General features: G+C 33.7%; 7 protein-coding genes across 9 annotated transcripts in view; 4 read left to right on the top strand and 3 right to left on the bottom strand.

The window, feature by feature from the left end:
• The window catches only part of LOC145572782 (uncharacterized), a 9,679-nt gene extending 9,590 nt beyond the window's left edge, over positions 1-89 (top strand). The window contains exon 6 of the mRNA XM_081631749.1: positions 1-89. This exon is cut by the window's left edge and continues 475 nt beyond it. Within this exon, the coding sequence (XP_081487875.1) occupies positions 1-89 (89 nt within the window).
• Positions 90-30,129: 30,040 nt separating this feature from the next.
• Positions 30,130-33,727, top strand: LOC145570012 (putative protein phosphatase 2C 23). The gene is made up of 4 exons (XM_081628994.1): positions 30,130-32,111; positions 32,252-32,365; positions 32,968-33,232; positions 33,331-33,727. The coding sequence occupies exons 1-4, from the start codon at positions 30,447-30,449 to the stop codon at positions 33,444-33,446; spliced, it is 2,160 nt and encodes a 719-aa protein (XP_081485120.1). The 5' UTR covers positions 30,130-30,446; the 3' UTR covers positions 33,447-33,727.
• Positions 33,728-38,197: 4,470 nt separating this feature from the next.
• LOC145571588 (uncharacterized) lies at positions 38,198-40,048 on the top strand. The gene is made up of 4 exons (XM_081630623.1): positions 38,198-38,621; positions 38,718-38,840; positions 39,156-39,317; positions 39,402-40,048. The coding sequence occupies exons 1-4, from the start codon at positions 38,464-38,466 to the stop codon at positions 39,907-39,909; spliced, it is 951 nt and encodes a 316-aa protein (XP_081486749.1). The 5' UTR covers positions 38,198-38,463; the 3' UTR covers positions 39,910-40,048.
• A 404-nt stretch (positions 40,049-40,452) lies between these two features.
• On the bottom strand, positions 40,453-46,450 carry LOC145571587 (U-box domain-containing protein 33-like). The gene is made up of 7 exons (XM_081630621.1): positions 45,997-46,450; positions 44,954-45,072; positions 44,282-44,376; positions 43,484-44,033; positions 42,231-42,788; positions 41,396-42,118; positions 40,453-41,005 (listed from the first exon to the last, which is right to left on the bottom strand). Exons 1-7 carry the CDS (start codon positions 46,304-46,306, stop codon positions 40,823-40,825), a joined length of 2,538 nt encoding a protein of 845 aa, XP_081486747.1. The 5' UTR covers positions 46,307-46,450; the 3' UTR covers positions 40,453-40,822.
• A 1,048-nt stretch (positions 46,451-47,498) lies between these two features.
• On the bottom strand, positions 47,499-51,240 carry LOC145571586 (actin-97-like). Of its 3 annotated transcripts, none has more exons than XM_081630620.1 (5): positions 51,064-51,240; positions 49,653-49,725; positions 49,117-49,510; positions 48,140-48,753; positions 47,499-47,919 (listed from the first exon to the last, which is right to left on the bottom strand). In XM_081630620.1, the coding sequence occupies exons 2-5, from the start codon at positions 49,710-49,712 to the stop codon at positions 47,854-47,856; spliced, it is 1,134 nt and encodes a 377-aa protein (XP_081486746.1). In that variant the 5' UTR covers positions 49,713-49,725; positions 51,064-51,240; the 3' UTR covers positions 47,499-47,853. The 3 variants fall into 3 exon arrangements, with proteins under 3 accessions (XP_081486746.1, XP_081486744.1, XP_081486745.1); XM_081630618.1 differs by having other exon boundaries at positions 47,500-47,919; positions 51,068-51,239; XM_081630619.1 differs by lacking the exon at positions 51,064-51,240 and having other exon boundaries at positions 47,500-47,919; positions 49,653-49,848.
• A 3,702-nt stretch (positions 51,241-54,942) lies between these two features.
• On the bottom strand, positions 54,943-55,575 carry LOC145572781 (uncharacterized). The gene has a single exon (XM_081631747.1). The coding sequence runs from the start codon at positions 55,573-55,575 to the stop codon at positions 54,943-54,945; it is 633 nt and encodes a 210-aa protein (XP_081487873.1).
• Positions 55,576-67,064: 11,489 nt separating this feature from the next.
• Positions 67,065-67,727, top strand: LOC145572780 (uncharacterized). The gene has a single exon (XM_081631746.1). It carries the CDS (start codon positions 67,065-67,067, stop codon positions 67,725-67,727), a length of 663 nt encoding a protein of 220 aa, XP_081487872.1.
• Positions 67,728-72,089: the final 4,362 nt, after the last annotated feature.

Genomic DNA, 72,089 nt, shown 5'->3' with positions numbered 1-72,089 from the left:
CGGGCTTTTCTCCAATTCATGTCGTTTATGATGATATTAGTTTAGATAGAGCTTGGTTTAATGTCTGTTTGTTTTCTCATGCGAAGTGAAGTTGTAATATCGTTGCCCACTTGGTAGCAAGGGGTGATACGGGTGACAGTATGGAGTTTGTTCGTCTTAGTTCCTTTCCTCAAAGCATCATTACTTTGGCGGAATTGGACCTCTCTTCGTAATTAATATATGCTCTATCTTTCTTTCAAAAAAAAAAAAGTTTGCCCACCTTCCCTAATTAATTCAAACTTCTTAGGAATTGTAATTTCCTTAATCAACAAAAAAATAAAAAAAAATAAAAAAATAAAAAATAAAAAAATAAATTGTAATTTGTAAATTATTAAGAGAGCTAAACTTCCAATACAACCAAATGAGGCATATATAAAGAACTTTTTTAAAAACAAAGTGCCAAATAAATATAAAGACGGATATATAATGTATACCAATTGTCCAGCACCCCTTGTCACTCAAAAATCACTGTAATTTACAAAGCAAAAAACGGTATTTTGGTAGACAAAAATTAAGCAACAACTCCACTTGAAAAAAAACAGTTGATGAAGCAAGAACAACACTGGTAGCTTTTGTACCTTCCACTAAACGAAAGATGATATCGGCAGGCCTTATTCTAAGTTTGGTAGAGTACCATTTACTTGCTTCCCTTCTTCTAATGTTGTGATGATGTTTTTGCGCTTACAGACATTTTTTGGTGGGATTATACATTCTCACTTAGCTTCTTCCTCATTTTTAGCACGGGTATGTCGTCTTTGCCTTCGAACTAGCTTTTATAACCATATCAATAACTGTACATCTTATATTTATCCTTTTTGATGAAACAAGTCTAGGATATGACCTATTGATATGACTCCATTTCACTTATATTATCCCATTACTAGTGGCATACCAATATACCATTGTATGTTTGTAAGTTTTAAGTTTGCAACAATGTTAAACATGTGATTAATTAAACAATGAACGGAAGTGACATGGAGATAAACACAAACACGGAGGAAATCACTAAGTAATAATCTACCCACATATATACTATCTATATGAAATGAATATTTATTTGTACTCACTACAAATATATAATAGAAATCTATCGTCAAATAGTCAATTATATTGCACTCGTTGATATACTAAAATTTCGCCACGTAAATTCAATTTAATTTTCACGGGTTTGGACTTTCGGCCATGATTGGAGATAAATTTTCTAGATTATCTCTTTGTCGTCCTTCCTTTACTCTCTATGACGTACCAACGATAACATGTATAAAAATATAGTTTAAAGCAATGATGATATTTCCTTACACAGTTACACACATGCACAATCTCTTATTTTAAGCCAATTCACATTCAATGAAGAAAATAAAATAATCAATATTCAATAGGTTTGACCCATAAAACAGGCTTAGAAACTTGAGCGTAAATATTATGTTTCGTCAAACTCTAAATTATCTAGAAGCAATGCTTCCTCCAATCAGAAACTTAGTAGTACAAATCAAGAATTCATCCTCAAAATTGACTTATGTAAGCTACATTCCTACGTATTACGAAGTATTATATACTAGTAGTACATACTATAATATGGACGGAGGACGAGTAATATATAGCTAACCCTAATATTAAGCTATTTATCCACCTATCTATATCCTCTATTCACCCAAAAAAGACCCTAGTATGTTCAATTTATAAGTTCAGATCAAAAACATTAATAAAAAGAGTCCAAACCTTCAATTATGTTAATTTAAGTAGAAAATTGACTTATAAACTCGTGATGTTTATTACACCTAGCTACGTCATACCAATTATCTTTCAACTATAATATTCCGACCACCCCACCTTATTAATACCTTAATAAGCGTACTCAAATCTAACAATAATTTTTTGGTGCAAGAAGATGAAAGTATATATACGAAGCACTAATTAAAAAGTGACAAAATGAGCCAAATAGGGGAGGTGGGTGAGGCAAAGTGCAGCAGAAGGCGAAAGAAAATGACAAATAGTGGCTAAGTTAAGGTTTGAATTTACCAAAAATAAGAGCGTTAAAGTTTAGTTAGGTTGCCTTTATTTAGGATCAAAACTACAAAAAAAAAAACGATTGAGAGTGAGTGTTTGCTGAATGGGTGGCATTCTTAGACCACAAATACGAAATACCCAATTTTTATAACTTTGATTTATTACCTTAAATTAGCTTTTTCATGACAAATGTATGCATCATATTATTTGCCTGTATTTTCGCCAAAAAAAAATATTATTTGCCTATATTTTCTTCTTCTTCTTCGTCACCTCCTTTTTTTCCGTTTAATAGGGTAAATAATAATAATCTTAGGCTTAGCTATAACCTTTAAGGAAAAACGCCAAAATTAAATAACATCATACTATGCATGCCTACGTTACTATATGCATTATTAAACTTCATAAAGTGGCATTTTAATTATTGTTTAGTTTGTTAAAGTCAACCTAGCATAATCAGATATATATTATTATTTAAGATCGAGTTGGGAGAAAATTTCTTCACGTTATTATAGTTTTTTCAATAAAAAATAAAAATTGGATTAGACTTAATTAAGACTTATAATGTAATACTGCCAATAGTTTTTAAGACAAGAATTCAATATAATTTAAAACGTATATAGTCCAAACTCACATGCTTACTAATAAATATTACTAAAATTCAATTAACTAGCTGTTTAATTTTGATGCAACCTGAAGTAACAGACTATTTATATACAAAGTATTTAATATTGTTACTAATACAGATTTGTATGAGCATTTTTTCATTATTATTATCCTTGATTGGACTTTATTTTCCACTTTTCCTTTCCCCGGCCTTGAATCTCTACTTATCCTTTCAGCAAACAATGCTCTATTTTTTTTTTATCAAAAGAAATTAATTGTTACTCTCAAGTAGGGATGTCAGTGGGGCGGGTCAAGTAGGAGACCCGCCCCATCCCCGCCCCAGTGGGGCGGGGATGGGTCTCGGTTTGGCAGGTGGTGGGGCGGGGATGGGGATGAAAACGATACCCGCCATGGGTGATGGGGCGAGGGTGGATTTTAAGTTGTACCCGCCCCATCCCCGCCCCGCCCCACCCGCCCCACTTCGTACCCGCCCCATTTCCACATCTATATACTTTTATATTATTTTATAAAATAATTACTTGAAATAAATATTAATTATAATATTTTATACTACACTTATATTATAAACACAAATGTGAGTAATATTAAGATTTTTTTTTAATGTTATAATCCGTATTAATTATGTACGATTGTGTATTTGAGACACGGAAATTTGGTTGGGTGGGGATTAGGCGGGTATTTGGTGGGAAACTGGGGAATAGGCGGGTTTTTGGTAGGGATTAGGCGGGGATGGATATCCAAGTGGGGGGTGGGGCGGGGATGGTTTTGGAGCTGTACCCGCCGGGGCGGGGATGGGGATGAATATTAGACCCGCCGCGGGGATAGGGATGGGGATGGGGATGGGAAGGGCAACATCCGCCCCGCCCCGCCCCATTGACATCCCTACTCTCAAGTTTATGTTTTCACCATTTAAAAAGCATACTTAGATCATCTCCAATAGTGAGACTCAACTTTGAGTATTGAAATACAAAATAAGTTATTTTTAACCTCTAGTGGTGATACCCAACCCACTTCTCAATTTAGCAACTCATGTGAAATCTAATTTCCTAATGGTGATACTTTCTAAAGTATACTAATGTCACTTTCAATTTATAGCCCACCAAATCATATTATAAGTTTTTTTTTAGAAAATAAAATTAAATTAAAACTTAAACAAATTACAAAACATATTATAATATTGATAAGGGCCCACACTTTTTGTCAAATGAGACTCAAAGTTGAGTATCTAAACTTAGCAACTAAAGAAAGTTGCTAAGTTTAGATACCAACTTATTAGTATCACCAAAAAATACTCTTTTTTCCTAAAAAAACTCACTCAAGTCTCACCATTGGAGAGCGTCTTAATACGAAGTATATATCTTTAAGCACTAGCGGATCCACGTAGTGACCCGGGGGGCATGTGCTACCCCCAAAAAAATAAATAAATAAATAAAATAAAATAAAAAATTGTTTACAAAAAGGCCTCCTCTAAAATAAGATATAAAAACAATGCTAACTTTACAAGGTGATTGAAGGTGTTTCAGTGCTAACTAAGCAGCCAAAGCAGGTGAATAAAACTTTCTAGTGTAGATGGGGTCTTAGGTTCGAATCTCCCCCCCTCTTATCTTTTTTTTTTTAAAACTTTTTTCGGTTCATTTATATATCTTTGTTTATTTTTATTTTTGAAAACTATCAATGCTTTATTATTTTTAAATATCCAAATTACTTTCCTATTTCTTGACATTCATATTCAAATTTTCAAATACTTCGTAGATTAGATCAAATAAATATGACTTCCATCATTAATTGATTCTTCCCCAAATCACTTTTCACTTTTTTGACATTTATAATTTTATATGTTCAAATCAAATAATTTAGCTAAAATAACTCCCATAAAAAAGACAAACTTTTAATAATTTAGCTAAAATAACTCCCATAAAAGGTAATTAATTCTAAAACAACAGGCATTTATTCTCTTAGGTTTATGAATTTTAATTTGAATACTAAATAAAATATATAGATATTCAATCAACATTCATGTTCCCAAACTTTAATTTCAAATAAAATTGGCTGCCACTTGCATTGCCATGCATTTTTTCAATGCTTTTAAGGTTCGTTCATTTTGAGTGGAGTTTAATTTCCAGGTAGGTTTATTATTGTTTTGAGAATTTGTTATTTGGTATGATGTATATTTGGCGGATAACCTTTCCCACTCTAAAGGTGCGTGCATTCTATCTGTCTAATTATATGTATTTATATGAACTTATTAAAATTTATTAGGCGATATTACAATTTATTGTACTAATCAGAGCTTATATATTAGAACTTGCTTTAATTAAGCTACTTTCCTTAAATTATCTTATCTTAACTTATAAGAAATTCATATTTCCCAAAAAAAGATGAATATAACAAGTCTTGACTATAACTTTTAGACTCCCACGAATAAGGGACTCGTTTTTTAGTTCGAATTGGTTTATATGACGACTTCTGAATGTGGATCATTGGATCATTCAATCGATGTCTTATTTCACACCCTCCGTTACTTTTTGGTTGGGGTTCAAAACTTGACACACTCAATTTTAAGGTTCAAGATCTGTTACTATTATGCAATTACAAAGTAATATTTTCCATGAAAAACGACAGAGAGAGAAACACAGTACATACACCAAAATCCTTAGGTCGTTGACTTTACTAGGCATGGAGTTAAAATTATAAAAGGATATTATGATTTATGCTTTAGATGCATTGACCATATAAAGTTCGCATCTTCTGTGAATAAGCTGTAAGATAGATAGAGTAATATTTTAAGGCAACATATGCATTCATGTGACTTGAAGGAATCAATTCTACCTAAAATTTTTGGGAGGACATTATTGTGAATGTTGTACGATCAACTATTACTCCGTAAGTCCGTATTGACCGTATATGAATTAGAAAGTTATACACTTAAATTTACATACATGAATTGTCATGTGTGAATATCGATCTTGCTTTAGGAAGAGATGCTCTATTTTTTTTTTTTTTTTTTTTTTTTTTTTTTTTGTAAATGATATATCATATATGCACATGTCAACTCATAAAGTTGAATATTTCGTATAAGATATTTGATATCATGGGGTTGTTGAAATTTCGATTATTTGGGCTAACATGATAAAAATTAAATTAATTAATAGAGTAGTTCTTTGTAAAATTACTTTTTTATGTACATAAAATATACTACTTGTAGTGTTTAATGTTCTTCGGAAAAAAAAAAAAAAAAAAAAAAAGCCTTGTAGTATTTAATGATTTATAATTCACTTTAATTAAAAGAGTCTTTCTTTAAAGTAAGAGAAAACTTAATAACTCGCCGATACTAATAAAAAGGGAAGAGGAATAAGAATTTATGATTTACTTGATACTTCAATTTTTAATAAGTATTTTTGGCTTTAAATAAACAAGCAAGAAAATATTCATGAAAAAAAGTGGAGGTGGGTCAACCCCAATGGATTGTGGAGATGGTGGCTGAGGAAGGTTCTCCACTTACAAGGGGTTATATATGCACTCATGCATGATGATAGCTATGAATTTGTCGAATTCGACACTACTATTACTAACTTTTCTACTTATAAGTATTATCTCTTTAATTACTAATTTGAGGAATATTTAAACCTTTTTCATGTCTTTCATTCTTCCTGTCTAATTTAATCAAATTGTCTTAACAACAATATAATTGTAGTATAAACATATCTTCACAATAATATAATTGTAGTATAAACATATCTTCACATTACGTTTTGTGTAATGTAAAACAAATGGAAATGACTTATTCAGCTTTGTTTTGCTTAGAAGCTCAAAAGAATAAGCTTTTACATTTACAATAAAACATACTTGGTAGGTAACTACATGAGTCTTGTTAAAACAGTCTCAAAATATATTTTCATAATATTAACATTTTTTACGGAGTCTGATTTTAACATGACAATAATTAGATATACGAGTATAAATCATTGAAATAAGTGCGTTGACATATGTGGGAAAAAAAAAGTGTCTACAAAAAAAAGTAGAAAATATAATGTAATAATGGTCAAAAATCAAAATGTGTACTATAAAAACAAAATTCTATTAAGTCAATTTCAACCTATCTAAGGATGTATAAACAAAATTCTAATAAGGCCTTGTTCTCATCAGATTATTTTCACTTCAATTCAATTCAGTTCAGTTCTAATAAGTTCAGTTCAATTCAGTTTAGTTTAGCTCCTAATTTCCTTCTTTTGTAAAATATTCATTTCATTTCACTTCAACTTATTTCAATCAACGAGAACAAGTCTTGAAGTCAATTTCAACCTATCTAAGGATGTATAGTTCATGTAAAAAAATCAATGGTTGATAAGTTGAATTACGGAGGAGGAAATCAGTAAATGTGGGCGAAAGTGCGAGACGTTGAGGTCAATGAGAAAAATAAATAAATAAATAAATAAAAATGATGAAGTAAATGGTGTGAAACTATAATGAAGTGCCAGGTGTAAGTCAAACAATCGTTTTAGTAGAAAAATCATCGAAAGACTTGTACTCTCGATCCTACGGTGATTATGGCACGCCTTCCCATGCTATATTTAAGGAGAGTTTGGAGATCTTTGACTTTTGGACACCGTCCCTTTTCTTTATTTTTCATACGCAACCTTAAAATTAATTACGTACATACTTCACTATATTCTTTCCCTTTCATTCTACTACGGTTTGTATATTATAAAATGATACGAGTACTGGTCGGGTCTAAATTTTACCGCAAGTTTACGGATCAATTACGAGTACTGGTCGGGTCTAAAGTTCACTTCCGCTAATAATCCAATACCTTAAACATACAATCAATTTGCCAGATTAAAAGTACGAATTAAAACAAGATTATCAAATTGTAATTATATAAATCAAACCCAAACAATATAATTCAATTCATTGATAGAAATATAAAAGACTTCATCCCTAACCTAGAACAAGGGAATTTAGCTAGACATGGAGATTAAGAGAACACAATCAATAATATATAACATTGTTAATTGCATAATCTTAAAGAGAGAAGAGAAAACTCCAATTATAGAACAAATCAGGACGTTGCTCAAGGCTCGTGTTGCTGCTTCTTCGTCCTTCTCTCGGCCTCCTGGCTTCGCTCCTCCCTGCTGCGTCGCTGCCACTCCCTCTCTATACTGTCGGTTTCGTTTGAGGGTTCTTCCTTTTTGTTCTGCCTCTTCTGCCGCTTCCACTATTTCCTTTTTTTTTTTTTTTTTTTTTGATTCCAGAGAGGCAAAGCCAAGAACAAGAAAACAGCAAAAACAAACAACTAAAAACAAAATATAAACACCTATGGAGGCACTAAGCGTGGCAAGGCCACACCCCGAACATCCTCCCCTAAAATACTAGAAAGACCTACAGGAATAACATTAAGAATATCAAAATCGGTGTCTTGAGTGACTCCGCGGTTGGCCAACCAATCCGCCGCGCGATTACCCTCTCTAAAGACATAAATAACTCTAACTTCCCAACTATCATCCTTGAGCATGTTGATGCATCGAGAGAGCTCGTGAACATTCTCCCCTGGAGGTGCCTTTCCTCAGTAGTGGGTTTTAATTTTTCCTTCGTTTTTTCCCTTGAAACTTAAGAGTTCATGGACTAAAAACCCATTACTTGTGAAATATCCTAGTGGACTTTGTGGGCTTTATTGTATTTCACTTTTGTTGACAACTTAGTGCTCATAATCATATTAATTCCTCCCACTAAAATGCCACCTGCAACAAGTATTATATTAAGGCTCAAATGCTAATTTTTCAAGATGTACAAAAGTAATATAACATAGGTTATAACTACGTACCAATATAAGCACCAATTTCCAATATTATCGCATTATTAAGATTAAAATAATCTACTTTCAATAATTAAGCTTTACAGCCATAGTTTAATTTTTATCAATAAAAATCTTAATAAAAACGTATAAATCGTACCCAAAATAGTAATAAAAAGAGATACTAAGTATATAAAATAGTGACTTATCAAGTACTTATATAGACCTAATTAGTAAAGATGACTTTGAGTCATGTCATATTGTTTTTCCGTTTTTGTATTAGATCATAATTTTTGCCTAGGCCAAGCCTTGATAGGACGATATGTTGTACATTAATTCACAGGTGCAGCTCCGTAAATATAGTGCATGTTAGAGCATGTCATTCACATGCAATGACATCACATCCAAGCTTTTTACATGGTTATATGTTGCTCATACACCAACTTGGAAGCACCATTCCTCATGCCCTCAGGGGCTCGAGATATTCATTTGATTAAGTATATATTTGTTAGCAAGCAAGTGTTTTTCATTAAAAATGATTAGTGGTTTTTTCTTTTTATAATATGTAATTGCTTGATAATTACAAAATACAAAGTTCAATGTAAAATTTTCAATCGAACTAATTCTGGCTTATTGCTCTTTGGTGATTAAACCTTGAGAGTTGAGATAGATAATACTACTCGTACTATACAGCTTCGTAATTACACATCCAACCTTCTCTAGAGCCACGCTTCAATTTTTTTTTTTTTTTTGTTCCTTTAGGTCTTTAGCTATCACAAGCAATGCAATATTTATACATAAACAATGTAGTATGCTATTATTTTGGTCATACATTTGTCTTTTTCACATGCTTGTATTGAATTAAATCACCTTTTTTTCCTATATTTATAATTAATGTCACTATCAAAACTATTTAATATTCTTTACATAATAATCATAAGAAAACAACAAAAAGTGTCTCAATTGAACATATGTATAGGACCAACGAACCCATATCGATTACTTCATTGACTAACGATGATTACATCTCTAACTCAATTTATGCATTCGACTTGTATACACATAAAGCAAAAGACTCTTGTATAACTTTTGGATAAAGCAAACATTTAAATTATAAAAATTCAAACAATAGATGAAGTAAACTTTTAATTTATGAAAATTCAAACAATAGATAAACAACTTTGCTTAGATTAAAAGTTTATAATTAAAAACACACATATATTAGTCAAAAACTAAAGGCAAATGAAAAAGTTGACTAAAAATTAAAATGAAGCAAACCCACAATTAAATGAAGGAAATGGAAAACTCTTTATTGAATGATTAAAAAAAGGGTGCGTAGCTTAGGGGAGATTCCTAAGTCAACGCCAACCTAACTCATTTGGCTATCCCACACTTCACATTCATACCCATTAGTGCAACTATTGTCATTATGTCATACCACCCAAATTATTATTTTTTTCATTTGTTTTTTTTAATTATAAAAATTTAGAAAATTTTGACAAAGAATAACACCAAAACATAAAAAACAAAAGAAGAAAAAAAAAAGATAAAAGAAGAAGCATCCACCCCATTTTCATTTGAAAAACCTCTCTCTTTTTACAGAGCTATTTAGCACTATTTGCAGCCACCCTTTTATACAATTAACTTTTATTTAATTTATTCAATTGAAAACCCAATTGTTTGCTGATTTGAAAAAAAAATATGGGTAATGGAATCGGAAAACTTGGTATATGTTTCACGGGCTCCGGAGAGGCCCGACGGGCTAACAAGCAAGAACACGGTATGTACATGGACCAGTACGACGAGGGATTGGGCCATTCTTTCTGCTACGTTCGGCCCGACCTGACGACCCGGATGTCTAACCCGTTAGCCTCCGCATTGTCGAAGATCCACTCGGAGGAATCAGCGGCGGGTGTTTCGATATTACGGTCGATCTCCGGCGCTTCGGTGTCGGCAAATACCTCAACGCCATTATCCACCGCTTTTGTGGCTGACCCAACTGCCAATTATAACCGAATTTGTACATATGAAATATTGGTATTTTATCAAAAATAAAACTCTAAACTAACGATTTTATCCTAAAAGTTTTCAAAAAAAAAAAAAGTCTAAAATTCTATCCAAATTTGTTTGAAAATAGAATTCTAAACTAACTTTTTTTTATCTTATAAAATCTATATAAATCTATCCAACGTGGCGTGACACTTGGCGAAATGTTGGAATGTCAAGTTTCATTGTCTCGTAGCCTAGCAACAAATTTAGTTTTATATATTATTTATATGATGATTTAATACGTATTACGTAGTGCCCTAGCCGATTAGAACCTCCATCTCTTTCATCGATGGAGGAAGTAGAAATTTTACGTTAAGGGAGCCATGATCATTCTCTTTTTTTTTTTTTTTTTTTATTAAGATACAAATGTATTTTATATTCAAGTATAATTTTAATTTTTTTATTGTACAATATAAAAAAAGCTTAAAGACTTACTTAGCTAAGACTTTGTGGAACATAAATTAATTGTACACATTGGGTGTTGAACTGTTGATGTGATGTCCATAAAAAATTAAAAAGGGATGAACAAAAATAGTGTTGCAGTAGTCGAACTCTGGTTTAGTGGAAAACATCTCTTGGATTCTAAAATGTAAAACCAACTAAGCTATGGAATATTAATAATTTAATATAATATGCAAAAACTATTTTAAAACAGAATCACGGGGGTGGCCCATGGCCTACACCAGCCCCCCTTGATTCCGCCTCTGCCTATTCACAAGGTATAAAATATCTTACCCAATGATTCATCTTATGCCGAATCTAAATTTGAAGCAACGGGATAAATTAACCTCAATTAATATTTTAAAAAAAAAAAAATCATATGTAATTTAATATACATACACATTCATATAATTTGTTAATTTGTAAATAATTTTAATATAATTTGTTTAATATTGTAAGAAAATATGTAGTAGTCTTTTTTTATAAGGAGAAAGATAAATAGTGAAATAAGGAAAATGAGAAACAGAATAAGATAAAGTAAATATATACAAAATTAAATAAATTAAAGAGGTATGAAAGAGAAAGAGAAAACTAAATATATTTGAATTTAGAATTTTAATAGAATACACAAAAGTAGTTTAATTAAAAAATCTTAGAGTAAAAAAGAATTAAATATACCCTATTTTTCCTTTTAAAATAACTTGAATCTGACAAGTGAATGTGTTGCAATCCCTAATCTTTTTATTTTCTATTATGTATAATTATTATAAAATTAATTTAGTTTTTCAACTTAGAGAAAAATAATAATAGTTATTTTATTCAAAATTATTACTCATAAAGTCGTAACTTCATATGGGTATAACTGAAAGTTTGAGACCCTTTTATTCAAAATCTTTTTTTTTTTGTGAGGTTGAAAATCCTCATTTGATCAATATAAGAGTCAAAGTCCAATCCTTAACTATTTATAGGTGGACCACCGTACTTGCTATTTTAAGCATTTAAAAATAGTTTTGTTGAACTTTACCTTCATATGGGGTATAATTGAAATCCTTTCATTTCATGTCTCTGAGTTACTCAATTGTTTTTTCAGTGAAGTTGTAAATTTTTTATAGGTGTGGGTTACCGTAACTGCTATTACGAGCATTTCAACAATGATTTTGTTGAAATTTACACTAAGCAATTTTAATTTTCATACCCACAAAAAGGTAAATTTCTTTCACACTCATTGTTTTTGTCAACGGAGTAAATAAACCTACAAATATATTTGTTAATTTGTAAATATTTTAATATAATTTGTTAAAATGTGTGTACATATATATATAATAATTTGTAAATAATTTTAATATTATTTGTTAAATATAATAAATTTATACATTAGCCATCATCTTGTAAGAGTTAAGATTGACAAAGTTTATCAATCGATTTTTTTTTTTTTTTTTTTACTTAGTAACGACAATTGTGGGAGCAATATTTCATGGGTTGGTGTTGCTATTTATTTCGTTTATCGATAAATTTTAATATAATTTATTAAATATAATGCATTTTTATATATTTTTTTTTACTTTATTTTTAATTTTTTTAATTTGTTTTAATCCTTTTTAATATTAACTTTATCTTTAAATTTATGTACTCATGTAATTTATAATGTACTTGATAGAAAATAATACGAGTATATTTTTTAGATTTATTTTGATTTATTTTTCCTTTTCTTGTAGGAGAATCACAACCTCTATCAGAACATTATATACATAGTAGCGACAGTAATAGTAACTATATTTCACGTGCTAGTGTTTTTAAATGCTCCAACTATTCGAAATTATAAGTGAGTAAAAACATAACCAATTTATGGTATTCTTACCTTTTCCATCATAATTACTGCGTTTCTCCCCACTGTTTTGAATTTAGATGAATCACTAGGGAAAGGGAGGAATTAGTGGATTTTTGGGGTTGTAGTGTGTAGTATGTTAGATTTTTTTTTATTTGGAAATGATTGCTTTGTTTAAATATGAAGTAATCTTAGTACATATTGGTTTTTGAGCCATTGGAACCGTGATAATGAATTTATCACGGGACAGCCATCTCCAATATTTATGGGTTACAATCACTGCTATTATTTGTGGTGTTTTCTTAGTTATCTATCACCTGAAAGAAATGTTGATAATGAAGATGTTGATGAACAACTTGAAGATGGACTTGGATGGTTCAAAAAATTACTAAAAAATAAGGCTGTTGGAGGATTTTTATATATCATTTTATTAATATTTATAATTTAAATTGTTAGATTTACTTATAGAAATTAATTGTAATTGAATTGTTATCATTAAAAAAATGTGGTTGGTTGAATTTTATTAGCTCTTGTAAAGCCACATTTATATAATGTAATTTTTAATTTTTGTTTTTCTGAAAGAATGTAATTTTTAATTATTAAGTATTAATGAAGTTTTTATTTGAATTATCAGTATTTTTTCTATTATGTTTTTTTTTATATATATTGCTTTTAATTATTTTTATGGGTAAATCATACTCGTATCTATTTGGATTATTTCAAGAGGTAATCCTCATTTATGTTGCAGATAAACGAAAATAGTAAATTGGATGGCAAGTCTGTAATTAAAAAAGCATGTGAAAAAGTGTCAGCTAAATTAAATATTGTAAGGAAAACAAAAGTAATGAAAAAGGTAGATAGCGTAGTTTTGACGTCAGAAAACGCTCATTAATCATAAGTATCAGTGGCGGAGCCAGGAATTTCCGAACGGGCTGAATTTGACAAATTAAAAACATTAGAGCAAAAAAAATACTTATAGTTAAAGTTTTGAAACTCAAGTTATAAAACACGGTGTACGTAGTCAAAAAAATCAACATCATATGACAAATTTTCCTCCATAAACAAATTTGACTAGGGGTTCATAATTTTTTGAAAATTTTGAACAATAAATAATATAACTATTTAAATGTAATACTTGTCATAATTACCTATTACACTTGTAGTTTGAGTTAATGTTCATGCAAAACTACTACAATAATTCAAATACGTATATGAACTATGAAGTAATTATTAAGAAATAAATTGAAATAGTACTATCTTATAAATTTAAACTACAATAATTACAATTATTCAAATTGTAATCCCCCATAATTATGTGAATACAAAAATCTATATTTATGTGAATATTTAACTATGATTATTTATTTATATGATTTATTCTACCATTTCAAAAAAAAAAAATTAATAGATGATTATTTATTTTACTATTTTAAAAGTTGATAAAACTATTTCATAAAAATTATTTCATTACTTATATTTTAATTATTATACAAGTCCAACCCGTTATTCATTAAGCCTACTTTTTTTTTAAAACCCACTCACTTTAAGCCCAAGTATCAATCCTAGTTTTATTAGAACTAGGAAACTAGGCCACTATACTAATAAAACCCCTTAAGCTTTCCCCCTCCTTCAATTTCACGACAAAAAAAAAAAAAAAAAAAAAAAAAAAAAAAAAAAAAAATCTGAAACTGCCGCCCAGCCGCAGGCCCGCAGCCCTGCCACCGCTGGCCACCAGCCCCCCTTGCTGCTGCTGCCGTTCGCCCCTCTTCTCCCTCTCTTCCTTTATTTTTTTATTTATTTATTTGCTTTATTATCTTAATTAAAATTGTTTAAAGTTTCAACCTTTAATTAAAATTTTGTTCTAAATTATATTATTATGGTTTGATAATATGTTTGGATTCTAAAAGATTATAAATTTATGAGTTTTGACATGTTTAATTTATTATACAAAATTTCAGATTATATATGTTGTATAATTTAGGGTTTAAACATTGATTTTTCATGTTTTAGGGTTTGAAAACGTGTTAAGCAAGTTAATTATCAATACTATGATTTCATAATGATAAAACCCACAATTTTATACTTAAAATTAATTTTCAGATTATATATTTTGTGAGATTGGGGTTTTATGATGTTTATTGAAGGGTTTCAAAGGGTTAATGTGTAATACACTATTCTAATTATTGAATTATGAATGGAGATCTTCAAAGGTTTGAAATTTATAATTTAAATTATTTTTCAGAATTTATATAATCTGATTTTTATTAGTTTGGAGCCAAAATTAAAGTTTTAGAATGTTTTTATATGTTTTAAACAACTAATTATGCAATATGATAAGTATAGATTATTTGAATTGCAAAACACTATTAATAAAACAAATTTTCAGCATACATTAATAAGTTAAACATGCTGTAATTTTATATTATACGCTATATTTTCATGATTTAACATATAAACTAATAGTTGGGATGTTATATTATTATTATTGACTAAGGGGAACAATTTAAAAGCTTTATTTTAATGATTTAAGAGGTTTTGAAGTAGTCTAGTATTGCTGTAAATTTATTTGTTTGGGTATTGATTTATTCCTCATTGTTTGGTTTAGGAGAGGACTTTGTAGAAGGCGACTTCTAGTTTCTAAAGTGGCCAATCGAATTGTTTACTCAAGGTACGTACAAGTTACAAAACCTTGCTTTTAGGTGCATGTTTAAGGACGGATCGAGAACTTAGTATCATGTATAGGGATGACTGGGTTAAATTGTTTGGTTATACATTGTGAATTTCATTTGACGTGCACTATTCCTTATTGCAATTATTGGTTATGCTCTATTTATGAAAGGTGCGCTTAGAGGCAAAGGTATGTGATTGGTGAAATGATTTATTTATTACTCATTCATGATTAATGAAATAGGATGAGTAAAGGAAAGATTCAAGTCTTATAAGACAAGGTTAAGAATTTGGGGTGCCTTATGCACTCAAGGTGTTTATACACCGAGGTAGTAAAGGAATAAATAATAAATGTTGTTTTGCCACTAATAAATCAAGAATTGAAATCGGAAACTTGCCTTTCTTGATTTAATTGTGTTTGGAATGTTTGTATTGTTATGCATATGAGTCATCACCAAGTTTAAACTTGTAAATCACGTAAAGTGCAAGATGGATGAGCAATAAAACTCTGGGTTGGTGCACATCTGGAGTAATGACAATCACGGGTTGGGGTACATGGGGTATTAGCTGTGTACTTTTCTCGAGGCCGTCTGATCTACGAGTCTCTTATTTCAAATATTTTTCTTAAAACTAGGAGTTAGGTGAGATCTCATACTAACTACGGTCACGGAGTCGCGCCCGTGGTCGTTGGATGTTTACTGATGTTTCCGAAAGGAGGCATGGGGTTTTTCTTTATTGATGTTCCAAATGGGACATGGGTTGGACAACCTTGTCTATTGCTAAATCCAATGAGTAAATTGAATTGAGTTAGCTATTATTAACTAGTGAAGTCTTAATAAATTGGATAGTTGAGTCATATGTTGAGTTTATTATTTAATGATGCATATGTTTGATTATTAGTAGCATGTTAGGTATTTCTTAAATTATTTCGCAGCTTGTATGTACTCAGCTTTGCTGATTGCGTGCTTTTGTGTGTGTTCTTCCTTGGTCATGGCCTTCGCCTTTCAATGACCCTGTGACGATCCAATTTTTACACTTGTAATATTGGGGAGCAGAATAACCACAGGTTCTTACACATGCAACATTCATCAGGGTGGTGGGATTTTGAGTAGAGAGTTGGTTGACTGCAGTTTATGCCTTTCGCAAGTTGAATTCATTTTAACTCGATTTTTTTTTGACACTATTTCTTTGGTTTGAATTTATTCAAACACTGGATTTATTTACTTACTACTTTTGTTGGGTTTTGATAAAGGGCCTTAATGGTTCCAACTTGTAATGATTATTTTGATTTAATCCTTTGATTTTGAGGTTTATTTATAACTGTTTTAAGTTTTCCGCTGCTAATTTCTGAAATAGCCTTAACGTTTGAACACGTGGCGGTAGCGCGCCAGTAATTCTCTTGAAATTGTTCAGGTTATATACAGGTTTTTAAGAGAGAATTATTGGAGTGTTACACAAATAAGTAAAGGGAGTAATTTGTTAAGAAATAAATTTAAGTAATATAAACTATAGGAAGTAATATAAATTAAACAATTACCTCAAAAAAATATAAATTAAACCAAAAAAAAAAAAAAAAGTAAAACGACAATGCGAAGAATCGAACCTGGTCTCTAACTGGATCAAATTGATCTATCAATTACACCTTTGACCGCTGTGCCAACCACTTTAGTCTATGCATCTAACATTGTATATAACTAAATTATTTTTGGGAAGTAAGGGGACAACTGTCCCCCCTTGTCCCACGCTGGATCCACCACTGACAAGTATCATGCTGTTTAAATTTGGCTTTCGTTTTAAAAATAAAACCATGGTAGTAGATTATAAGATTGCTGCTGTAATAATTAGTATTATGTGCACCATGGTGCACCTTGAACGTTTATACTTTTGAACATTTTGTACAGAAAATTGAACATTTTACAAAAAATGAACATTTAGTAAAAAAATATGAGCACGTCACAAAACTAAATATAAACATGCAACTTTTATGTTCATATTTTATAAAGAAAGGTTCAATTTGTATACAGTAAATGTTCAGTTTATATTACAAACCTATTGAATTATTACGAGTCAGACAAACTTCTTTTAAAATTTGTCTGACTCGTAATAATTCAAAATTTGCGATTATTTAGATTTTTTTACTAAATGTTCAAAATTTGTTATTGTTCATATTTTTCTACTAAATGTTCAAAAGTATAGGCGTGGTGCATTGCGATTGTTCAAATTTTTTTTACTAAATGTTCAAAATTTGTTATTGTTCATATTTTTTTTACTAAATGTTCAAAATTCGTGATTGTTCAGATTTTTTTACTAAATGTTCAAAAGTATAAGCGTGATGCATTGCAATTGTTCATTTTTTTTTAACTAAATGTTCAAAATTTGTGATGTTCAGATATTTTTACTACATGTTCAAAATTTGCAATTGTTCAGATTTTTTACTAAATGTTCAAAAGTATAGGCGTAGTGCACCTATTTCTACGTGCACCATGGTGCATCTTAAAATTTACGCTGCTGTAAGAGGTTCACGATCCTTCGGCCCACTTTATAAGTCATATATATATATTTATGGGCTTTGGGCCTTATCTTATTTTCTTTGCTGCTAATATGTTTGAGATGCAAGCCTGCAAATATTTTTTGTGCATACTAAAATTTAGATCACAGGCTAGTTAGTGTTGAAACCCGTAAGTAACTCATACAATATAAATTTATTTATTTTTAAATTTTTTTTAATGGCAATAATTTTCAATTTTGATGTACTGTACTAGATTTGTTTTATTCATGTTGGGCGGGAGTGTATGGAGGTGTGTCCATTATTCGTATTTTGAATTTTAAAATGGGATCGGATTGAATTTTGATTGGATTGATCTTATTTGGAATCAAAAATCCGAAATATTAAGAAGTAATATTATAATTTCAGATTATTTTATATTAATCATGTAAACTTATATTTAGAATTAGATTAATATTAACAAAGTAAATGGTGAAGAGTCATATAAAACAATTATCCAAAGGAAGAACCAACAAATGAGATCCTAAGATTATAATTCAGACCTTGTTTGGTTGCAACTATTTCATGGAGTCACTCAAAATTCCTACCTAATGTGTGTTTTTGGCTAAAAAAAAAAAAATTCTACATAATGTGGGAATTGATCTACCCACCTTCCCTAGGTAATTCAAACTTCTTAGAAATTGTAATTTCCTCAATGTCAATAGAAAAACCCAAAAATAAAATTAAAGCAATTTCGTAGGAATTTGATAAGAAATTGCTTTCTCATACATTGTAAGTTACCATGAGAACTTAATTCCCAATACAACCAAACAAGGCCTAACCGCCTTAGTATACAAGAACTTAGATGATATCATTGTATGTTAAGTTTCAAATAAATATAAAGACGGATAATGTATAATAATTGTCCAACATCCTTAGTCACTCAAAAGTCATTGTAATTTACAAAGCAAAAATCCCCAAAAATGATATTTTGGTACAAAATTTAAGCACCATTTGAAGAAGCAAGAACAATACTGGTAGCTTTTGTACCTTCCACTAAACGAAAGATGATATCGGCAGGCCTTATTCTAAGTTTGGTAGAGTACCATTCACTTGCTTTCCTTCTTCTAATGTTATGATGATGTTTTTGCACTTATAGACATTTTTTGGTGGGATTATATTCTCACTTAGCTTCTTCCTCAGTTTTTGCACGGGTATGTCGTATTTGCCTTCGACCTAGCTTTTATAACCATATCAATAACTATACATCATATATACTTACTCCGTTTCTAGTCACGTTTGCCTAATGTATAAATTCAAACGTTAATATTTTTGATTGCCGACAAGCAAAAATTATTAAAAAAAATTGATATTTAGAAAATATAAATCGTGAAGAATCTAATAAGACCCCACATGACTTTATTTTATATTACGTATAAATCACAAAATACGGTTAAAGAGAATTGTGTGAATAGTGTTAAAGTCAAAACGTGTCAACTAAAATAAAACAAAGGTAGTATATTTATCCTTTTTGATGAAACTAAGTCTAGGATATGACCTATTGATGTGACTCCATTTCATTTATATTATCCCACTATGCTAGTGGTATACCATTGTATGTTGGTAATTTGTAACTTTGCAACAATGTTAAACATGTGATTTATGACATTTATCAAATTATGTACGAAAGTGACAAATATTAACGAGAATTGAACGTGAAGAAACTCACTAAGTAATAATAATCTACCCACGTATATATTATCATATAAAATAAATTTTTATTACAAATATATATATAATAAAAATATATCATTAAATAGTCAATTGTGTTACACTCGTTCTAGATTTAATTCAACTACTTCGTAATAATTAATATATTAATTGTTGTTTAATTGATCTAGTGGATATGCTAAAATTTCGCCACGTAAATTCAATTTAATTTTCACGGTTTTGGACATTCGGCCATGATTGGAGATAATTTTTCTAGATTATCTCTTTGTCGTCCTTCCTTTACTCTCTAACACGTACCAACGACAGCATGTTTCAAAATATAGTTTAAAAGCAATGATGATATATATATAGACTTATTAAGTTATTATGGTTGTTAGACTTGTATTTTTATTTCCTTACACACATGCAAAATATCTTATTTTAAGCTAATTCACATTCAATGAAGAAAATGAAATAATCAATATTCAATAGGTTTGACCCATAAAACAGGCTTAGAAACTTGAGCGTAAATATTATGTTTCGTCAAACTCTAAATTATCTAGAAGCAATGCTTCCTCCAATCAGAAACGTAGTAGTACAAATCAAGAATTCAACCTCAAAATTGACTTATGTAAGCTACATTCCTACGTAATACGTATCATACACTACTAGTAGTCTAGTACTATGGAGTATGAGTAATATATAGCTAGCCCTAATATTAAGCTATTTATCCACCTACCTATCTCCTCTGTTCACCCAAAAAAAACCTAGTATGTTCAATCTTTAAGTTTGATAAAATACGTCAATAAATAGAGTCAAAACCTTTCATCATGTTAATTATTTAAGTAGAATTAATTCAACCTACAAACTCATGTGATGTTTGTTTAACCTACGTCATACTAATTATCTTGCAATTGTAATATTCCGAAGACCCCACCTTATTAATACCTTAATATACGTACTCAAATTTAACAATAAATTATTGGTGCACGAAAAAAGTATATATACGAAGAACTAATTAAAAAGTGACAAAATAAGCCATTTAAGGGTGGTGGGTGAGGCAAAGTGCAGGTGAAGGCGAAAGAAAATGACAAATAGTGGCTAAGTTGAGGTTTGAATTTACCAAAAATACGAGCGCTTAGTTTAGTTAGGTTGCCTTTATTTAGGGTCAAAACTACAAAAAAACGATTGAGAGTGAGTGTTTGCTGAATGGGTGGCATTCTTAGACCACAAATACGAAATACCCAATTTTTATAACTTTGATTTATCACCTTAATTATATTAGCTTTTTTCATGACAAATGTATGCATCATATTATTTGCCTATATTTTCTGCTTCTTCTTCGTCACCCCCTTTTTCTCGTTTAATAGGGTAAATAATAAAAATCTTAGGCTTAGCTATAACCTTTAAGAAAAACGCCAAAATCAAATAACATCATACTGTGCATGCCTACGTTACTATATGCATTATTAAGCTTCATAAAGTGGCATTTTAATTATTGTTTAGTTTTATTGAAAATCACAGTGAAGAACATTAGATCTTGAGAGAAAAATAGAGAGAGAAAAGAGGAAAGAGATTTTATTGATTGATTGACCAGAATGATCTTAGGACAGCTTACAGATATTTATAAAGAAGTTTGTTACAAGCAGCTAACAACTTTACTACAAAACGCATCATTCTGTTATTGCATAACAAAATCGTAACAAACTAATGCTGACTCTTCATCTGACGTGTCATGATGATTATCATCATCATCATCCCCCCTCAAGCTAGAGACTGTATCTAGATACATACCTAGCTTGGACTTCAGCTTATTATGCTGTAATGACCCCAGAGCTTTGGTCATGATGTTTGCAAGCTGTTCTGCTGAAGGAGTGTATGTCAACTGAATCAATCCTTCAAGAACTTTGTCACGAGTGAAGTGACAATCAATTTCTATGTGTTTGGTACGTTCGTGAAACACAGGATTTTTACCAATGTGAATAGCACTCTGATTATCACAATGTAAAGTCACTGGTTTCAGATCTGTCACACCCAATTCTGTAAGAAGCCTGACCAACCAAGTAGTCTCTGAAGATGCTGAAGCCATTGCTCGATACTCAGCCTCACTTGAGCTCTTGGAAAGGGTTGATTGCTTCTTAGATTTCCAAGATACAGGGGATTTGCCCAATAACAAGACATATCCTGTAACTGATCTTCTAGTATTGGGGCATGCTGCCCAATCTGAGTCTGAATAGGCTGTCAGAGTCAAGTGATCTGCAGCATACAAAATAATTCCTTGACCCAAGGTGTGAGAGACATATCTCAACACATGATTCAAAGCCTGCACATGATGCACTCTAGGCTGATGCATGAATTGACTCAGAGTCTGTACTGAAAAAGACAAGTCTGGTCTTGTGTGACTCAAAAAATTTAACTTCCCTACTATCTTCCTGTAATGTTCAGGATCTGCATACAATTCTCCATCATCAATCATAAGCTTCACATTTGCAGGTAAAGGAGTCTTAGCAGCCTTTGATACATCCATATTACAGTCAAGAAGCAACTCCTTTGTGAATTTCTTTTGTGTCATCACAATACCACTCTGCAATCTACAGATTTCTATCCCCAAGAAGTAACTCAGTGTTCCCAAATCCTTGATACTGAATACTGAGTGTAAATGTTCCTTCAACCAAAGTATTTCTGCTTCATTTGAACCTGTCACTATTATATCATCAACATACACCACTGCTACTGTGATATCATCTGCAACCTCCTTAAGGAACAAGGAATAGTCATTTTTAGACTGTTTATAACCCATATTCTGCAACTCAGAATTCAACTTTGCATACCATTGCCTGGAAGCTTGTTTAAGTCCATACAAAGACTTATTAAGCTTGCAAACATAATTTCTTGGATTATCAACACCTTGAGGAACTCTCATATAAACTTCTTCTGTAAGTTCTCCATGCAGAAATGCATTATTAATGTCCAACTGATACAAGTTCCATTTCTTGCTTGCTGCCAGAGCCAATAAACACCTCACAGTTGCCATTTTAACAACTGGTGAAAAAGTCTCAAGATAATCAATTCCATATCTTTGTGTAAACCCTCGAGCAACCAGCCTTGCTTTTAACCTCTCAATGCTTCCATCTGCTTTAAGCTTCACTTTGTAAACCCACTTACAGCTAATTGGTTTTTTATCTTTTGGTAAAGGCACCAACTCCCATGTATCATTAGCAACCAAAGCATCTAACTCTTTCTTCATTGCTGCCATCCACCCTGCATCTTGAGAAGCTTCTAAGTAGCTAAATGGTGCTGAAATTTCTGAGACTTTGTTTATCAACACTTTCATTGGAGAAGGAAGTACATCAAACTGTACAATATTACACCAGTGACTGCTCAAAAAATCTGCTTCACACACATATTTATCCAAATATGCAGGTCTTTTCTTTGGTCTGTCTGATTGTCTCAGTTGAGAAACAGAGTTGGGTATATTTTGTGGAGCTAAGGTTACTGGTTTGGGAATATTTTGTGGAGCTAAAGTGTTTGAGGTACTAGACTGACCAATTTCTGCAGAAATGACAGTATTATCATGTTCTGCAGTCAGAATATCAGAACAGTCTTGAAATGGCTCTGGTATTGGGTAATTAATGTCTAGGTCTAAGGGTGTGTTTATGGGAAGAAAAATGGGATATTTGGTGGTGTTGTCCTGTGTTTCATAGTGAAAAGGTAAATGCTTCTCATAGAAAACTATATCTCTGGAAACAATTATTCTTTTTGTCTCTAGATCAAACACCTTAAAAGCTTTCTGATCTGGTGGATAACCCAATAGAACACAAGGTGAAGACCTCTCATCAAACTTTGTTCTACCAGTTTTCAAAGTTGATACATAACACAAACAACCAAAAACCTTCAAGTGACTCAGATCTGGTTTCTTTCCATTCAACAACTCATATGGAGAAGCAAAATTCACTAAACTCAATGGCATTCTGTTGATTACATGAGTAGCAGTCAACAAACACTCACCCCACAACCTTATAGGTACTCTAGACTGAAAATACAATGCCCTTGCAGTCTCTAACAAATGTCTGTGTTTCCTTTCCACTACTCCATTTTGCTGTGGAGTATCAGGACAAGATTTCTGATGTTTAATCCCATATTTTCTGTAAACCAGCAAAATGTCTCCCTCACATAGCTCTTTTGCATTGTCACTCCTTACACATAACACTGAACTGTTGTATTGTGTCTTAATAAAAACAAACAAATCAGAAAGAATTCTCACAGCATCAGTTTTATTTTTCATAAGAAATGTCCATGTATTTCTTGAGAAATCATCTACAATGGTAAGAAAGTAACTAAAACCATCATGTGTCTTATTCTTATAAGGACCCCATGTATCTACATGAAGTAACTCAAAACATTTCTCAGCTCTAGACAAACTTACAGGAAAAGGTTTCCTAGTCTGCCTAGCCTTATGACAAACTTGACAAATCACTTCACTTCCTACTTTATTGTCAAAACCAGAATTAACAAGATGCAACTTATTGAAAGGCATATGCCCCATTCTAAGGTGCCAAAGTTTTGCATCTTCAGCAACTTTACCAACTTTAGCTGCATCTGCAACTGCAACTTCCTCAGTCTGTATCTTCTCTGACTTTGTCATAGTTCTGTCATCAACAGCATATAATCCAGACACCAATTTACCAAGAACCACTGACTGACTCAAAGTTGGTCCCTGAATTAAGCATTTATCATGAGTAAATACTATCTCACAATTTAAATCTCTACATAATCTATGAGTAGAGATCAAATTGAATTTCAACCCAGGCACATGCAAGACATTCTGCAACTCAATACCATTATCAAAAAAAATTGTGTATAAATGGATGAAACAACAGATTGATTGATTCAATCTATGATATTATCAAAGAAAATTACTCAAACTCTCACGATTTCTTATAGAAATCTGCAGAAATTCGAAGCTACTATAATCTGATTGTTTGATTACAATCAACAAAAAAAAAAACGTATAAATCTGACTTGATGCGGAAGAAAATCAGATCAAAACTGAGAGATTAGAACAAGAATCTTACTGATTTCACTGTAATAATCGAAGAATTTGAAGATCTTTGAGCTCCTGCTCTGATACCATATTGAAAATCACAGTGAAGAACATTAGATCTTGAGAGAAAAATAGAGAGAGAAAAGAGGAAAGAGATTTTATTGATTGATTGACCAGAATGATCTTAGGACAGCTTACAGATATTTATAAAGAAGTTTGTTACAAGCAGCTAACAACTTTACTACAAAACGCATCATTCTGTTATTGCATAACAGAATCGTAACAAACTAATGCTGACTCTTCATCTGACGTGTCATGATGATTATCATCATCATCAAGTTTGTTAAAGTCAACCTAGCATAATCAGGTATATATGTATGTAATTATTTAAGATCGAGTTGGGAGAAAATTTCTTCACGTATATTGTAGGTTTTTCAATATAAAATAAAAATTGGATTAGACTTAATTAAGAGTTATAATGTAATACTGCCAATTGTTTTTAAGACAAGAATTCAATAATTTAAAACATAAATAGTCCAAACTCACATGCTTACTAACGAATATTACTAAAATTCAACTAACTAGCTGTTTAATTTTGATGCAACCTGAAGTAACAGACTATCCCTATTTATATACGAAGTATTTGATATTGTTGCTAGTACAAATTTGTATGACCATTTTTTCATTATTATTATCCTTGATTGGACTTTATTTTCAACTTTTCCGATCCTTTCCCCGGCCTTGGATCACTACTTATCCTTTCAGCAAACAATGCTCTATTTTTTTTTTTTTTTTTTAACAAAAGAATTTAATTGTTACTCTCAAGTTGATGTTTTTACCATTTAAAAAGCATACATAATACGAAGTACCTTTAAGGGGCCTAAGTATGCCACGCGCCCCCAGCCCACCCCCTTCCGATTCCTAATTAATTATTACAGCAAACAATACAATTGTATGTCAAAAGAAATATCTCTTAATCTTTAATTGTATAGTCATTGTCAATATCCAAACTTGAAACTTCGCTCCACCTCTAGTATATAGTTATATTATTGCACTTCAATTCTTGAGTTCTTGTAACGAAAAGGACTAATTAAAAACATTGTCCCTTTACATGCATGGCTGAGCAGTGGCGACTGACTGAGCTGCAAAAAGTGAGAGGAATCTGCATCGGCAGCCACAGGCACTAACAATATGCGAAACCTGATTAGCATAATATACTCTTACTGTCTAATACGGAGTAATAAACTTATTAAGGCAACAACTTTGCAATCAAGTTGCTTTCAATAAACTGCATGTTGTCTAACCTTCACTCAATTATATAATTATCACGATCCACCTGAAATTCTAAAACAACAGGCATTTATTCTCTTAGGTTTATGAATTTTAATTTGAATACTAAATAAAATATATAGATATTCAATCAACATTCATGTTCCCAAACTTTAATTTCAAATAAAATTGGCTGCCACTTGCATTGCCATGCATTTTTTCAATGCTTTTAAGGTTCGTTCATTTTGAGTGGAGTTTAATTTCCAGGTAGGTTTATTATTGTTTTGAGAATTTGTTATTTGGTATGATGTATATTTGGCGGATAACCTTTCCCACTCTAAAGGTGCGTGCATTCTATCTGTCTAATTATATGTATTTATATGAACTTATTAAAATTTATTAGGCGATATTACAATTTATTGTACTAATCAGAGCTTATATATTAGAACTTGCTTTAATTAAGCTACTTTCCTTAAATTATCTTATCTTAACTTATAAGAAATTCATATTTCCCAAAAAAAGATGAATATAACAAGTCTTGACTATAACTTTTAGACTCCCACGAATAAGGGACTCGTTTTTTAGTTCGAATTGGTTTATATGACGACTTCTGAATGTGGATCATTGGATCATTCAATCGATGTCTTATTTCACACCCTCCGTTACTTTTTGGTTGGGGTTCAAAACTTGACACACTCAATTTTAAGGTTCAAGATCTGTTACTATTATGCAATTACAAAGTAATATTTTCCATGAAAAACGACAGAGAGAGAAACACAGTACATACACCAAAATCCTTAGGTCGTTGACTTTACTAGGCATGGAGTTAAAATTATAAAAGGATATTATGATTTATGCTTTAGATGCATTGACCATATAAAGTTCGCATCTTCTGTGAATAAGCTGTAAGATAGATAGAGTAATATTTTAAGGCAACATATGCATTCATGTGACTTGAAGGAATCAATTCTACCTAAAATTTTTGGGAGGACATTATTGTGAATGTTGTACGATCAACTATTACTCCGTAAGTCCGTATTGACCGTATATGAATTAGAAAGTTATACACTTAAATTTACATACATGAATTGTCATGTGTGAATATCGATCTTGCTTTAGGAAGAGATGCTCTATTTTTTTTTTTTTTTTTTTTTTTTTTTTTTGTAAATGATATATCATATATGCACATGTCAACTCATAAAGTTGAATATTTCGTATAAGATATTTGATATCATGGGGTTGTTGAAATTTCGATTATTTGGGCTAACATGATAAAAATTAAATTAATTAATAGAGTAGTTCTTTGTAAAATTACTTTTTTATGTACATAAAATATACTACTTGTAGTGTTTAATGTTCTTCGGAAAAAAAAAAAAAAAAAAAAAAAGCCTTGTAGTATTTAATGATTTATAATTCACTTTAATTAAAAGAGTCTTTCTTTAAAGTAAGAGAAAACTTAATAACTCGCCGATACTAATAAAAAGGGAAGAGGAATAAGAATTTATGATTTACTTGATACTTCAATTTTTAATAAGTATTTTTGGCTTTAAATAAACAAGCAAGAAAATATTCATGAAAAAAAGTGGAGGTGGGTCAACCCCAATGGATTGTGGAGATGGTGGCTGAGGAAGGTTCTCCACTTACAAGGGGTTATATATGCACTCATGCATGATGATAGCTTTGAATTTGTCGAATTCGACACTACTATTACTAACTTTTCTACTTATAAGTATTATCTCTTTAATTACTAATTTGAGGAATATTTAAACCTTTTTCATGTCTTTCATTCTTCCTGTCTAATTTAATCAAATTGTCTTAACAACAATATAATTGTAGTATAAACATATCTTCACAATAATATAATTAGTATAAACATATCTTCACATTACGTTTTGTGTAATGTAAAACAAATGGAAATGACTTATTCAGCTTTGTTTTGCTTAGAAGCTCAAAAGAACAAGCTTTTACATTTACAATAAAACATACTTAGTAGGTAACTACATGAGTCTTGTTAAAACAGTCTCAAAATATATTTTCATAATATCAACATTTTTTACGGAGTATGATTTTAACATGTCAATAATTAGATATACGAGTATAAATCATTGAAATAAGTGCGTTGACATGTGTGGGAAAAAAAAAGTGTCTACAAAAAAAAGTAGAAAATATAATGTAATAATGGTCAAAAATCAAAATGTGTACTATAAAAACAAAATTCTATTAAGTCAATTTCAACCTATCTAAGGATGTATAAACAAAATTCTAATAAGGCCTTGTTCTCATCAGATTATTTTCACTTCAATTCAATTCAGTTCAGCTCTAATAAGTTCAGTTCAATTCAGTTTAGTTTAGCTCCTAATTTCCTTCTTTTGTAAAATATTCATTTCATTTCACTTCAACTTATTTCAATCAATGAGAACAAGCCTTTAAGTCAATTCCAACCTATCTAAGGATGTATAGTTCATGTAAAAAAATCAATGGTTGATAAGTTGAATTACGGAGGAGGAAATCAGTAAATGTGGGCGAAAGTGCGAGACGTTGAGGTCAATGAGAAAAAAAATAAATAAATAAATAAAAATGATGAAGTAAATGGTGTGAAACCATAATGAAGTGCCAGGTGTAAGTCAAACAATCGTTTTAGTAGAAAAATCATCGAAAGACTTGTACTCTCGATCCTACGGTGATTATGGCACGCCTTCCCATGCTATATTTAAGGAGAGTTTGGAGATCTTTGACTTTTGGACACCGTCCCTTTTCTTTATTTTTCATACGTAACCTTAAAATTAAATACGTACATACTTCACTATATTCTTTCCCTTTCATTCTACTACGGTTTGTATATCATAAAATGATACGAGTAATTATATAGACCTAATTAGTAAAGATGACGTTGAGTCATGTCATATTGTTTTACCGAATCTGTATTAGATCATAATTTTTGCGTAGGCCAAGCCTTGATAGGACGATATGTTGTACATTAATTCACAGATACAGCTCTGTAAATGTAGTGCATGTTAGAGTATGTCATTCACATGCAATGACATCACATCCAAGCTTTTTACATGGTTATATGTTGCTCATACACCAACTTGGAAGCACCATTGCTCATGCCCTTAGGGACTGGAGATATTCATTTGATTAAGTATATTAGCAAGCAAGTGTTTTTCATTAAAAATGATTAGTAGTTTTTTCTTTTTACAATATGTAATTGCTTGATAATTACAAAATACAAAGTTCAATGTAAAATTTTTAATCGAACTAATTTTGGATTATCGCTCTTTGGTGATTAAACCTTGAGAGTTGAGATAGATAATACTACTCGTACTATATAGCTTGGTAATTACACATCCAACCTTCTCTAGAGCCACGCTTCAACTGTTTTTTTTTTCATTTAGGTCTTTAACTATCACAAGCAATGCAATATTTATGCATAAACAATGTAGTATGCTATTATTTTGGTCATACATTTGTCTTTTTAACATGCTTGTATTGAATTTAATCACCTTTTTCCCTATATTTATAATTAATGTCACTATCAAAACTATTTAATGTCTTTACATAATAATCATAAGAAAACAACAAAAAGTGTCTCAATTGAACATATGTATAGGACCAACGAACCCATATCGATTGCTTCATGGGCTAACGATGATTACATCTCTAACTCAGTTTATGCATTCGACTTGTATACACATAAAGAAAAACACTCTTGTATAACTTTTGGATAAAGCAAACATTTAAATTACGAAAATTCAAACAATAGAAGAAGTAAACTTTTAATTTATGAAAATTCAAACAATAGATAAACAACTTTGCTTAGATTAAAAGTTTATAATTAAAAAAACACATATATTAGTCAAAAACTAAAGGCAAATGAAAAAGTTGACTACAAATTAAAATGAAGCAAACCCACAATTAAATGAAGAAAATGGAAAACTCTTTAATTGAATGATTAAAAAAAGGGTGCGTAGCTTAGGGGAGATTCCTAAGTCAACGCCAACCTAACCCATTTTGCTATCCCACACTTCACATTCATACCCATTAGTGCAACTATTGTCATTATGTCATACCACCCAAATTATTATTTTTTTTCATTTGTTTTTTTTTTAATTATAAAAATTTAGAAAATTTTGACAAAGAATAACACAAAACATAAAAAACAAAAGAAAAAAAAAAAAAAGATAAAAGAAGAAGCATCCACCCCATTTTCATTTGAAAAACCTCTCTCTTTTTACTCAAAAGTCAACTCTCCCCCTACTTCTTTCCATTTCACTCCCCCCATCTTCCACGCCTCTTTTCTTTCTCTCTCTTCCAACTACCCTTTCTTTCTCTCTCCTCCATTTTTCCCTTCACCTTGATTAGCTTAGCTATGAAATTCCAATTCCGACAATAATCTTCATTTTTATCACTATTTTCAGACACCCTTTTATACAATTAACTTATACCCAATTCATTCTATTGAAAACCCAATTGTTTGCTGATTTGAAAAAAAAAAATGGGTAATGGAATCGGAAAACTTGGTATATGTTTCACGGGCTCCGGAGAGGCCCGACGGGCTAACAAGCAAGAACATGGTATGTACATGGACCAGTACGACGAGGGATTGGGCCATTCTTTCTGCTACGTTCGGCCCGACCCGACGACCCGGATGTCTAACCCGTTAGCCTCCGCATCGTCGAAGATCCACTCGGAGGAATCAGCGGCGGGTGTTTCGATATTCCGGTCGATCTCCGGCGCTTCGGTGTCGGCGAATACCTCAACGCCGTTATCCACCGCTTTTGTGGCTGACCCAACTGCCACGTCAGCCACAGCCGCCTTCTTCGAGAGCTCCACATCATTCGCTTCTGTCCCACTTCAGCCAATCCCACGCGGATCCTCCCTCAATTCGGGTCCACTCTCGGGTCCAATCAGTATTGATCGTGGGTTCATGTCGGGTCCAATTGAACGAGCCGGGTTCTTATCCGGCCCACTGGATCGCGCAGGTCCTGCTCTCTTCTCTGGACCACTTGATCGGAGCTTGTCAGTACAGGGTAACTGGGCCGGGCTCAAGCCCAAGAAACGACCCGGTTCATTGATCCGTGGGCTTCGGCATGCGATCTCGAAAACATTCGGGCAGAGCTCGGTTGCCCCGATCAAAGGTGGCGGCGGTGTTGGGCAGGATAATTGGGTGATTGGGGGGCCCTTACCTGGGCCCGGGCCCGAAATGAGTGGGAGCTTGAACATGAGCTCGGAGATGAGTTTAGGTGAGAGTGATTCATGGGAGAGCCAGAATCTTCAGTGGGCGCAGGGGAAAGCAGGGGAGGATCGTGTACATGTGGTTGTATCAGAAGAACATGGTTGGGTTTTTGTTGGGATTTATGATGGATTCAATGGTCCTGATGCTACTGATTTTTTACTGTCAAATTTGTATTCAAATGTTCAGAAAGAGCTCAAGGGTTTGTTGTGGGATGATAATAGTAAGTTTGATTCATCTTGTTCATCATCAAATCTTCCTAATAATAGCTGTTCATCTTCGGAAAGTAGTAGTAATAGTAGTAGAAGTAGTAGTTGTAGTTCAGATATTGAGTCTTGTGAGTTTTTCGACCGCGAAAATTATGCTGAAAGTAGTGTAAGTGGTGGGGAAACTGTTGATTGTGGGAATGGGAATGGTAAAAGGGGGAGGAATTCATCAAAGAGCAAGTTTAAAGGGGCAACTAAGAAATGGGAGGAGAATCAAAGGAGATGGAAGTGTGAATGGGATAGAGAAAGATTAGAGCTTGATAGGAGGTTAAAAGAGCAATGGAATAGGAATGATTCCGAGGGTAAATCGATTAATCATTCCGATGTTTTGAAGGCTTTGTCTCGGGCTTTGAAGAAGACAGAGGAAGCTTATTTAGACATTGCTGATAAGATGGTGGATGAAAACCCTGAGTTAGCTTTGATGGGTTCTTGTGTTCTTGGTATGTTGATGAAAGGGGAGGATGTTTATTTGATGAATGTTGGTGATAGTCGAGCCGTTTTGGCGCAAAATAAAGAGCCTGATCTTAGACTTGGTAAAATTGATCAGGATTTGGAAAGGATTAATGAGGAATCAATGTATGACTTTGAAGTATCAGATGGTGTCAAACCTAGTCTTAGAACTTTCCAACTAACAATGGATCATAGTACTTGTGTTGAAGAGGTAAAAGAATCAATAATCTTTATACAATTCACATTATTGTTATTGTTTATTGGTGACTTTGTCAATTGTTTGTATTTTCAATTGTAATTGAATTAGTCCCTAGTTAGCTGCTTGCTTATGATGTATGATTATGTTTTTAGGAAGTGCAACGAATTAGAGATGAACACCCAGATGATGCATTTGCCATTGTCAATGATCGCGTCAAAGGTTCTTTGAAGGTTACTCGGGCTTTTGGTGCTGGTTTTCTTAAGCAGGTATTGCATTATGTTGATCATTGATTTCAGTAGTCGAATACGTGTATTCATTGTCATCTATAAGTTTCGTAATTGACAAAGATTAGTAACTGATTGCCATTTATATACCAAAGTTGAATTTTTGAAGATTATGACATAATAGTTGCTTGATTACAGTCGTAGTTGTTGGTTGAAACAAACTAGCTAGCTAGCTAGTTGCAAGTTTATGTAGACAGCAACCAGAAACGATGTACTTGTTCTTCATTAATTTGATTTAGTTGGGGGATGAGTACCTGACTCAAATGCAACCACCTTTGCCAATTTATTGCAGTCAATGAAGTTAGACTATAAGTTTGCTCTGATTACCTAATTTGTCACATTTTTTCCATTTTCACCACTCTTGTGCCCTGCCCTTGCTGAAATTAGAAGTGTGCAATTTCTGGTATACAAAAAACCCTACCAAAAATGGATATTGTTGGATAATCATAACAATTAACAGTGTATAGATATTTGTTTACTGATGTTATTGTGTTTTAGGATTTGTTCTCTTAGCTTAGTGATCTGGTCTGAATTTTTTTTGGTATAGTGCTAGATTTAGTTCTAATGCGTTTGCAATTCTGCAGCCTAAATGGAATGATGCGCTGCTAGAGATGTTCCGAATTGACTATGTTGGGACTTCACCATATATCAGTTGTCATCCATTTTTGTATCACCTTAGATTAGGCCCAAAGGATCAATTCTTGATATTATCCTCTGACGGGCTATATCAGTACTTCACAAACGAGGAAGTTGTCGCTGAAGTGGAGCTCTTCATCTCATTGTACCCCGAAGGTGACCCTGCTCAACATTTGGTTGAGGAAGTTTTGTTTCGTGCAGCAAAGAAAGCTGGTAAACTTTCATATTCTATATCCTTTGAAAGTATATTATGTGAGTCTAAAATACATTCACAGAGTAACAGGCTAATTAAATTTGGTAATGTCCTGCAGGTATGGATTTCCATGAGTTGCTAGAAATACCTCAAGGAGATCGTCGTAGGTACCATGACGATGTCTCAATCATCATCATTTCTTTCGAAGGCAGGATATGGAGATCATGTGTATAAGTTCTACAAACGGTACAAGATGTAGAAAAGGCTAGGAAAAAATTAAAAAAAAAAAATCCAAAAAATCCAAAAAATTAAGCAAAGGTTTTTTTAATTTATTTTATTTTATCCTTGTCACCCACATAACATCATTAAAAAAGCTCTATAAAGAGCTAAAAATGGTTAGTTATGGTATTGATATGGTGATAGGAATTGTATAGACATAAAGAGGTAGTTATGCTGAGGAAAGTCCATTATCTTGTTATTATGAAGAAAAAAAATGGTGTAATTGCTGAATAAAATTGGATAATATATAAAAATTTTGTTGATCATATATCATGTCTTTTTGGTTAGTGGAAGCATTAAAAATATGAACAAAAGAAGGCATAATATTTTGAATATTATGAGTTTACTTTAGGGATGCCATATCTAAAATCTGACCCAGAAGCATCAGGGCATCATTATTAGGTTCTTTCTTAGTGCCCAGATTTTCAGGTTGACCTAATACTCTATCAAAGTTAGATGCAGTGGTCCTGTTTTTAAGTTGAAAAATCCCACTCAAAAAGATCAACTTTCTCTTTTGTTTTTCTTTTATCCTTGCCATACCAATCAAACCTAAATTAGAAGCACATTTTTATTTCTTTGATTCTGTTTTACTTCTTTTACTTTGGTCACCTTTGTAATGTCAACTGTAGATTTCACCTTTACACAGGTTATTTCCTGTTTTTGTCTTACAATTTCTGCAAATTCGGGAAAACCTTCCCCTTTAACTTAGACTATGTAAAAAGGACTTGTACTCGAATATCTGATCTGATTACATGGCCTAAACCGAAAATTATATGAGCTTATCGATCATTGAGTTGAGCTATTGATCAAGACATGGACATGCCGACATGATATGAACCATCTAAAATTAAAACGAATTACTTATCACTCGGCTCAAATTAAATTAACCTAAATTGAGTCCAATTAAATGATCTCTTTTGTTCATCTTTACTTTACCTTCTTTATTTTATTTTTTCTCTTGAAATAGACAAAAGTAGAATTGAAGTTTGAGTAAAGTTTGAAAATTTGTTGGCTTTGCTTATTTCGTGAAAAAATAGAAATGGAGTAGTACAAGTGGAGTAATAGCTAATAAAAGTAGTAAACTACTTAAAGAGGGAACTAATAGTGCAAAACAAGTCATTACCAAAACAATTAAAAGTCGTACTACAAACAATACTTAATTGTATATATAGTCAAAGTCTTCATAATTATTATCTCTCTATTATCAATGTATGTAATTACCCCCATTTCTTTTGTTAATCATACATCCTTAACTGTCCCTACTCCCTAATTGCTTATGCTCTTCTTTTTTGTCTGAATTCTAAAATGGACAGCTTTTACAATTAAAGATTGGGTTTTCCATAACTTATGTCATCCATGAAGTGTTATCATGATTAATCAATAGTGTCCCACTATTTTCTTTGTTGTTATTTTACTGTTTGTTGACTTTTTTTTTTTTTTTTTTTTTTTTTTTTTAATCTTTACAAAATTTAATTATTATTGAGTGGAGAAAGATCTTCAAACAGCAATTAGCATGCATTGTTCACTAGTCAAAAATCAAAATCTCAATCCATACTGACTCTTAACTTATTTTTGTTAAAACTTATTTATATAGAGTGACGATAAAAGAGCCAAATAACAATATTAGACAAGTAGGGTAGATAACTCGTATTATGAAAAGTTGTACGAGCACTATTTTAATGTCATGTAGGTAGGCATTTTAAGAGGAAGAGGCAGAATTAGTAAATTGAATGTAATAAAGAGAAAAGCTTCCGTCCATTAGTTGTCCAACTGCTAACTACCTTTGGATTGAATTGATAGTAAATGTAATGCAGTTAGCAGAGGTCATCCAAATGACAATTTTGTACCATTAATATTTTTGTGTAACGATATATTTTCAGTTGAGCAAGTGACCCACGACCTTACTCAGCTTCTTGCAGATGATTTCCTTATATGGGAGGTTCATGACTTATGCAGATGCAATTAAGGTGGAGGGACCTTTTTATTTAAGAATCGCTTTTTTTCGTATTGGCTGACCAACTATACTTTTGTCGAACTAACAACTATTTTTCCTTTAAAATTTCGTGTTAGATTAAAACTCCTAATTTAATCGAAAACGGTCATCTCTCAATACACTATACACCTGGCTGTATATTGAGAGCCGATTTAAATTCTTACAAGTCTCGTTGCCTCATTGCTGATATAATCATTTTTGCATTGGCTCTTTTAATATCCTTATTATTCTGTAAAATTATGTACCTTTGTACAACCAACCTGAGTTATTAATGGGTGTGATTTGGTCCTTTTCTTTTAATTTTGCTTGCCCCAATTCATTAAGCTAAGGACAGTCTTATTTTGCAATTTAAACCGTCGCATAATTTTAGGGCCCACCAAATCCATCTGGCCAATGGTTCATGTTAAGGGTCAAATTCAAAGGGGCTTGTGGGAGTTTCAATATTGGGCTGTGTGCTTTGGTTGTGCTGAACCCTTTGGGCCCCATTTTTATGGTGTTTTTGGAGCGATTAAGTTGTTAGATAAACTCAAATTAAAGTACGAAGTTTTTTATAACGTCATTCACTTTGATAGTTTTTTTTTTTTTTTTGACACATTCTTTAATAAATTATCTTGTTGATGGAAAGTTGGAAACATACTTTTTATTTAAGTATTTAAATTTGATTATTTGAAAGATAGTGTTTATTTTGTACAGTATATATTTCTGATGATTGATGGAAACTCTTTTTATTTTTTTAAAAATATGGTAGAATCTTTAGCAATTCGTCATACTACGTATAATTATTACTACGGTAGTATCAATATAGAGGTGCAAAAGGGGAAAATATGGTTACAATGTTGGCTGTTTACAAACCACGGAATATAAAGCAAAAATATTAGACAATCCAAAACTTAAAATGATTCATAATATACTCTGTAGATGGTAATAGCCTAATCGGTTCTTTTTTTTTTTAAAAAAAAATAAATTTAAGAAATAGTAATATGTTAGTTTACAATCTTAATTATTGTTATTTTTTTTGGTGCAAACAATCTCAATATTTGATTGATCCACTGAATTCACTTTAAAATATCAACATAAGGTGGGTGTATAATGTTAGTTATGTTACATTTAATATCAATCTTGTTAACTTTGTGACTATGTAAATATGTTAGCATGACACGGAGTGATATTTGACATGGTCGATATTAGGATGTCACGAAGAGATTACTTACAATAATTTTATAATTAGTTCATAACAATATTTCCAGAGTTAAATAATTTTACTATAATTGGATGAACTAAAATTAACCTTTAAATGAAACATATCATCTAAAATATCAGGAGCAATATAAGCGCGACCACAAACATATAACTCATGGTGAGTTTCTATTGCCTAACTTATAGGTAATGACTGAGTTAGCCTATACTTTAGAAATCTTTTCATAAAATACCCAAACTAGTTAAGTTTTTTTTTTTTCCTAAATTTTTAAAAATGGCCACCACAGTTATGGGTAGTATTTCAATAGCAAGGAGAAAGAAATTAATGAAATATTTCCACTCATACTATTATTTATTTATATGGCTCAAATTGGTGTTTCAGAGAACATGCATGTGCACATCAGATTATGTTTCTACTAATAGAAAGTTATATTAATCCCAGCTCCAATGAGGTAATTAAGATTTCTCTAATTAATTAGCTTTATAGAGAAATAGTAAATCCCAACTTTATTCATTCTTAAAGCATACATGGAACTTTGATATCAACTGTTGGCTCGCTCTATATATGTATAATACTCCATATGTGTACTTGAATTATTTCACTGATCAAACAAATTAGATGTTTTGATAAGCTTTTGACGATTATAAAGTAATTATTTCATTTTCTACTTTTCTATACGACTATTTTCTTTTGATTTCACAATAAGATTTCAATTAAGAAGAACAATAAAGTAATGACCGGAGTAGTACTATAATTAATTATATTTTCTTTATGAATATTTGAAGGATATACTAGTATAATTTTACGGTTTTAATTGTATATTTATAAGATTAACAATATAACTATGTCACCTATTTGACCTATATAAGAAATTGTTGTAGATTAATAATCTTGAACAAGACATTTATAATCTTATATACAACATATAAACAAACTTATGAATTGATATTATGCATTGCTATAATATGCACGTATAATTTTATACAATCCATACCAATAAAGTGTTGACTCACTTGGAAAGATTCTTATCTCAGATCCTAGTGGTTTGGGGTTTGAATCCTATCAAGTGAGGGTATTTGGAGATAAGGATTCCCTTACCATTCCCTATACTCTCAACTTCTCAAGTGCCAGACTCGCAAATACTGGACCAGAAAAATAAGAGGATTGAGATCTGATTAGGGTCCTCCTTAAAATCTATAAATACACGTATATTATTTTATAGGATACATATTCATATCAAATTCCAAGGTCCCTAGCAGGTCATACACCTAAATTGTTACACCGTCAATTAGAAGCTCAATTATCAAGCTCCCAACTTTGAAGCTTCAAAAAAGTCAAAACTCAAGAACAACTCCGAATTCAACTCCAACTTTATTAGCAGTGTACCCATCATTTTAGACTATAATATTGCAAACCATTGAATTTTCTTCACTGAAATAAATTCTTCTTTTTGGACTCAAAATTAATTTCCAAATGAAAATTACTAAATAAAAAGGTCTCTTTTGAAATCGTCACTTCTTATGCAAAATAATTCCTTTAATCTATTTTACCAAAAACATAACACAGTACACTATGTAGAGGTTGAATAAGTCCTTAGTGGATTAGTTGCAAACTAAATCCTTATCACTAATCAGCCCTCATTAATTTTGTTAGTTTGTTAATTGTACTCATTTTTATGTCTTATTAGATTCATACTTGTAACAATCATCTTATACAAGTATAATTTTTTTTTTTTTTTTTTATAATTTCTCCCATCTTTTAATTAATCTTGCTAGATAAACATGTCAATCTTAGGCTATGATAGCAATAATACTAGCCATAGCAGCAGCAATATGAGCAGCCATTCATTCTTTGAAATAAAAAAACAAGCATCTTCTTACATCAAAGAGAAGATTAAAACTGCTAGATTGGTTCTCACTGATGTTACACCAGCACAGTTGTAAGATCTTACATATTTTCTTAAACTCTTTGTAGGTTTGTTTTCGGCTTTCTTTGTTAGGGTGTGTGTTTTTGATTGTTGGGGACTTTTAAACAGGATGACAGAGGAAGCAACAACTGCTAATCCATGGTCACCGGATACTCGAATCCTAGGACTAATATCAAGGGCTGCTTTTGAAGTTGATGATTATTGGAGAATTGTGGAAATTCTGCATAACAAGTATGTCAAATTTCTTGTTCATCATATTCCTAATCATTTTCATGTATTCATTATTTTTATATCTATCGTGGCCTGGATTGTGTAGAGGAACTCATAGTTGATCTCGGGGATCAACAAAATAGTCCAATCTTGACTTATATGGTGGTACATCATATAAGCTATATGAATATGTTCTTGTGGTGGTACTGATCAGTGGCTTGTGGTGTTTGAGATCAACAAAATTTTGCTAATTTTCGAGATCAACTTATCAATCCTCACATGGTGTGCTTAATTTTCCATGATCTGAAAGATTTTTTCCATCCCCTTTGTGGTCAGATTATCAAAATTTGATAGAAAGAATTGGAGGGAATCTTACAATGCTTTGACAGTATTAGAGCACTTGTTGACTCATGGACCAGAAAGTGTTGCAGAGGAGTTTCAAACAGAGAAATTCATCATCAATAACATGGAAACTTTTCAGCATGTTGATGAAAAAGGGTAGGCAAAGTGGTAAACTAATGTCAAAAATTCTCTCAGCATTATGTTATCTGAAATTATAACATATAGTTTAGTGATATGCAGATTTAATTGGGGCCTTGCTGTGAGGAAGAAATCAGAGAGAGTATTGAAGTTGCTCGAAAAGAGGCCTCTCCTCAAGGAAGAAAGAGAGCAGGCTAGAAAGCTAACAAGAGAGATTAAAGGGTTTGGTAGCTTTTCTGGAAGATCAGCCTCCCTATTTGAAGACTCGTTGACTATGTATGGTAGGAGCCATTCCCAGTTCAATGAGCATGGATGTGATGGGAAACCTCTGGAAAAGAATGGTTCAAATCAGCCTCGAGTAATCTTTCTAGATCACGATGGTAAGGATGACAAACCCAGAACTGTAAAGAGGTTTCTGAAAGAAAATAAGGCACCAAAAAATGAGACAAGGAAAGAAGATTGGCTTGGTTGGAGCAATAATACGGGGGAGAAAAATCTGCTCTTGAATGAAAATAGCGATGAGGTACTTATAGAAGAGGAAGATCATCCTTTTAATGATACTGAGGAACATAATAAAGTGTCTTTGTTGGCTGCTTCAAAAGAGGATTAAGAACAGATGAGTTTGTTTTCTGTATTTTAGTTACAGGTCCTGCAAGCGCAATTTGCAGGTTGCATATCATAAACAGAGCATGTTAGCTTGTCTAAAATGTTAACCTTTGGTTATCAGAGATCTTAATTTCAATATATGAAAAAGAGAATGCTGTAGAATGCAAGAAAGATACCAAAATTGTTGTTGTACATTTACCTTTGATGCAATTTTCTTGACAGTTTTGTGCTGCAATTACAAGGTTCTTTTGGGTTGACAGTGTTAAGAATATGGTTATACAGGTAGAAGATTATTAAGTCGTTAGCTTCATAACCATGCATTAGAGTTGCACATTTTGGAAAATCTCTCCATTCTAGCAGACTTGCAGTATCAAACAAGTAAAAATGCATGAGCATTTTAAGTGAAATAATAGGAAACAAGAATAAAATATTTACATGGATTGAAACTATGGAATAGAGTAAATTCTACAGGCAGTATATGGGCCGAAAAAAAAAATATATATATATATATATATATCAATGCTTTCAGAGTTTCAGTGACATGATATCAGAGAAAGATAATGCTAGTAGTATATTGTATTGCACAGTACACAAAGTACAACAAATTTACCCTGCAAAAGAAATGGCACTCGGTATAGTTTGCTATTGTCATTAAATAGTGTTTATCCTATAGACAGTAATACAATATATACTCAATCTAACCTTAGATTTCTTGGTTTTACACAACAAAGGAGCACACAATTTCTTACTCCCTATTCTTACATTCTCCTGGTTGCTCATCAGAGGCAAAACTTTCAGATACAATGACATGTATGATTGCGCCATCTACAACTCTGGAAGCAATACCTAGTTAAGTAGTTAGTAATACAGCTGTACAGGGTTATTAACATAGATTAACTGCACGCGCATGTGAAAAATCAATATTTGCACATCCATTCTTGAGCAGCTAGTCTCAAAGAATTATTTGGAGTAAGATGCAGATGATCCAATCTCAAATTGGTCATAGGAGAAGTTTCTCGACCATTTTCTAACCACTCACGAATGGCTTCTCCCTCATAGGTAAACCCATCAGCTGCTACTTGAGGGTCACACATGATTTCCTGAAAGGAAATGGTGAAAGAGTTTAATGGAAGCTTAGGCATGCCAAATATATACATACAGTTACAGATTACTTAAAGATCAGCAGAACCCATATATTAAAAATTATTGATGAAAAATAAGGAGGGAAAGAGAAATGACGCATATGATTGTCGCAAACAAGCTCTTCATGTCACAGCTTGGGTACATGGGCAAACTAACGCAGAATTACGTAAAAATCCCCCTCAATAGATAAACATAAATGAGCTAAAGACTGGTTTCTGTTGTTTCAACATCACCCCTTTTATAAAAAATCTTCCATATTTACTAGTCACATAACTTGAAAAATTCAAGATAAAAACTCCACACTGCAAACTCAGAAGTAACTGATGGTATGCAATTATCTCACTGACCTGAAGGATTGGGCAAAGAAAGAAAGATGGCACTGGCCGCTCTTTTGAGATATGGAGCTGTTGAAGCTCTTTCACCAGAGAGGGTGTCAGCTCTGGCCTAACCCGACTATTCTGTTCACAGAATCTCAAAGCCACATCAGTCAATTTTTCTGCCACAAATGGTCCCCATTCCCCTGCAGATGAATCCAGGATTGAATCTAACTTTCCACTGGAAACTGCTCTACGGACGCGTGTTACCAATCCAACTGGAGGCTGTCCAGTTAGTAGCTGCAATATAATGACGCCAAATGAGTATATATCAGATTTCGTCGACAATTTGCCTGTTCTATGAAATTCTGGATCTCTATATGGGAAGGCGCCTTGGGGATCAGGATAATGGCTATAGCTAGAGGAAGTCAGATTATCCTGCGACAGTAACTTGGTGAAACCAAAATCACCAATTTTGCAGTGTAGATCGGAATCTAGAAGGATGCTTTCGAGTTTCAGGTCACCATGGATTATCTTTTCCGGATGCGAGGTATGAAGAAATAAAAGGGCAGTTGAAATCTGAGAGATGATTCTAGCTCGGAGCTTCCATGAAAGAGGTGTAATGTTGTTTTTCTGAAAGAGACGCCATTGGAGAAACCCATTGGGTACAAAATCATATACAAGCGACCAGGCCTCTGGACATACACCGATCAAAGTCACCAAATGAGGGTGGCGTAGCTTGCCGAGAGCCTGAACCTGCAAAGGTAGTTAGTATATAAGTTTCATCTCTACATTTCAATTGTTAATGAACTTTGATATAAAAAAAAATAAAATAAAAAACCTATTTCAGAATGAGAAGGAAAAAAACCTGTTTCTGAAATTGTGACGGGCCTTGGATGTTGTGTGCATGGAACCTTTGTATGGCAACAGTTTTACTCAGCAGTTCTCCCTTGTAGATGCAACCATATCCCCCTTCAACTAGCTTAAAGCTATCGGAAAAATTGCATGTCGCAGTTTGCAGGTCCAGTAGAGTAAACTCCACTAACTCTGGCACGTCATCCAGAAGCCCCCCATATCCATGGCGGTTCGAACTACCAAGGCCAGTACGCCTGCGACTTCTCCACTTCTCAAGCCAACGTTCAGCTTCTATTTTCTGTCTTTCAATCTTTTGTTTTTCTTGACGCAAACTTGCAATACAAACTTGGACAAGTTTCAGCTCCCCAGCTGCCTCATCACTACGGCGGTTGGCCTCCTGGACACGACTATCAAAAACAGCTACATTCCTCATAGTCTTCTGGAGCTCTCCTGTAACTTCTAGTCTTTCCTCTAACAACCTTTGTTGTTCATCCATCAAGCTTCTTAGAGAATTTTCAGCTTCCTCTCTAAGTTCAGCTTCACGAGTTTGAACAGATTCAAAGTCCTTCACCTAAGGAGACCACACAGAATTTGAGATACTTAGTGAAAAGATAAGATCGTGGTTGATGACAACTAATAGCAGAACTACTCGCAAATAAAAACTCAAAGCTCATAAGAATAAGCATTAAGCATCTCTTTTCATTCTGAATAAATGCCACATTAAGCATAAATTCAGTCCAAATTCACAGTCTGTCCTCAATTCTGCCTCTTACTTTCAAGTTTCTACAATAGTGAAAACTACTTACCATAACATATGCATACAATATAGAAAAAGCATGTATGAATTCAAACTCTACAGGACATAATAAAGTGCCAACTCTGACAGTATCAGGAATACCTGACTGATACAATGTACAGAATAAATATGTTTTAAATGAGGAAACAGTGCAAAGAAAAGAATAGCATCAATAATAGTTGTTAGGACTAGGTTAAAATCTGAAATTATATGTGGAAGTTGTTAGACCATGCCAATTAGTTGAATTTTTATCATTTTCAGAGAAAGCACAACTTATAGAGATAAACTGTTGAAACTGTTATATATATATATATATATATATATATATATATATATATATATATATATATATATATATATATATATATATATGGTAAACTTCTGGCTTTAGGAAAGTTAATACTCTGTATTTAACAAATGCCAAATTCCTAAACTGCAACCAAAATAATGGTCAGAGCTCAGAAAATCACCTTCCTCATAGCCTTCAATGCTTCAGCTTCCAGCTCCTTGCGCTTCAATATTTCCAAACATGCTTCATTTCTTGAAGTTTCAACTTCTGCTTTTGCTTCCAAAAGCTGACCATACAGATGATCTTCCTCCAATTTGAAGCCAGAATCTCTGGAAACCTTTTCCCCCATGGATGTACTTGTTGCAGAACCATTGCTGGTTGAGCTTCGAGCATATTCAGGGTCCAAAGTGTTTTCTAAACTAGGTAATAAAAAATCTTCATCAGAGGGATCCTCCTGATTCAAATCTTTTATCTCAGAGCACTGCATGCTCAGGCGAGAAGAACTACCACCACGATTAACTGGATTGTATAGACAATCACTATTCTTATACGGTAAAGATTTTGACCTTAAACCTTCTGTCAGCTCATCTGCCTGACAAGTTGTAGCTTTCTCAAACGCTTCTTTTGTCCGTACATGCTTCCCTTTATGGATGAACCATATCTCGCAAAATGCTGGAGCACTTTTGGCAGTATAAAATTCTTTATGAGAATGCTTTTTTACCTTCACGCAACTGCACCATATAAGTTGAGCACAATAAGATAAATTTTTGAATGTCAATGACAAACCCCCACCACTAAGGACCTAGGGAGACATTTAAGGAAAAAGGAGAATTGTAGAAAGGATGGACAAAATAAGAAAGATCAAAGCAGCGTTGAGATATAATTAGTCGCTGAAAGCTGCATTAAACATATTTCTCAAACATCCATGGTGTTTAGTCCTAAAGAAAAGATAACATAATATTCAATGACTGAGACTGACCCCATAATGAGCTTCTGCATGCCATGTTTCATGACCAGACCCATGAGTCCTTTGTGAACTTGCCCATCTTCGGTGATAATACTGCTTGCTTTTACCTGCCAAAAACAATCACCACATCCAGTAATTTTTTACAAAGTACTGCTATGGTTCATCAGATTAACAACATTTAATTACATTATGATTTAGAAAAGACAGAGGAATGAGCTGGCAAGGGGGAAAATGAAAATATCTTAAGAATGCGAGTAGATAAAAAGGTGAGCATTGGTTTGCCCCTTTTTTGCACTATAGCAAATTAGAAACAAAGAAGAAGAAATTCTTCATATTTATTGCATTCTAAACAAAAAACAGTAGCTGGAGTTGATTCCATTATTAAGCTGGAGTTGATTCCATTATTAGGATAAATCAATTGTTTACTGAGATAATCAAGCTTTAATTTTGCAGGTTCTAGTAAAGCTATGCAGCCACTTTATGTAATATTGAAGACGAACTAGTCGTATAGCAGAAAATGCAAGTCCAATTTCAATCAACTAAAAGAGAGAGGGCTTTCAATAAATCAATGTACTCAACAACATCTACACTCAAGACAACCATTACCCTTTATCAAGCCTCAAAGCAATAAACTTAAGTTTCAAGCTATGCAAATCAGCCCCTAATCTGAACATGAGAATTCACCTTGGCTCTATAGCAAAAGTCCAAGTAAGCACGGATAAGTTTCTCCATTTTCCCCCTCTCCTCATTCCTGTATGCAGTCACCACTACTGCATTTGCTTGCATTGCTGGTAGTTTTCCCACTGCATCGCAGAAAAACCAACAGAGATAGCAGTACAGTCAAATAACAATCTTGTCGCCATAAGTTGTAGGCTTACATGTATCACGAGACATACTCATGTTGCAGAAAACATGTATTAATTCATGTTTCACAAAAAATGAGCGATCCTATCTACATTCTTTAGGATTAGTTAGGACACTCACTATTTTAGACTCCATATCTCTTACTTCATATAATATTTTGGTGATTATTGTGAACATCAGAATGAAACTTCTTCATCAAAGACGCTAGAATTTGTTATATACACCCAGGTGTATCGAGGATCATTTGCTCATTTAATCAACAAATGAGCAAATAATATTCTTACTTATTTGTTGATTGAATGATCAAATGACCCCGGGTATACATAATAGGCTCTCCAAAGGCGCAAAACAGACAAGAAAACGCCAAGCAAACCTCAGAGTTCACTCAATAGTCATTGCTTTAATAATCTTTTAACCAATTTTATTGCCGATCATTCTTTAAGTCACAAATAATATTACATCGGAAATTAACAGCCACATTGTCCCAATCCCTTGTCATTAAGTACTCACTATGGTCACACTATAGCACCCCTAATAGTTGTCTGCTTCCAATTTTATTCAATTACAGAAATATTTGAAAATCTAGCCATAATTCACTTCTAATTTAGGAAATGTAACAATTTTTTTTTCCCGGACATTCCAAAACAGTATATACGCCAGTATTAACCAAAAGAAATGGACTAAATTGCCAAGCATCTAAAAGATGTAAGCTGCAATTGACATGATTCAATCAAACAATCAAATTTCCTATGATATTACACCCCTTTAACTAATGAACTCAGCAACTTCAACCAAATAAAACAGGATATAATTTTCTAAAATTCCAGAAATTAACAAAACAAAATAGAAGAGAGAGAAATTACAGAGAGTAGGGATGTAAGGAGAAGGTTGATGAACATGAACAAGGCAAATATCAGAGTTTGGGAAAGTACGAAACGTCCATCGAAGCAAAGAAACGGTCTTCTCCTCGGACCTTCCAACAGCAACATACACTTTCTCTCTCCTCGTTGCATCTTCTTCGATGTTCGTCAAACTCGAGCTCAACTCGGTCCGACTCGGTTGCCGTTCCAACTCGGCGCCGTAACTCGTCATTGAGAAAGAAGGTGAGGAGGAAAACCGGGAGTACCGGTCAACGGTTGGGTCAGGCAAGGGGAATGGGGTCAGAAGCTCCATTTGTTAGCGTAGAATCCGGTGATAATTGGCATCAGCGCCGGTAGCAGGTACATAAGAGCGCGCTTGATTGAAAGGACAAGGGAGACTTTTGGGGGTTTAGAAGGATGACTAATGTGAGAATAATATGACTTCTTTCGGGATTAAAGGAAGATTAAGGAAATAGGAAATGATATGTTGCTAGTGTTACAACTTACAAGTATTAAGGCTTGTTCTCATTGACTGAACTGAACTGAACTGAACTTATTAGAGCTGAATTGAACGAAATATTTTATGAGAGAAGGAAATTAAGAACTGAAGTGAAAATAATATGAAGAGAACAAACTCTTAATTTATATGGAGTACTTCCTAATATAAATGTAAATAATTAATCGTACTAATTTATAAACATAAGTTTTTTTTTTTTTTTTTTTAAAAAAAAAAAAAAAAAAAAATTAGTGTTTATAGAGTCACAAGGGCAAGGTGATGAGAATCGATTCCAAGATATTTTGAAATCGGGAAAAAATTCTAGCCACTTGAGTTATCCCTACTCTCAACATAAGATTGATTAGTGACGGAATCAAGAATTAGATATAATAGTTCCTTTTTGTTTTTGGTGGGTGAAGTGTCATTTTCAAGACTTGTATTTTTGGGTGTAAGGAGAGGCAAAATACAAAATTTCCTCTTTCTTTCTCAGCTAGCGTAACATTTGTAAATTGACTATAATTTTGTTCGGCTTTGTTGCTTTGTTATCTAATAATTGTCGATCTGTCATGAAATAATTACTCTACTAAGTATACTGTTTCAGTCTTGTTTACATATGATGATTAAATTTTATGTTTTTGACGGGGTATCTATCGAATTGATGTAAAAACAAAAAATCAAATTGACAACACTAATCGCCTATTTTTGGCACCTTTTCCATCTTTACAAGTTGAGGTTGAGAGTACGGAGACTGAAAAGAAACAAGCTCAAAGCTGGATTACATCATACAATTATTTCTGCTTCTTTTCATAGACTTTGCCAAATTTGACGTCAACGTAAACCGATTTAATTAAGTTTGGTTTTCCCAGAATTAATTTATCTTCCAACATTGATTAGTCTATTACAATACTTCATTACATTATCCTGTCCTAGTTGTGAATATCATAGACAATTAAGGCAACTAGTAGTATATAGAGTAGAAAATCAACTGTAATAAGGCCATCAGCCCATCAAAGCTACTACGTATACAACATTGAAGTTGGCATGAATAAAACATGAAATTAATGTAACAAGAAAAATGGGTAATTGTTAATATATCACAGATTACTCTTGATTATAATCAACAAGAAAATCAACTAAACAAAATAAAATAATGAACAAATTAAATTTGTTAACTTTTTTTTTTTTTGGTTCTTCCTCTGGCCGGACTTTGAAGGCCAAGTCTCAACAACAATGACGATAAACTTGGGAATATGATAACTTCAAAATAACTCGGTCATATAAAAAATATATCTTCAAGCTGTAATTTCTTTGTGCCAATGGGAAGATTATACTTCTTCCAACTCTATAATCCAACAGAAAAGAATTTAGAAGCACTTGCGGTGAACAATAGATGGACCAGATTCGTCATATTCTGCCTTTGCAATCCACATCTGTAAAACGAATCAAACACAACAGTTGATTAAACCATTAATCACATTGATTGATGCTATGTCAACAATTTAGGCCAATAGTTATAACTCCGCTTAAAAAATTAAGTTTCATGGGAACATGTTCATTTTACAACTAGTCAATTCTTGACAAGTTCAAACAAGTATATAATGAAAATAAAAATAAAAATGAAGCAGTCTTAGTTTTGAGCATTTTAATTACCTGTTGGAATGTGCTGAGAGATGCTAAGATGGACCCTCCAATCCAGACACTGTACTTCCTCTCAGGTGGAGCGACAACCTTGATCTTCATGCTGCTAGGAGCCAAAGCAGTGATTTCCTTGCTCATCCTATCAGCAATTCCGGGGAACATTGTGGTTCCTCCACTAAGAACAATGTTTCCATACAGATCTTTTCTGATATCGACATCACACTTCATGATGGAGTTGTAAGTGGTTTCGTGAATACCAGCAGCTTCCATACCAATCATGGATGGCTGGAAGAGGACTTCAGGGCATCTGAAACGCTCACCACCAATGGTGATAACCTGCCCATCAGGCAATTCATAGTTCTTCTCAACTGAAGAGCTAGTCTTGGCAGTTTCGAGCTCCTGCTCATAGTCAAGAGCAATGTAAGACAGCTTCTCCTTTATATCTCTTACAATTTCTCGCTCAGCAGAGGTGGTGAAAGAGTACCCTCTCTCAGTTAGAATCTTCATGAGGTGGTCAGTGAGATCACGTCCAGCCAAATCAAGACGCAAGATAGCGTGTGGGAGGGCATAACCCTCGTAGATGGGAACGGTGTGACTGACACCATCACCAGAATCCAAAACAATACCTGCAAATTGATATAACACCCTTGTTAAACATCAGAGATGCATTTGCATAAATGGTCTCTATGACTCTATACACCACACATCAGGTTGAAGCTAAGGATGCATCACTAGATAAGCATTATAGGACAATTCCCTCAAAACTAGAGAGCACTGTTTATTTAGGCATCTGAACACATCCTGACAGCCATATTTTCAGTCTTCCAACATTGAATTTATCAACTTTAAAAAGCTAAGCATCAGTTATCAGTTTATCACTTATAATAGCATGCAGAAATGACTCATTCTCATACCCCCAATCCCTCTCAAGCGTCAATAAGATGACCAAGTGGTTAACTTAAAGTCAAGATCATCTGTAATTCACTTACCAGTAGTACGACCACTAGCGTATAGGGAGAGAACAGCCTGGATGGCAACATACATGGCAGGAGCATTGAAAGTTTCGAACATAATTTGAGTCATCTTTTCACGATTGGCCTTTGGGTTAAGAGGTGCTTCTGTAAGCAACACTGGGTGTTCCTCAGGAGCAACTCGAAGCTCATTGTAGAAGGTATGATGCCAAATCTTTTCCATGTCATCCCAGTTGGTGACAATACCGTGCTCAATAGGGTATTTCAAAGTCAAGATACCACGCTTTGATTGGGCTTCATCTCCAACATATGCATCTTTTTGGCCCATACCAACCATGACACCAGTGTGTCGTGGTCGTCCCACAATACTAGGAAAGACAGCCCTTGGAGCATCATCTCCGGCAAATCCAGCCTAAATTTTGATATTTGCAAAAACTTAAGTTAGTCAATATGGATTCTGGCAGCACAACAGTCCACATCATTACTTCATTTCATAAAAACCATTAATTTAACTACTAATAGAAATTCTCTATTAAACGAAGCTTGTAATGTACCTTAACCATTCCAGTTCCATTGTCGCACACAAGTGGTTGAACTTCCTCTACATCAGCCATCTTATACAACTAACTGTAACAAAAGACCTCAAACCTTAGAACACACACCAAATGCCAACCAGTAAAGGGAACAAATAGCAAAACAAAAGAACTGAGCAATAGTATAAAACCATATAATACATGGAATCAACTCGAAAACATAATTTAAAGGATCAACAACATGTATAGCTTTTTCACCACTCAATGAAACAAGCAGAGTTAAACATTAAGAAAAGGCATCCATAAGTTGACATCCTAGCTAACCAAAGTGGGCTACCAAAAGATCTATGCAGTTATATCGATGGTGACGCCTTAGCTAACACAAGAAGGTTATCATAAGATCAGTGCACTTGCATATAGTCCCATCCAATCACATTGCATCATTGTAACTATTCACATCCAAATTCAGGATTTCATGTGTTTGGAGACAGTCAATACATGTGAAATTTTGACTAGTTTGATTTAATCATCCCATCAAACTTATTAGATCTTTCTTGACCCACACATTATACACCATTGCAATATGATCATCTGATGTAAAATGCAATGATATCATAAGATGTTAAATCATCGTAAACAACGGAATTATCCAATTACAAATTGATTAAAGGGATAAAATCAATTTGGTCAATGCTCTCATTGCACATCAAACTTTTGCTTCAATCTTACTACTACTACAAGTTTCTTTGACACCAAATCATGTGATTAGTATAACATAATTAGTAAATTCCATTGTTTATTGACTAGTTTTTAATAACAATTGTGCCTAATATAAAAACAATCCCAAATACACGTGTTCAGAGAAGGACATTTTGCTAAAATTGATATAATCACATCATCAAATCCTGGTGCCATTGCAAGAACAAACCAAAAAACACACAAAATGATGACAAAAACAAGTGATTAGAGTCTCAATGTCTCATATATTGGACGAATAGGACAAATCACAAATAGAATTATGGCAAGAAGTCTCCAAAACACGACATTTTGTCACCATGACCAACATTTATTAGCATTTATCAAAGCACAAATCATCACAACATGACGAATCGTAAGAGCACATATATTATAAGAGTACAAATCATCACAACATTCCGAATAAATCAAATTGACAGGAAAAAAAATTCAGATTACGACGATCAAAAAACACGATCATAGGTTATCAACCTCGTTTTACGTATGTACTGGAATTACACCAGATCGAAGCATAAACATAATTTGAGAGCATGCATTATATTTCAAAAATGGATATTACAAAAGCAATGAAACAATCATCATAATTCCTCGATCATCAATCAATAATGATATAAAAAATGAAAACAAAATTGAACTGACAATTCAGATTTGAAAATGAAGAAATGCAGTTACATACCAACCTTAGGTTATGAAGAGGAGAGAGAAAGCGGAGGTTGGAAAAGTGAAAGAAGAGTGAAATGAGAATGGGAGAGGAAGGAGGGAAGAGAAGGGGGGTTTACAAAAATAGGGAGAGATTGTGTGTTTTAAAAAAAAATCGTGGTTGTCCACTTCTTGAATTTAAAAAAAAAAAAAAAAAAACGGAATGTTAGTAATGGTTTAATTTAGAGGATGAACACCAAAAGAAGCGGTCCTTGAAGTTTTAATTTCCAGGATTTGATTTCACCACTCATTAACAGCCCAGCTGTCGGACCTGCACGTTGTCACGCTCACGGATCATGGGTCCCCATTATCAGGGGGGACGAAGGAAGAAGGGAAGATTTTTTTTTTTTATTATTATTTATGGGGGTCCAATCTTATTAATTTGGGTCGTTATTTTTTATTTGTTGGATTTGGGCTTACAACTTGGAATAATTATAATTCAGAATTTATGGATTGTTGATTTGTTTTTTACAATTTGGAGATGAAAGGTTAGAGTATCTTTGAAAAGAACATGTGTCAAAAATCATAGCTTTTTTTTTTTTTTTTTTTTTTTTTTTTTTTTTTTTTTTGCAAATGAGGAATACACCAAACAAAACAGAAAATAAACTAAACAACCAAATAATCTATCAAGGAGGAACAAGGCGAGGGAAAGCCACTCCTTGTACATCCTCACTAAGAATCCTACAAAGCTCCAAAGGAGCACTACCTAGAATAAGAAGATTATTCGATTGAGCCACTCCACGATTAGCTAGCCAATCAGCAGCACGATTTCCCTCGCGGAAAACATGGACCACCGTGACCTCCCAATCGTCCTTATTAATCAAATTGTGGCAGAGATTAATCAAGTGAGCACACTCACCGCTTCCTTGTGTATCCTTTGTTAATGCTTGAACATAGGCTAGATTGTCCAATTGAACTTGAAGTTTGCAAATTTGTAGATTCCTTGCTAGCTCCAGGCCACGTACTAAGGCCATAACTTCAGCTCTAAATGCAACACATCTGCCATAATTTGCAGAAAAACCAGAGATGAACCTGCCTTCGTGATTTCGAATGATAGCACCACCACCAGCTGCTCCAGGGGCTCCTTTGGCAGCCCCGTCTGTATTGAGTGCGTACCAGCCATAGTTAGGTCTAAGCCAAGTGACAAATTGCTCCCTTCTCACACTCGAATTGGTCTGGTTGCTGCTTGAGGGGTCATCATAAAGGCTTCGCCATGTTTCTTCAAATCTGATCTTGAGGAAAGCACCAAAGTCTACAGGAATATCTTTACCATTAGCAAAAATTCGACTATTCCTCCATCTCCATAACCACCAAATAGTTACACCAAAATAGCTTGGCCATTCTTCATGATCATCAGCATCACTCTGCTCAAGGTTAGATGTTAGCCAATCCTTTAAAGCATCTTGAAAAAAAGAAGGAGAATTGCTACGTCCACCAACTTTGCGCCATACACTTCTTGCAGCAGGACAGTCCCTCAATACGTGTAGAGTATCCTCATTAGCTCCACCACAGGTAAAGCATAAAGGGGAGGGACTGAGATTGCGCTTGAATCGATTCACATTGCCCATTAGTCTGTCATGGCAAGCAAGCCACATAAAAGCTCGAATACGTTGCTGTACTGGAGCTCGCCAAATCAGATCCCAAATCTCATCATCGAGGCTAGAATTCTGTTTTCGGATAATATGAAGAGCAGACTTGATGGTAAATCTTCCTTTTGGTGAATTGTTCCAGTACAACAGATCCTCCACCTCAGGATTCTCATTGACCTCGTGTGCTTGAATTAATTTCAGGACACCTTCTTCCAATAGATGACCAAAGACATCCCATTTCCAACCAATCCCTTTCTCCCACATTTCCTCGACTGTTGCCCCCAAAACTTCAGGTGGAACAGGTTGTATAGCCAAGTCAATTAAAGGTGTGGATGATACCCAACGATGGTCCCAAAAAAGAGTCTTAGTACCATTGCCTACTGCAACACGAATACCCTCACAAAGATGCTTTGCGTTTTCAGAGATCCCTTTCCATACATTTGACATTCCTTGGCGTGGTTCAAACATGTCTGAGTCACACCTTCCCTTACAATATTTGGCACGCAAGACACGAGACCATAAGGCATCTGGATTGGTAAGAAGCCTCCAACCCAATTTTGCTAAGAAAGCAGCATTGGCATGGTGAGCAGAATTAATGCCGAGGCCTCCCTGAGCACGAGGATTTTGAAGGGTTTCCCAGGCCACAAGGTGAATCTTTTTGCCTTCATCACTTCCACCCCAAATAAATCTTCGAGCCTTTTTGTCAATTTCTTCACAAACCGACTTCGGAATTTTTGCAGTCTGCATTGAATAATAAGCTAAGGATGAGATGGTGGATTTAGCTAAGGTGATCCTTCCTGCCAAAGACAAATATTTTGTCTTCCACCCCGACAACCTTCTATCAATCTTCTCACACAAGAAATTAAATGTTTCCCTTGTTACTCTGCTTGAAATAGTTGGCATGCCTAAGTACATGCCAAGGTCAGATGTGACTTCCATGCCCAAAGCCGAGGATATTTCATGCTGACTGTCCATGCTTATATTTTGTGAGAAATAAACTCGAGATTTAGCAAGACTTATTTTTTGACCCGAAGCTTTGCAAAATCTTGCAAGACAATCATTGATGACCGAGGCTTGATCAACAGTAGCTTCAGCAAAGAGTATTATATCATCTGCAAAAAACAGATTTGATAGAAGGGGACCATTCCGACTAGCCCGAATTGGTTTCCATCTATTGGCAATGATAGCTTCTTCAATGGTTTGGTACAATCTCTCCATGCACATGACAAAGAGGTAAGGCGATAAAGGGTCACCTTGCCTAATACCACGACTAGGGATGAAGTTAGAAGAGGGTTCTCCATTCCACAAAACTTTCATTGAAGCAGAAGAAACACACTCCATTATAACCTCCACCAATAAATAGGGAAGATTCATTTAAAGAAGGGTGTCACGAATAAAACTCCAACGTAGTCTATCGTAAGCCTTCTCGAAGTCAATTTTAATTGCCATAAGACCTTTCCCACTTTGTTTCTTCCTCATGGTGTGGACCACTTCTTGAACAATGACGATGTTGTCCGTTATCTGCCTTCCCGGGACAAAACTACCTTGAGTGTTCGAAATAAGTTTAGGTAAAATAGGCTTGATACGGTTCACAAGAACTTTGGTCACCATCTTATAAGTCACATTGCAAAGCCCGATTGGTCTAAATTGTGAGGGATTCTCCGGAGTGTCGACTTTTGGGAGGAGAACAATATGGGTGTCATTCAAGTGGTCTGGCAAGCCACGACCCTCAAGGACATCTAGCACTGTCTTATACACTTTGTTCTTTACAGTATCCCAGTTTTTCTGAAAAAACAGGGCTTAAAACCCATCTGGCCCAGGTGCTTTAAGAGACCCCATGTGTTTTATAACCTCATCAATTTCCAAAGGTGAGAACACTCGAGATAGGGAAGCCCAATCTTTGTCAGGGAGAGGAGGGAAGAAATCATTTGGAATATCAAATGGCCCCTGCTCACCATCATCAGTAAAAAGATTAGAGAAGTAATTGAAAATTCTTCCCTTAATAACATTCGAATCATGTGTCCAATTACCCTCATCATCCTTTAGAGCAACAATTTTATTTTTCCATCGACGAATTACAGTGCTCAGGTGGAAGAACGTTGTGTTACGATCTCCATTTTTAATCCACTCCACACGAGCCTTTTGATACCAATAAAGCTCTTCTTCATCCAACACTGCATCAAGCTCACGTCTTAAGGAAGCTTCCAATTTAATCAAGCCACGGTGAGGATTCGAGGACATAGACCTTTGAATTCCAGCAATACGGCCTAGTAGGGATCTCTTCTTCCTAAAGATGTTATGATAACATCTTTGTTCCATTTCTGCAACTCATCCGCCAGTTTAACCAAGGCTGGAACTAAAGGTTCAGGATTTTCCCACTGTTCCTGTAAGAAATCTTGGAATAATTCATGTGACAGCCAAGTAGCTTGGAAACGAAAAGGTTTATTTATATGTTGCAAGGGGGCAAAGCCATTGGGGCTAATAAATAGAGGGCAATGGTCCGAAGCAATTGCGGGAAGATGTTTAACACTAGCAGCATCAAATGTTAAACCCCACTCAGCGTTACAAAGTGCTCTGTCTAATCTGGCAGATTGCCAAGTTTCAGGGGTTAAGCCTCTAGCCCATGTATGTGAGGCACCAACAAACTCAATCTCAATGAGTTCCATCTCATTAATCCAATCATTAAATCTGGCTGAGCGTCTATTAGTTTCAGAACATGAACGATTTCTTTCACTTGGGAACCGAGTGTCATTGAAATCTCCAGCAATCATCCAAGGTTTATTATGAGACGAAGCAAAATTTTTTAATACATTCCACAAATCTTGCCTCTTAACAGGGTCGGGGCTAGCATATACAGCAGAAAAATACCATGGTTGACCTCCTATGCGTTTAATATCCATGGTGATATGTTGCTCATGTTTGTAAATAGGTTCCACCGAAACTAGTTATGGTTTCCAAAAAATCCACATCCCTCCACTAAAGCCTTGAGCATCGACTCAGGTGTGACCACTGTAATTCAAGATTTTCGAAATTTTCAGAGCTTGATCGCCCCCCATGTGCGTTTCTACCAAAGCAATCATATTAGGTTGGTTAACTCTGACTATTTCTTTGAGAGAAGAGATGAATGAACGGCTTCCCGCTCCTTGAACATTCCACACCATACAGCTAATTGGTGAAGAGTTTGTAGCCAAAAAATTGAGATTGTCTTCCATAAAAGAAACAGAATTTGGGTGTTCTGATACGAATGCTTGATGAATAAGACTTAAAAGACGAGTGATCTCATTGGGGAGTAACAATTTTATCACTAATTCCGGTGGCTCCGGAGTCGGCTCGATGTGAGTATCCATTCTGACTTCCAGGATGTGAGTCAGGGGGGTCGCTGTGACCATGTATGGACCGTCCATCGGCCTCCCCATACATAAGGTCTTGTCTGTTGGGACACTCAGAGTTATCACTTCGGTGGTCAAGGTTTGTTGCATCTCTGTCTCGAAGTTGGACAAGTTCATCATTGGTGAAGGGATGCTGCTTAGAGATTGGCGTTTCTGAGACAAAAGTGCTGGCTTGTGAAGCGTCCTCAATGTTTTCTTTTCCTTGCTTAGGGTTAGCTTGGGGAGAAAACACAGTATCCTTGCTAATATTTGTGTTGACTTCTTTTAAAACGTGTGCTGACTTTTGGGACTTGCCAGAAACTGAGGTATTGGTTTTTTTGCCAAAAGACTTGGGGATCGAATTTTTTGGATTCTGTTTGCCAAATTGGAAAGATTTGTGCATATCTTCAGTTACACGAGGTAATTGTGAATTATCTCCAAGATTTACCATCTCAGAATTTGGTAAATTAATATCCTCAAGGATATTCTCCACAAGATTATCTTCCTGATTAATTGCCTCTCCTTCTTGATTGAGATTATCAAGAATAGAAAATCTAGATCCTATCCCCTTAATTGCGCTTGAGGGTTGACCAGATTTCAAATTTTTTCCCGCTTTGAAAGTGGCATTTTGACCATCAGGAATAGCACCACCAGCTATGGTGGTGTTGCTATGGACTGGTGGTGCTTTGTCCTGTCTCACTGGTTTTTTCCTTACTGGCTTTTTCACTAACATCCATGATCCAAAATTTTCTAACTTCTCTGGTTTTTCCTTGATAGCATGATCAGGTACTTGTTGAGCCTGATGTATTTCATCAGATTCCATAACATCCTCACCCCCATTCAATTGTACAGATGTACATGAATCTGCAGAATGTCCCATTCTCCCACATTTATAACACACCATACGAATTCCTTCGTATTGAATCCTCCAGACTCTGCCTTTTAACCAAAATTTTGACAGCAGAGGTTGTGAGAGGTCAATCTCAATACTAAGTCTGGTGAATTGCCCCCTTTCAGCATTAGCAGTAGTTTTGTCAATGCGGAGAACTCTTCCAATTTTTGACCCAATTTTCTGTAAAAACTCAGCATCAAAGTATTCCACCGATAGGTTGGGAATACGCACCCAAGCTGTTAGAACTTTGATAGGAGATTCATCAGGAATGAAGTTTGGAATCCATTTCCTTATCGTGAGATAATTATCATCAATCATCCATGGACCTTGAGTGAGAACAAAATTATAGTCAGAGGCATTTGAAAACCTGGCAATGAAAAATTTGCAGCCAATTTCAGTCAAGACTAAATCCCCTTTGAGATTCCATTTCTTCTTCAATTTGCGCATGAGTCCCATGTAACCCACATTCCCACTGAACATCTTAATTATCAGTGAAAGTTTCCAAGGTTTGCGCATCCTGCACTTTTCTTCCTTAGTGAGAAGTATGGCAGGACATCTCTCATCTTGGAGGATTTCCTCAGGAGCAACATCATCATCGGAGACATCATCTTCATCATCGCTTAACAGGACTTCATCATTTTGCTGGGATGCGTATTGGTTCCTCATCAAATCTCTAAAAGAAATTTGTGGTACTGGCAAAGACTTTCCTGGAGCAGCAATTTCCTCATTTCTCATCACAGTATCTTGATCATTATTATTGTCATGGTTGTTATTACCAAAGATTATATGATTAATCTTTCGTTTATATTTCTTGTTGGATCGATTGAGTAAATCATGTTCCTCAGCAGAGGTAGCAGGGGAGGGAATAGGGTTTTCTTTGTTTGAGAGCATTTTTTTTTATAATTCTTATTTTAATTTTTAATACTCATTAGTCAAAAATCATAGCTTGTTCATCCCGAATTGTTTTTTTTTTAATGTTATGATATTGTGCACACCCGAATTACTGAATTAGGAAATACAAATTTTTATTTTGAATTATAATATTTGACATTCTTGTACTTGTTTGGAGAGTCCGAACCCATAACGAACAATTCCTGGAACCGCCCCTAATATATATATACACCTTACTTTCAATAGTGTCTTCTCTCTATTGGCCCAAGTGTGTTCACGAATAAATCCTTATAGGGAGAGAATCGAATGTAGAGAAAGAAAGTCCAATTATTCAAGTTTTCACTACTTCAGAACTTATAATGTGACAATTTATGCACTTGTTAATTGTACGGATTAAATTGGCCTTTTGATTTTTGATAAATGTACCCCAAGTATTTAGTTGAAGATCATTTGGTGGGTTTGTACCAAGGACATTTTAGGAAATTCACAATGAAGGGTATTTTAGGTAATTTTTCTGGAAGGAAAGCAGGCCCCATGGGGAAGGCCCAAACATATGGCTTGTATACAATTTTGCACACTTGGGTTTACTATTAGCAAAAGGCCAAAAGTAGTACATTTGTTTGAGTAATCCAATGACAAAGAAAAATCACCAACAATATATTCTACTACCTCTGTTAACTCTAGTTGCAACTTTGGGTATTATTTATGAGATATAAAATATTCTAAAGTTGCAATTAAAAGTTAAAGGATGTAGTATTATTTCTTCAATTTTTAAAATCCCATGCATTGACACAAATATAAAGTAATAATAAAACATATTGAGAAGCTAATATAGTTACTAACTTTTTATTTTTATTTTTTATTTTTTGATAAATTGAGTTACTAATTAATTATTGGTCGATTGTGAAGTTTAGTCAGACTAGAACTTAATTAGAACCTTTAATTGGTTATATATTGTCTGAGCGATCCCAAATCATAATAAATTTATAAGTTTGATCAAAATTAATTTAGAAGGGTTAATAATGTTGAATAATATTAATAAGTGAATGAAAATATAATGAGAGGTTATATATATGATGAGTTTTTCAAATAAAATAAACGCTATTACAGAAAATTAAAATTACGCCAATGAAGAGTTTTTTTTAAAGAGATTAAATAGTCCTTTTCAATAATATTATAGATAAGGTGCACTGGAAAAGTGTTCATCAGATCATGTTGTTTTATTAGAGGACCTTAACATATACTAGTATACGAGTAGTAGCGTTGGTTAGCAAAGCGCCTGGATGTAGCTACTCGACCTTCGTTCAACTATTTAATATTGTGTCTTTTTGCTTTCTATTTGGTCTTAAATAATTTAACTTGCTTTTATCTGGGAGAAAGTACATATAGTGAAATAAGAACGCATGGGTGGAAATTACAAATAAGTGGCAGATGTGAGGGAAAGACAAAAGGGTTAGAGTAATATAGGGAAGAAACAAGAAACAAAGCAGATTCTTGGCGTACTCAGATCAGAATACATCATAGAAATGTGAAGCGAAAGCCCCAAAGAATCACGATGAAGGATACCAGCAGAAAGTCACTAAGGACGTCAAAGCTGATTAAATATAATATCTTTGACAACCTACTTTTATATGGGCCATAATTAAGGAAATCAACTTATTGCCAAGATTTTAAAGGGTAATTATATAATTATAATACATTAGTATAATGTATCATCTCTTCAATTTGTAGAAAAGTTTGTAAAAAGTGAGACTATATATGTATGTTATTTTTATTTTATTTTTTTGCCGGAACATTTTCAGTTTATTATATAAAAATTTAAGCTAATATTTAATTATTAGATCAGAGATCAAACCAAACCAAATTAAATCAATTTTTTAATTTTTTTTAATTTGTGTTTATTTATTGATATAAACCTTTGAAAAAATTATGAATATTTCATATCTAAATGCAGATATTTATTAATACAATTCTAATGACATATCTCATGTAATAAGCCGTTATTATCTTGCGGAGTATATTATTAGTGAATGGCAAGACTAAACTAGATCGGATTAGAAAAATTAAGATAAAATATCGAATTAGTTGAGTTGAATTAGCTTGACTGAATGTAAGAAAATGTAAGTAATGTAGGAGAGATGAAATAAATGGTGGGGGATCTGGGTGTAAAACAGTACATGGATAAAATAATAAAAAAAGTGAACCAAAAAGTGTAAATAGTATGAGGCAAAAGGGATAAGTTAGTTGAAGGATTTGCCAAAATAAAATAAAGTAAGAACGAATCACATTATTTAGTTTTACTATAGAGAGAGCAATAATTGTAAATGATATAGACAAGATTTGATGTCAAGTCGTAAATATCGTTCCTCAAGATTAACTTTTTAATAACCAACTAACTTAGCTAGTTGATTATTCACAAATGAGAGCAAGTTGAACTTTCAGTAATAAGGGTGTATAATTTTTTTTTTTTCCCACTAGCTTAGTAGTTTTGAATAGATAATTCGTAGAAACTCCTTTACAGTTTCTCCAAGTAGAATCAAAATACTTTTTGGATGGCAATATATTTACTAGTCTATATTGGTGCATATTAGGTCAGAGGCTTGCTTGATAAGCTTATATTGTACTGCAAATCAATCGAAGATACTTTGCTTAAGTATTGAGGCTTTGGACTAATAATTAGGTTTATACTTTACTACAACTCAAAGCTCGTAATTTTTCTTGATTATCTGTCATAATAGCCATTTGTGATCTATTCATGTACATGCATGAAAAATAAATAATAGAGTAAAGTAAAATATGAAATAATAATTAAAAAAAAAAAAAAAAAAGAATCTCATAATTTATGTGGGATTGGATTATTGGAAATAATTAATAAATCACGTACATTGAATTGATTATAATGATAAGTGAATAACAACATGTTGTAAGAAAGAAAGAGTAATAAAATCATAACGTGGTCAAGGATCCATTTCCGGGTGATGTGAAACATACGCCCAATAATATATTGCTTTGCTTTTCTTAGACTAATTAGCATGTTAATCACTAATCAAGTAATCATGTACTTGATTGTATAATGTAAGCTAAGCCCCTTGAATGATTGTAGACTTTTTATTATCTAAATTGAGATAAGGTTTTATAATTAAGGTTTTATTATTTATATTCCTTTTTTTTTGTTCTTTTTTTTTTTTTTTTTTTTTTCGTGTTTTTGGTTAAATAAAACAAAGAGATACTACAAAACAAGCAGCACAACCTACTCTAAGCAGTAAACGCCTATAAGTTAGATAATCCAATACAACATAGACATTAAATAATGAAAGTACTGTACATTTTCAATAATTAAGCCAAAATATTCTTACATTTTTAATAACATGCATAATATAGACCTTCTTTAATGTGTGCCACTTTAATTAATTTACATATGTTCTCTATGTATAATGGAGTAACAGTGCATACAATCGGTTATTTCATAATCTAACATAAGATAAAAGAAAATCGATAAATAATGCGTCCAAAGTGAATATCAAGTTAAATTTTGGCATGGTCATGTGTCTCGTGCCACAATATTTGTAAGGCACAATGAGTATTCATATTGTGGCCGTGATAGTCGAGACTGTTGAAGTTATATAATAGACTTGCATGTGGTTAGATTCTTCAAGTCCTCGACTTGGGGTTATGCTCGACCTGTATACAAGTACTAAACAGATGATCTGATGAGTGAATATTTCTTATACTCTAATAATAAGATCGATGGAAGTGGAATAGAAAAATGGGGAAAGTTGTGGAGGGAGCAGAGAAGAAAAGGAGGAAAAGATGAGGGACCAAAGTGGAAAAGGTGCCGAAAATTGTTGGCACACCCTTTATGATGGTGAAATCCAAGCAATCTAATTGGGTCCCCCTTCACTTTCAACTAGTTTAGGCAACCAGCAGCTTTCATAATATTAGCGTGAATGTCAAACTTCCTTTCGTATTCGTTTTTACAATTTTATTATTTACTCCTTGATCTATTCCTTCCCTATTATTATGGCATTTTCATTAGTGGAGTATGTTACAAGGTAAGAGCATCCAAAGTTAGGCTTTTTTCTCCAGCTACTATTTCTAGTTAACTATTCTATTTTTATGGCCTTTTACCAGATGCCTTTTAACAACCCTTCACTCTTACCGTTATTTACGCGGGAATCCTAGGCTATTCCTTACATTTACCCGGGTTAATTGTGCGTGCCATTCAATTCCATCATATTACTCATACACTAGTATTTTTATTTATTTATTTATTTATTTATTTTTATCCTTTTACCTATTCTTTTTTAATTGTTTTTATTATTATTTCTCAACCTTAACACCGTCATCACTTAAAACAATACATACGTAGTTTATTGTAATCAGCCATGTAAAGTTATTCAATTAAATTATCTCAAATCGAGATACGATAAGAATGAAAAAGATATGTATGTATTATTAATCCGTATGTACAATATATACGATATAGCCCGATTAATATCACCTTTAATAATATATATATTTACCAAATTTATGATAAGATACACTTTGTCTTATCACCTCTAAAGATTGAATATCAAAAGACTTCTATACCTTAGTTAGCCGTAAACGTTATCTTAATTAATGAAGAAATTATCACATGCATGATATACATCATATCATGTAAATCATTATTTGCAAAAAATTGATGATATATAATGATAGGAAAAGTATTATTTTTAAGTTAATTGTATAATGATAAATGGTGATAATTTTATGTCCTTAGAACTCAATAGTAATAAACTATGAAAGCATTGGAAGACTTATACATTATTATTACACATAATGATCCTTCCCCTTTGAATCTATGATTGAGATGTGAATTCCATCCATTGCATATATAGTGGCTTAGTCTTTAACCACCAAACCTCAAAATCGAGTATTTTTAACACATATTAGGTGATTATTATACATTTCTTCTAAATTGAATCTTTGACTTTTTAAATCATTTACCCCATCAAAACTAATGAAAGTGCTTATTACTTCATGAATCATGATGTATTATAAACCTAATCATAACGGGGGTTGAACAAATAGATTTGCTAAAAAAACACTACACGTCAAAAGATGCAAAATTATTATTGATGTCATGTTATAGGCCAGCAAACCTTACAAATTTACAATATAGCCAATAGCCAATTTCATCTCGTTCCTCTCCACCGTTTTCCTTTTATTCCCTATAACTCCAAATTTTCAAGAATTGATTGATAATACACTCTTAGAGTCTTAATTAGGTGATTACATATTATAGTTGGTGTATTCATTAATTTCAAAAAACTTTTGATTCAACCCATTGAATTTCTTGGTGATATATTTTAATAATTCATTAGTATTTTAATGCTACATCACACCCATCCTATTTAATTTTCAAATACTTTGTAGTGTTTTGCACGTAACATCCTTAATTATGTATAAAAATAATCAAATGTTATTAGCTCGTCTATCTTACGCTAGTTTAGATGCTTAATTGACGGTGACTCACACCCGCATCTTGATTTGTGTCTATTATGATCGAGTATATCTTTCTTTCACATATTCCGTAAAAAAGATAGAATACAAGGATTGTGGAATATTATGATGATCTTCCAAGCCTAGCAATAAACACCTGACCCAAACACACCAAAAATGAACAAAAAAAAAAGATAACGGAATCTTTATTCACAACAATACCCAAACAAGAACGATAGCAAAAATAAATTTCATAATTACATAACATTACAGTAATTTCATAATTTCATTCATTAAGTTTGAAATAAAATTTTGAAGATTAAGTTAGTGTAGAAAACCACGTGTACTGATACCTCAAAGTGCGTAGAAAAGAAACGTTAGCTTAGAACCTAAAGCGATTGTGACTTGTTATATTCCCCTTCAACCCCCAAAATAAACCCAACCTCCCTCTTTCTCTCTCCTCTTTTTTTTTTTTTTTTATCTCCTACAAAAAAAACCCTGTTTCAGGCGAAAATAAGAAGAGAGAGATAATCCCCAAAAAAAACAGAGCGAATTCGAATGTGTTTTTGTTGATTATAAGGTCATGTCGTTTGCATCGGATCCTTCGCCAAAGTGGGTACTATGAATACCAAATCCCCCTCTTTCTCTCTCCTCCCTTCTTCCACATAAACAAATCATCAATTCCAATTTTTTTTTTTTTTTTTATTATTTTCAAAAAAGAAAATTAATAATTTCAAAGAAAATACATACCAAATCATGGGTAATTCAGATCATAAACAACAAGACAGGGAAAAAGAAGAAATTCTTGAAGAAGGGCATTTATGTAAATTAGAGAATGTTATCAGCAAGAAAGGAGAACCGTTTGATGAAGAAGTGAAGATGATTGAAATCGACGGTGATGATGAGGGTTACAAGACGCCGACGAAGAAGGAACACCGTATTGCGGTGGATATAAGACAGCCACCACCTGCACCAAAGAAACCTAAGGCGCAACTCATGAAACGACGTCGTCCTTCTCGTCGGACTCTCTTTCAGGTTTCTACTGCTGACATTGAATTGCTATTTCCTCTCGTTGTTAAAGAGAGTGCAAATAGTAATGATCCGGCTGCAAATATCAATAATAAAGTCAACAACTCTAATTACACCTCTTCTCCTCTTATGTCTCTTAGGTGATCAACATTATTACCTCTTCTTATTAACCCTTTTTTTTTTATTATTATTATTCATCATATTATTCCACTAGTTTTATCTAAAATCATGTATTTTGTGATGATCATCGTATAGTTTTAATATTAGCCCTTGTCTAAACTAATACCACGATTTATCTAGTACAATTTTATTAATTCAATAATTATGCATGATTATTGTTGTATTTGTTTCAATTCTTGTAATTTTGAGAATTAGTAAAGGCGGTCGTGGATCGGGTTTTTTTTTATCCGTTGGCCGTAGTCGAAACCGAGCCGTAAAACACCGTGTAGATGGAGGTGGGGTAAAAAAGTGTAGATCTGGGAAATGTACATGAATCATGTGTATTGATGTTGCTTGAGAAACAAGGGTGTAGTAATCACATTATTCATGTTCCTTTACACTTCAACATCATACCTGTTTATTCATAAGTTTTCTCTTTTTCATATCTATCTAATATCTTTATTTTTCTTTTTAATCTTTTTTCGGTTACATTAGTTTGAGTGCATAAGGGTGAAACTAATAAAGTAAAAGTGCATTTGACTTTTTGAGTTGTTGGTAATTTTTACAAACAATTATGGATTATTGGATTGGCTTAAATTGACTTTTTTTTTTTTTTTTTTCATAGTAATTGAGATACATACAAACATGCTTCCCTACTTCCTGCTGTAATTTTTATAAGCCATAAAAATAAAAGTTAGGGTAGCGTGCAATGTAGGAGATGAGGGGATATTCTTTTAGATCACATGGCAAGGAATATTATTTGTTACGAGTAGTATTAGTCAAATTTAATTTGAGGTTATTTCATTGATTGATTAGGTTAGGCATAATCCTATGATTTTATGAAGGAACTTCTAGTTGGTCGTTGATATTTTTGTAAAAAAAGGCATTAATTATATTGTAAAACTATTGAAGTATGAATAATGAAAAATTTTGGAACACTAAAAGAATATGAGTTCAGAGTTTAATGAAAATTGTTGAGGGGAAACATGGAAGCTAAGGGTCTGTTCTCATTGACTGAAGTGAGCTAAGCTGAACTGAACTTATTAATTAGTGATTTTTAACTACGGATTAGTGATCTTTGATTATTCATTATTATAGATATGTGTATATACAAATATACATATTAAAATATTTAAGAAAAATATACTATAGAATTAAAATATTTATGGAAAATATAGTAATAACATGAAACCCCAAAATATTTTAAAAACATATATTATTTAATTAAAAAATAAAATATTATTATGACAAAGATATGGGAGTCAGTTCAGTATAAAAATATATAACCATATGAACAATGAATTGTATCAATATTATTATTATTATTATTAAATGTTATTATTAATTATTATTATTATTATTATTATTATTATTATTATTATTATTGTCGTTGTTGTAATAAGAGCTTAAAAGAATGAAATTTGGCTTTATATCATTAGACATAAACTAAACTGAACTTATTAGAGTTGAACTGAACTGGAAATAAACGTATGAGAACAGGCCCTAAGTGATCGAAACTTATGTTGCAAATTGTTTGGAAATGTAAAATTTACATGGATGGAGATCGAGTATATTTTTTTTTTTTATAAAGAAAGATCAGGTAGATTTTAGTTAATGGTTAAATAAAATTATTATTTTTTCCCTTTTTTTTTAAAAAGAAATTATACTTAAGACTTAAATATTTAAATATTTAATGTTGTTAAAAAGTTAGCATAAGGTCGGTGTTGCTATACTTCGTAGGTAAAATAATCACAAATTAATTAGATCCTAGCATGATGTAAAATAAACAAAGTGAAAACTAAACAAACGAGTACACTAACATATATGATATATCAACTTCATTCATAGAATAACATGTATCAATTTCATTCATAAAAGCTATGTATACAGTCGAATTGAAGCTATTTAGCTATTACATGAAACAAAAATACGGCTAGCTTATAATTTTATTGATGGCTTGATGCTCAGAAGAAGTTATTGTAACAAAAGATGTATGTAATAATAGTATGTTTTCATCATAGTAAATTGGACCCTATTATAATAAGACTGAGTGATATGATTTTAAATCGTTTAAAAAGCAGGAGTATCAGATTTTTGGACAGGGTTTGTAGGTTTTTAAAATTGTTACGTTCATCCTTTTTTTTTTTTTTTTTTTTTGACACAAGGTTCATCCTTTTCCCTCCTTTAGTTTGTTGTTGTTTGTTCGGCCAAATTGAAGAATAAGAACATGTTAGTTACTATTGGAGATCTTAGGATATTATATTGTGATATTATTGTGAATATCTTTGTGATATATTAGGAAACATATCTTTTGAGAAGATATGATAGAATATTGTGGGGTTGTTATCCTAGCTTATATATACATGTATTGTGCCATGAAGTTGAAGTTGAAGTTGAATGAGAAATTACAGTGAATAATTTTGATGAATTGTGAACGATTGTTTAACATGGTATCAAGAGCCTAGTTAAGATCCAAATTATTTTTTTTAATCAATTTTCATAATTGATTAACGAGTGATGTGATTCTGTGAGACGATTTTTTTTTCCCCTTCTTGAGTGCTGAGCAATGACTGGAGGCGAAGGCTCCGGTGGTAACGGAGGAAAAACCAAAATTGACATGACATATCATCTAGGTTCAAGCGATGGACCCGGAAATATCATTACTCCGATTCAACTTCGGGGTGAGAACTATGATGAGTGGGGGAGGGCTATACGTACCTCGTTGAAGGCCAAGCGGAAGTATGGCTTTATTGATGGTTCGATAAAGAAGCCGACTGATGAAGACAAGCTTGAAGATTGGGCAGCGATTCATTCAATGTTGGTTGCCTGGATTTCGAATACTTTAGATACCTCGGTGAGGGCTACAATAGGTGAGTATGATGATGCTCAATTATTGTGGAATAATCTGAAAAATCGTTTTTATGTGGTGAGTGGTACCCGAATATGCCAGTTGAAGTTGTCCTTGGGAGAATGTAAGCAAGGCAAGAATGATTCGGTTGCCGTATATTTTGGCAGAATTACAAAAATCTGGGATGAATTACACACTTACCTTACGGTTCCCTCATGTTCTTGTGGAGCGTGTAAGTGTAATATTGTAGCGCAAGTGGAAAGATTGCGGCAAGAAGACTTCGTCCATCACTTCTTGATTGGGTTGGACGATGCCTATGGTTCTCTTAGGGGCCAATTGTTAGCTCAGGACCCTATCCCATCTGTTGATAAGGCTTATTAACAGCTTATGCAGGCAGAACGTTTGCGGGGAGGGGAGATAGCTACGACCATGGCTCGTGAGACTGCTATGGCGTTCAAGGTGCAACGCGACTCATCCTCCAAATCGTCTCGAGATACCTCAGACAAGCTTTGCACGCATTGTAACCGAGTTGGGCATGATGAATCGGATTGTTACCAACTAATCGGGTATCCTCCATGGTGGGGGGAACGAGGTCGTGGAGGTAGAGGCCGGGGCCGTGGAGAGCCTGGCGTAAGAAAGGGGACAACAGGGGGCCGTACAGGGGGACGAGGGAGTACAGCAGGCTCTGCCCCTGTCCGTGCAAATAAGACAGTTGGGCAGACTGCTTCCCAGCCTTCAGCAGGGGCTTCGACAGTAGATGGAGCAGCTCTTTCAGGGGTTACTCCGGCTCAAATTCAGCAGATCATTGAGCATTTGGCAAGTATGAAACCGAAACTTCAGGGTAAGGATAAAATAGATTGGATCGTTGACACCGGCGCATCCAATCATGTGACTTGTGATTTGTCCTTATTGACGAGTGTTTCTAATATTCAACATTGTCCGGTGGGTCTATCAGACGGGAAGAGTGCCAATGCTTCTAAAATTGGAACTGTGACATTGCATGGGGGATTGAAAATTGAGAACGTTCTTTTCGTACCTCAATTGAATTGCAATTTAATTTCTGCGACACAATTATGTGATGAATCTAATTGCACTTTGCAATTTACTAACAAAATTTGTGTTATACAGGACCTAACGACGAGGGAGGTGATTGGAGCGGGTGAACGAGTGGATGGACTATATTATTTCCGAGGTGTTCCGGGAGTGAAGGCTTTGAAGATAGACAGTGATCGTTCGACGGAGTTGTGGCATCAACGATTGGGGCACCCATCGGGAAAAATTCTACAATCACTTCCATTTGTGAGTAGTTCTAGTAAAAGTCTTAAAAATAAATCATGTGATGTATGCCCTCGGGCAAAGCAACATAGGAGTAGTTTTCCCAATAGCATTAATAGAGCTAGTCGTATGTTTGAACTTGTTCATGTTGATTTATGGGGACCTTACAAGGTTGCTTCGACTTGTGGTTCTCATTATTTCTTGACTATAGTAGATGATTTTTCAAGAGGAGTATGGACGTACTTATTGCGTAATAAAACCGAGGTTGAATTGATGTTTCTAAATTTTGTTGCTTTGGTTAAACGTCAATTTGAGCATGAGATTAAACTTGTCCGTAGTGATAATGGTACGGAATTTAATTCCTTGCGTGACTATTTTTTTGCTAATGGGATTATATTTGAGACTTCTTGTGTGGGGACTCCACAACAAAATGGTCGTGTTGAGCGTAAGCATCAACATATCTTCATTTATTTCACGTGATGTACAATTTTTTGAGCATGAATTTCCTTTTATTGTACCCCCTACTGACGGAGTTGAAGCTCCTACACACGTTCACATTGAAGAACATTTTGCTAGTGATGATGACATGAGTAGTATTCTTGATGGTGGGAATGTATGCCATGAGAATGTTGATGCGGAAGGGGATATTAACTCCCAGGCAGATTGCTCCGCGGGGGGGGGGGGGGGGGGGGGCTGCGGCACGACCATGCAGACCGCAACCAGGCTGCGGCTGGGTCTGCCAGCAGCACTTCCCAGGCAGAGTGCTCCGCGGGGGGGCTGCGGCACGACCACGCAGACCGCGACCAGGTTGCGGCTGGGTCTGCCAGCAGCATTGGTGACAGCGTGCAGTCCCAGGCAGCTCTGGACTTGTCTTTGGCAGCCTCCGAAGCACAGCAGCAACAACTAGGGGCTTCTCTCGACGATCTTGAGCAGGCAGAAATGGGTAAAGGGAAGCGTACAAAATTCCCTTCAGTTAAGTTCCGTGATTTGTGACCCATACCATCCGAAATAATAGTCCATTCGCATCTCAAAGTTCATCCGCGTCATCTTCCTCAGGTACTGTCTATCCCATAACACATTTTGTTGATTCTCACCGTTTTTCTGTGAAACATAGAAAATACATTGCAGCAATTACAGGTGGTAATGAGCCGAAAAGTTTCAAAGAGGCTATGAGGCATGAAGGATGGAGAAAAGCAATGGCCGATGAAATTCAAGCACTTGAAGATCAAGGCACGTGAGTGTTAGATGACCTACCACCTGGAAAGAAAGCTCTTGGGAGTAAATGGGTTTATAAAGAGAAGTACGATGAGCACGGGAATCTTCAAAGATTGAAGGCGAGATTAGTCATATTTGGCAATCATCAGGTCGAAGGCCTAGACTACAATGAGACATTTGCTCCGGTGGCAAAGATGGTGACGGTTCGAACTTTTCTTGCAGTTGCAGCAGTAAAGAATTGGGAAGTCCATCAAATAGACGTGCACAATGCTTTCTTACATGGCGATTTAGAGGAAGAAGTATACATGAAAATTCCCCCTGGCTTTAACAAAGATAATTCTGGGAAAGTGTGCAGGATGAAGAAGTCATTGTATGGCTTGAAGCAAGCTCCACGGTGCTGGTTTGCTAAATTGACAACGGCTTTGAAAAAATATGGCTTTAAACAGTCATACTATGATTATTCCCTTTTTACTCTGACGAGAGGGAACATGCAACTCAATGTGCTAGTCTATGTCGATGATTTAATTGTTGCAGGGAACGATAAAACTGCCTTGTTGTCATTCAAGACGTATTTAGGGAACTGCTTCAAGATGAAAGACTTGGGTGTTTTGAAATATTTTTTGGGGCTAGAGATAGCTCGAAACAAGCAAGGATTTTTTATGAGTCAGAGAAAGTATGCCTTAGACATTATTTCCGAAACAGGGTTGCTAGATGCAAAACCTGCAGATTTTCCCATGGAGCAAAACCACAGGCTAGCTCTGGCAGATGGGGATTTGTTTGATGATGTAGAAAGGTATAGACGTCTTATAGGACGTTTGATCTATTTAGCTGTCACCAGGCCGGACTTGGCCTATTCTATGCATATTTTATCTCAATTTATGCAAAGCCCGAGAGTAGAGCATTGGGATGCTGCTCTAAGAGTTGTGCGATATCTGAAGAAGAGTCCAGGTCAGGGTATCTTGTTGAGGTCTGATAGTGCTCTACAGTTGGAAGGATGGTGTGATTCGGATTGGGCGAGTTGTCCATTATCTCGACGATCGTTGACAGGTTGGTTTGTGTTTCTTGGTCTGTCTCCCGTGTCATGGAAAACCAAGAAACAACCAACAGTAGCTATGAGCTCCGCTGAGGCAGAGTACAGGTCTATGTCCGCATGCACTCGTGAGTTGAAGTGGCTAAAGCGGATTCTGAGAGATTTAGGTGTGCGACATGAGGGTGGTATGCACCTCTATTGTGACAGTCAGTTGGCATTATACATTGCGAAGAATCCGGTGTTTCATGAGCGAACGAAACACATTGAAGCAGATTGTCATTTTGTAAGGGATGCTATTACGGACGGTCTAATAAAACCGTCGTATGTGCCTACGACTCTTCAGTTGGCCAACATTTTTACGAAGGCTTTGGGAAAGGTCAAGTTTGAATTTTTACTCCGCAAGTTGGGCATTTATGATCCGTATGCTCCAACTTGAGGAGGGGTATTGGAGATCTTAGGATATTATATTGTGATATTATTGTGAATATCTTTGTGATATATTAGGAAACATATCTTTTGAGAAGATATGATAGAATATTGTGGGGTTGTTATCCTAGCTTATATATACATGTATTGTGCCATGAAGTTGAATGAGAAATTACAGTGAATAATTTTGATGAATTGTGAACGATTGTTTAACAGTTACAAATGGCATAAAGTCAATGCATAAATAGATTAGTGATGTCTGGATATAAAGAAGCACGCTAATTATCATGATTGCCACTCTCATTAGTACTTCTCCACCTTATATTATATACTTCTACATGCGTTTTCCTATGTAGTAGTCAGCACTTTCTAAATAGAATACAACAATATACTACGTAGCTTTTACATCTTTTATATATATCATTGTACTGATACTTCATATCATCGTATTATACTAGATTAACTCCTGTGCGATGCACGGATATGATGAAAGAATTTATAATTGTGTAAACTTCAAATACATATCAGTCAAAATATGTAAAATCTTTGTATTACATACGATATTATTAACATAAACCAAACTATAAAAATTAAAATAATATAAACAAAAGAAAATTCATGTTTACATTAAAATTTTGCGAACTTTGTACTTAGATGGAGTAACCACATATATAAAAGATTGATATTTGTTTTCCTTAAGATTTTTGAAAGAAAAAGTATTGAAAACTAAAAAGTTTAATGTACTGTATTAAACTACTTTGCAATCAGTAGTTAGATTTTTTTTTTTTTAAAAAAAA

This window comes from Chenopodium album, chromosome 12 (genome assembly GCF_948465745.1).
Source record: "Chenopodium album chromosome 12, dcCheAlbu1.1, whole genome shotgun sequence".
NCBI classification, from domain to species: domain Eukaryota; kingdom Viridiplantae; phylum Streptophyta; class Magnoliopsida; order Caryophyllales; family Amaranthaceae; genus Chenopodium; species Chenopodium album.
Note: the sequence above shows the minus strand (reverse complement) of the source record. Positions and strands in the feature narration are given on the sequence as shown.

Excerpts from the sequence above, each read along its gene's own strand:
- LOC145570012 (XM_081628994.1), top strand. The coding sequence starts at position 30,447 with ATGGGTAATGGAATCGGAAAACTTGGTATATGTTTCACGGGCTCCGGA. Across the intron at positions 32,366-32,967 it reads GTGCTGGTTTTCTTAAGCAG|CCTAAATGGAATGATGCGCT; the intron begins GTATTGCATTAT and ends GCAATTCTGCAG. Across the intron at positions 33,233-33,330 it reads TCGTGCAGCAAAGAAAGCTG|GTATGGATTTCCATGAGTTG; the intron begins GTAAACTTTCAT and ends AATGTCCTGCAG.
- LOC145571588 (XM_081630623.1), top strand. The coding sequence starts at position 38,464 with ATGTCAATCTTAGGCTATGATAGCAATAATACTAGCCATAGCAGCAGC. Across the intron at positions 38,841-39,155 it reads GTGGAAATTCTGCATAACAA|ATTATCAAAATTTGATAGAA; the intron begins GTATGTCAAATT and ends CTTTGTGGTCAG. Across the intron at positions 39,318-39,401 it reads CAGCATGTTGATGAAAAAGG|ATTTAATTGGGGCCTTGCTG; the intron begins GTAGGCAAAGTG and ends AGTGATATGCAG.
- LOC145571587 (XM_081630621.1), bottom strand. The coding sequence starts at position 46,306 with ATGGAGCTTCTGACCCCATTCCCCTTGCCTGACCCAACCGTTGACCGG. Across the intron at positions 45,073-45,996 it reads TCCTTACATCCCTACTCTCT|TGGGAAAACTACCAGCAATG; the intron begins GTAATTTCTCTC and ends TCTGCGATGCAG. Across the intron at positions 44,034-44,281 it reads ATGCAGAAGCTCATTATGGG|TTGCGTGAAGGTAAAAAAGC; the intron begins GTCAGTCTCAGT and ends TATATGGTGCAG.
- LOC145571586 (XM_081630620.1), bottom strand. The coding sequence starts at position 49,712 with ATGGCTGATGTAGAGGAAGTTCAACCACTTGTGTGCGACAATGGAACT. Across the intron at positions 49,511-49,652 it reads ATGGAACTGGAATGGTTAAG|GCTGGATTTGCCGGAGATGA; the intron begins GTACATTACAAG and ends ATCAAAATTTAG. Across the intron at positions 48,754-49,116 it reads CGCTAGTGGTCGTACTACTG|GTATTGTTTTGGATTCTGGT; the intron begins GTAAGTGAATTA and ends ATCAATTTGCAG.
- LOC145572781 (XM_081631747.1), bottom strand. The coding sequence starts at position 55,575 with ATGGATATTAAACGCATAGGAGGTCAACCATGGTATTTTTCTGCTGTA.
- LOC145572780 (XM_081631746.1), top strand. The coding sequence starts at position 67,065 with ATGACTGGAGGCGAAGGCTCCGGTGGTAACGGAGGAAAAACCAAAATT.